This window comes from Euphorbia lathyris, chromosome 6, assembly GCF_963576675.1.
Source record: "Euphorbia lathyris chromosome 6, ddEupLath1.1, whole genome shotgun sequence".
Taxonomy (NCBI): domain Eukaryota; kingdom Viridiplantae; phylum Streptophyta; class Magnoliopsida; order Malpighiales; family Euphorbiaceae; genus Euphorbia; species Euphorbia lathyris.
The window spans coordinates 56352474-56424562 of NC_088915.1; the positions used below are offsets into that span (position 1 = coordinate 56352474).

The 72089-nt window shown below is 35.8% G+C and overlaps 2 protein-coding genes, 1 long non-coding RNA gene and 1 other non-coding gene across 7 annotated transcripts; 2 read left to right on the top strand and 2 right to left on the bottom strand.

Moving 5' to 3' along the window:
• The first annotated feature begins 14413 nt into the window (after positions 1-14413).
• TRNAQ-UUG (transfer RNA glutamine (anticodon UUG)) lies at positions 14414-14485 on the top strand. Its single transcript has one exon. It is a non-coding gene; the product is annotated as a tRNA-Gln (tRNA).
• A 1479-nt stretch (positions 14486-15964) lies between these two features.
• Positions 15965-23722, bottom strand: LOC136232971 (uncharacterized). Of its 3 annotated transcripts, none has more exons than XR_010690657.1 (7): positions 23448-23722; positions 23219-23296; positions 23069-23125; positions 20961-22665; positions 18532-19781; positions 16341-16461; positions 15965-16208 (listed from the first exon to the last, which is right to left on the bottom strand). It is a non-coding gene; the product is annotated as an uncharacterized lncRNA (long non-coding RNA). The 3 variants fall into 3 exon arrangements; XR_010690656.1 differs by having other exon boundaries at positions 15966-16208; positions 23069-23120; XR_010690658.1 differs by having other exon boundaries at positions 15972-16208; positions 19707-19781; positions 23069-23120; positions 23448-23721.
• Positions 23723-27994: 4272 nt separating this feature from the next.
• LOC136234023 (probable methyltransferase At1g29790) lies at positions 27995-30406 on the top strand. Its single transcript, XM_066023779.1, has 2 exons — positions 27995-29262; positions 30071-30406. Exon 1 carries the CDS (start codon positions 28114-28116, stop codon positions 29239-29241), a length of 1128 nt encoding a protein of 375 aa, XP_065879851.1. The 5' UTR covers positions 27995-28113; the 3' UTR covers positions 29242-29262; positions 30071-30406.
• A 1286-nt stretch (positions 30407-31692) lies between these two features.
• On the bottom strand, positions 31693-34770 carry LOC136231865 (pterin-4-alpha-carbinolamine dehydratase 2, mitochondrial). Of its 2 annotated transcripts, none has more exons than XM_066020838.1 (7): positions 34616-34770; positions 34490-34536; positions 33982-34079; positions 33248-33327; positions 33052-33175; positions 32866-32934; positions 31693-32096 (listed from the first exon to the last, which is right to left on the bottom strand). In XM_066020838.1, exons 1-7 carry the CDS (start codon positions 34661-34663, stop codon positions 32008-32010), a joined length of 555 nt encoding a protein of 184 aa, XP_065876910.1. In that variant the 5' UTR covers positions 34664-34770; the 3' UTR covers positions 31693-32007. The 2 variants fall into 2 exon arrangements, with proteins under 2 accessions (XP_065876910.1, XP_065876909.1); XM_066020837.1 differs by having other exon boundaries at positions 33248-33333.
• Between the last annotated feature and the right edge of the window lie 37319 nt (positions 34771-72089).

Below are 72089 nucleotides of genomic sequence, written 5' to 3' on the forward strand. Positions count from 1 at the left end.
AATGTGCTTTGTGTAGATGAATGTTGGACCCGTAAGAACATACAGACAAATAAAAGAAAATGTTGGAGGATACAACAATGTAGGTGCATCTAAGCAGGATTTCAAAAACTTCCATAGAGATTTAAAGGCTTACATTTATGAGTCAGATGCCCAAATGTTTATTGACATTTTCAACAAGAAAAAACTTTTATGGTCTGCATTCTTTTTCGACTTTGATATGGATGAAGACGATCATCTCTGTAGAGCTTTATGGGCAGACCCAATTTGTAGAAAGAATTATGCTCTATTTGGTGATATGGTATCTTTTGACACAACATGCCAAACAAACAGGTATTATATTATATGTACCCATTTCTTATTGCAATGTTCTAAATATTTCTTGGCATGTTCTAATATCTTATTTGCATGTTCTAAAATCTTATTCTTATATCCTTAAATCGTCATCTTATTTATAAATATTTGTATATTATTTCCACAGATATAACATGATCTTTGGCCCATTTACTGGAGTAGACCACCACAAAACATGTGTTACGTTCGCTGCTTGTTTCATTGCTAAAGAAGACATTGCATCATTTGAGTGGGTTTTCAAAACGTTTCTTAACGCAATGGAAAGCAATGAACCTACGTGCTTAATAACAGATCGAGACCCAGCAATGAAGATTGCAATAAAAAGGGTTTTCAAAAAAACAGAACATAGATTCTGCATGTGGTACATTATGAAAAAGATGAATGATAAATTAGGTAAGCCTTCTAAAACTTTGTTTACAATTAATTTTTTTAATGCTTGACTGTTCTAATATATGTTTTGATAAGATATTACATTGTATGTTCCAATATATTATTGGCATGTTCAAAATATTTGTATATTATGAAGATACTAACTCTTCAACTTCAGAAACGCGCGCAGTGAATTACCAAAACACAACGTTTTGGTTAATGAAAAACACCCAAAACTACGTAGTTTTGGGTGGTTCTCACCTAGGAAAGGGTTCTCACAAGAGCCCTCTCCTATATATATATATATATATATATATATATATAATTTATTTATTAGTCATCTAGTCCAATCAATCTGAGTCATCTGATCCGGCCAAGTTACTCGTGACCCCTCTATAAATCGAGTGTGATGTCTGGATTCTTATAACATTGTTTAAAGGCGTAATACATCAACATCCCCCTGAACTTGTCCCAAAAGTTTGACTGACCCTTAAACTTACAAAGTGTCTCATTAGCCCCTCAACTTGCTTAAAATATCCTATTGACTACATGTATTTGTTTAAAGTGACCTACTGGCTCCTTTGTTTGCCACCTAAACTTGTTTAAAGCGGTATAATTTCAATTTGTAATTTCAAGTGAATGGGAATTTGGTTGAAGAATGCGATTATGAAAGACAAAGGTAAAGGTAGAGAAGCTAATTGGTGGTGGGATGCTTGTATTAGTGAACTTAATCTTGAAGATCTTCGTAAACTATATGCTATGTTTCAAGAGGTTCATACAAATTTATGCACGAAAGTCACTCTCGAAAGTATCAATGGAGCTTCTTCCAGTTCCTCTTCGTTTATCAATAATGGTAATCATCCAATTGCTTTGAATTCACCTTCTTTCATGAACGATAGTCATCCAATTCTTGTGAATTCATCTGCGTTTGCTGAGCCTCCTATCAATGGTAATCTGAACCAGTTTTCTGATCCTCCTATGGATGAATCTTTGTTTGTGAATGATAATCACAACCAGTTTCCTGATCCTCCTATGAATGGATCTAATTTGTTTGCTCAACCTCTTTTGAATGATCTGCAGCAGAACCAGTTTTCCAGCAACTCCAATGGTTATGATTTTGAACCACAAGCATCCTCTTTGAGAAAAGTTTATCTCAGACTTGGTTAAAGATTGTACTCAAAACTCTTCATATACACATCATAATAAGAGTTCTAAGTTTTTTGTTTTTTGTTTTATGTTGTACTACTATATATTTTGATCTGAACTTCAGATTTTGAATTTGATATATGAACTGGGACTAATAATGTTGAACTTGTTTATGGATATTCAAGTGCCTGTGGCATATTTGGTAATTTGTCTACTAAATACATAATAAAAAAATAACATAATATATTATATTAATTGCCATGTTTCAAAACTGGAAAATATGATTTCTATAAAGAATGAGAAATTAAATAATTTTTCTTTAGGTTTATGTTATAACGAGATTTAATATTAAAAATATAAATTAAAAATACCAGGACACTTTTTATCCACACGCAACAATAGATTTAAGGGATGCTTTAGTCACCGAAAAGCGTCAAAACTTCTATGAAAATTATGAATGAGATTTTAAATTTTTATGTAAAAATACGAAAAAAATATCAATTAGCACCCATAAATCATAATAAGCATCCTTTTTCACTAAATTTTTAAGAACGTCAATAAAAAATTAAAAGCATCATTAAGTTACTATAAAACACGATACAAGTAGAAATAGTGTAATTGAATTTTTTAATATGAGAACAAATCTAAAAGTTTCTCCAAATTAAAAAATGCACTCACAAAATTGAAACGTTCTATAACTTTTAAGAAAAATAGAGACGCTTTTTCCAAATGTATAGTTAATTTTTAAAAATGACAACAAAAAATTTAAAGTCATTAATAAAGCTATTGTAAAAGGGAACACAAAAGGAAAAAAGCGTGGTTGAATTTTTAGATACGATGATAAAAAATAAAAGGATATTCAAATAAAAAATATCGAAACACTTTTTGCGATGTAAATTCTAAAAAACGTCTTCAACTTTAAAAAAATGTTGACGCTTATTGTCAGGGCCGGCCCTAGGGGGAGGCCACCTAGGCGGCCGCCTAGGGCCTCTGACTTACGGGGGCCTCCGATCGGAATTTTTTTAAAATTTGATAATTATTAAAACAATTATAGTTAAAAGGTATCTAGATTTAGAGATATAACAAAAGACACTGATGAAGGGGAGCCCCTTGCGAGACCTTCCCCGGATAAAGTGGTCCATTTAGTTGGTTGGAGGAAGCCTAGAGAAGGGGTTGTGAAGCTGAATACGGATGGCTCCTGCCTTAGCAATGGCAGAATTGCTGCCGGATGTGCTCTTAGAGATTCTGGTGGCGCTTGGCTGGCTGGGTTTACCCATAACTTGGGGATGGGCTCGTCCTTTTCTACGGAGCTCTGGGGTTTTCTTTCAGGTATTAAACTTGCCATTCGCATGGGTGTTAAGAGGCTTTCGGTGGAGTCTGACAATTTGGAGGCAATCAACAGGATTTCTGATAGCCAGGCTTTTTGTCTTAATAGCAAGAATCTGATCAAGGCTATTTTGAGGCTTCGTCCTGCCTTTGAGGCTCTTAGTTTCTCCCATATTTATAGGGAGCAAAACCGCGTGGCAGATCGCTTGGCAGCTGCTGGACATGGGGGGATGTTAGGTGTTACTTCCCTTTCTATTCCTCCCTCTTTTCTTTTATCTACTCTTCTTGAGGATAGGGTTGGGGTCAGCCTTCCTAGACTGATCCCGGGTTAGGCTTTCTGTTCGTTTGTTTTCCTTTCCTTTTCCTACCCAAAAAAAAAACAAAAGACACTGCTAGACTAGATGGTAAATACATAGTGGAGATATTTATAAGGGCGAGAGTTCGATTCTTTAGATTAGCATTTTTTTTGTTCACATTTTCTCCTATTTCTTTGATAGCACGAATGTATAAATTATTACTTTACTATTGTAGTTATTTTTAAATATTTTATTTTTTTATAAATTACAAGATGAAATACACTTATTAATTACAATTTGTAATTTGGTGCAAAATGTTATTTAGACTCTGATTTATTCAAAATTTTAATATTTGGCCACTAATTTATTATTTGATCACATTTAGACCATAAACTATTTAAATTGATAAAATTTCACTCAATTTTGATGATTCATTGGATCAACATTTAATGGTTCAATTCTCTAGATTAGCATTTTTTTGTTCACATTTTCTTCTATTTCTTTGACAACACGAATGTATAAATTATTACTTTACTATTGTAGTTATTTTTAAATATTTTATTTTTTTATAAATTACAAGATGAAATTCACTTATTAATTACAATTTATAATTTGGTGTAAAATGTTATTTAGACTCTGATTTATTCAAAATTTTAATATTTGGCCACTAATTTATTATTTGATCACATTTAGACCATAAACTATTTAATTGATAAAATTTCACTCAATTTTGATGATTCCTTGGATCAACATTTAATGGTTCATTTATCCTCTTATTTTTTTTTCTTTTTTTTTTTACAACACATGTACTGATTTTTTCTGAACTTTTTTTCATATTTGGAAACAATGTATAAACTATTATTTTGTTATTGTAGTAATTTTTAAATTTTTTATTTTTTTAATTACAAGACGAAATGCACTTATAAATTATAATTTGGAATTTGGTATAAAATGTTATTTAGACTCTGATTTATTTAAAATTTTAATATTTGGCCACTAATTTATTATTTGGTCATATTTGGACCATAAATTATTCAAATTGATGAAATTCTACTTAATTTTGATGAAGTCTTGATAAAATTGTTTCCTTATGATATGTGTTTGACATGCCCTACATTTTAAAGTTGATTTATTCAAATAATTAATTAGGTTAAAACAAGAAAACAAATCTCTAAACTAAAATTTATTAAGTCTAGTTATCAAAATATCATCATATGTCAATAATTCTATCAAGTATCCATCCAAATTGGATTGAAATTTCACCAATTGGGATAGTTCAGTGGCCAAATGATAAAATTTTGGATAGATCAAATGCCAAATGACAAGATCCTTCAATTTCCAAATAGTGATTTAAGCATGTAATTCATAATAAATACGCGACTCAACCAATTTTTAATCTCGAAGATAAATTCTTCTCTTTCTTTCCATAGAATCTTGCAATTAGGTTCGAGTTCAGCCGTCCAAGATTAATTTCCAGAAATTAATACTTTGTTGTGTGCTTGCTTCTCGCATGACTGGTGAGAAGAAACTTGATTTTAAATATATAAAAGAAAACTCGATTTTACATATACAAAAGCAAGAAGAATAATAATTTCTTATCTTTATATTATTATTATATGACTTGAATTGTAGTTAATAATTTATTGATTTTACCATTTACTATTTATTAATTTTAAAATAGTATTAGATTTAGATATGAAAAAAATGCACAATACGCCTAGGGCCTCCAAAATGCTGGAGACGGCCCTGCTTATTGTAAAAGCGTAGTTAATTTTTAAAAATACCATCAAATAATGAAAAGCATCGGTAAATGATAATAAAAGCTGACATAAATACAAAAGTGTGGTTAAATTTAAATACATAGAGACGCATATTGAAAAACGTCGCTAAAAAAGTGTCGTAATAGACTTTTTTTTTTTTTTTTTTAGTGAATATAACTCAAAATGAAAAATCATGGTATGAAGAAAAATGACATAAGTATAAACAAAACTGATACTTAAAAAAAGGTTTAGAAGTAAGTGAATTGCTACGATGAATCAAAATGATTTAATCAATAATGAAATGAAAATGATATTTATATGAATTAAAAATTATGTAGCATTTCTAAAGAAAATAATGATATGTACAAGACTAAAAGTGTAGGCATTAGTAAAAATAAGGGATAATAATGAATTTTTTTTAGTGCAGATTTTATCATAATGTATGAAATGATACAGATTGGACATAACATTTCCAAGCATGATCAATTTTAATCATGGGTTATCGAAAATTTGAAAAAACTGGTTTGACTAATATTAAACTGTCAGACTTGACCCAAAATAGAAACGGATATGACAGTGAGACATTACCACAGACGTGTACGAATTGGAAGTAACATCTCACAATTAAAATTTAAGAAATTCAAATCTTGTTTGAAACTTAAGAAACATTTTCAAAATATACTTTTATATTTAGAATAGTTCGAAAATCACTTATAATATTCATTACGAATCCTCTTCTCTTGCTTTTTATCAAAACGAATTTGAAACATAGAAAGTTACATGTTAACTTTTAATGTGCCTAACCTCATAAATTAACGCCATAATTGAACATTTCAAACCAAAATCTTTCATCACACAACTTTATATTCCTTTCAAAATGGGCAACTTCGGTTCCTAAATATTCACAAGCACAAAAATACGCCTATATCCACATGTATAAAATGGTATGAAATACCCTAGAAGACGACTTGGACAACCGTGGCCGTATCCAATCCTCGCCCTAGTGTCGAACACTTCCCTTAGTACCTCGTACTTCTTGGCCTAAAAACATTAAAACATTTGAAAATATGAGACAAATCTCAGTAAGCAACTATCAACTATAGAAACTAGTTTTTAAGTTAAAATATATATGCATATATTGTAAAAACATTTAACTAAATCAAATCTTAACTTATTAATTTGTAAATAACATTTTTATGCAAGTATCCTCAAATCAAACTTAACTAAAGCATTTACTAAAAACCAAAATTTAAATCATAATCAATATCGTATCCATTACCGAGTATCTCCTCGTAATTCAACCCATCACATGTAAACATATTCGAGACGTCTGTTAACCTTGCCTAATCTCGTATTAGTCTTACCAAACATTTCGCTGCCAATATCCGACTAGGTCTTTAGACTGTGTACATAGGTCATGTTCCTCACTGAACATGGTCTTCACATATTAAACCACCCGTCCGGACTACTCACGATGCATACTAAACAATTTTCTATTAAACCATCTAATAGATCAAATTTATCCAAAATCCAATCAAATTTCGATTGTATAAACTTTCTCATCTGTTAACTTGAGGAAAAATCCTTGATCGGAGCACTTCCCTGTGAGGCGCCGTTGGGATCGGTCGGGGACACTCCGATGCCAAAGTCAGTAAGATGGATCAAGGAAACCAACGGAATTGACAAGAATTATGAGAATGTGTGTCTTGATAGCCTAGGGATGTAGGCTATATATAGCTAGGAAGTCGTAACCTTCAGCAACTAGAAGGTCTCCATTAATGCTCCATTAATGGCGGTTACTAGTTACCTTTAAGCTGGCGGTTACTGGTTACCTTTAAGCTGGCGGTTAGCTAATTGATAGCTCATTAATGGTCTTTATGGCCGAGTCGGCGGTTAGCCGTTACCGTGATGAATCAGGTGAAAGAGGAGATTCGCCTCATAGGTTCGCCAGCGGATCTCACTGAGCTGAACCGTGGAGATTCGCCATCCGGTTCTTCTTGCGGCGCTCTCAAGGTGAATATCCCTTTTGGTCCTTGGGATAATATTCTGTCAGTAAGATGAATATCCCTTTTCGTATTCTTTGATCCGTCAAGGCGTATGTACGCTCTCTTTGAGAGTTATAGCGGGTCTCCGCTACTCGCTCTCATCGGGCGTATCTCGTTATGGCGTATCTCGCCATGGTCCACGTGGCGTGGCATAATGCTAGAAACTCCTTCCTTTTCTTCATTATTTGCATATTCGCCCCTGCATTAATTATCATTAATTCCACATTAATATCTCTTTTAGAAGGAATAATGGTTTGCCATTATTTCTATTAATTTTTCCTTATTCCTTATTCAAGAATAATTTGGGTTGTTATCAGAAGCCCCCCCTAAAGGTATAAAAAGCTCTTTAGGGATGTCTAAATGGTGTTTTATTTTTCTATCTTGGAGGAAAGTGGACCCGCCCTAGATGGGGGATCATATATGGAAATGATGCGCCTTTTGGTGCTTCCTTATGCGGGATCTTATGAACAAGATCCGCCCTATGTGGGATCATATATGGATATGATACGCTTTTAGGGGATTTTGCTTCTTCGTGGATATGTGGCCAACCGTATCCATTGTTAGCCTCTAGGGGCTTCTTAAGAGTTATATTTCCTTTAGAAAGGAATAACCTGCCCTTTATGGGACCATTTGTTCCTACCCCATAGGATTATGATTTGCCTTTAGGGACTTATTTTCTTCAGTTCTGCCATATTGAGGAGAATGACCCGCCCTTAGGGATCAGTAAGAATGATCGGCCATTTAGGGACTTTTGTGCATTTTGTGGAGGCGAGACTTTGTTATTTCTATGATGAAGATGAGGATTCATTACTTTGATGAAAACGAGACTTCATTGTTTGGATGAAGACGGGGCTTTATTGATTGGATGAAGACGAGGCTTCATTGATTGGATGAAGATGAGGCTTCATTGATTGGATGAAGACGAGGCTTCATTGATTGGAGATGAAGACGAGGCTTCATTACTTGGAGATGAAGACGAGGCTTCATTGATTGGATGAAGACGAGGCTTCATTGATTGGATGAAGACGAGGCTTCATTGATTGGATGAAGACGAGGCTTCATTGATTGGAGATGAAGACGAGGCTTCATTACTTGGAGATGAAGACGAGGCTTCATTATTTGGAGATGAAGACGAGGCTTCATTATTTGGAGATAAAGACGAGGCTTCATTACTTGGATGAACCCTTTGCTTTCCAGAACTATTTTTACTAATGCATTATATCTTTTAGCAAGTAATTTTCTAGAATCTGGTTTAGGATTTCTCCGATTGTTTAGGGTAGGTGGCCAGTCGTACCCCAATGTGTGAACCTTTGTGAAGGTTTTAAGCTGTTCTATTCCTTCTAGAGGAAGTAAAGCTACCTAGGGGATCAACTTGCTACCTATCTTGAGGTGAAGCGATCCGCCCGTAGGACTTGTGAACCCTTCTTTGGGAAGGGAGTGAGAGAGTGTAAAGTCCTTGCGTCCAAGGAATGTTTTAACTCTTTCTCGAATGGTGATCATCTAAAGATGGATCCGCCCATGAGAGTGTTCTCTTATATTTGAGGAGAAAGTTGAGGGTTTAATGATCTCATGTTTGAGACGATTTTAACCCACTTTTGATGGTGGTCAATCCTTTTCCTGTCTTTGAGGAGAGAGTTGAGCTTATTTGAAAGCTCTTGAGGGTTTGTGCTTTTTATCTTTATGGAAAGGGGATCCGCCCGTGATGGGATCAATTGTCCTATCTTTGAGGTAATTGATCCGCCTGTGGAACTTTTCATTCGCCAGCTATTGGGCGTATATCAGCACTAAAAGCTAGGCAAATGAATATAAGAAGTATGGCGAGAAAGAATAAATTATAAAATGTAGGATACTATAACAGTTTAATGCACATATAAGAATATGTAAAAATACTGATTTTTAGGCCAATGGTTCCGTCTTTTCTGAGCAACTAGAACCGCATCCTCAATGATGTTTAACTTATGAGTAATCACATCTGGGCTTACTCCTGTGGGGATCTCATTCTCCTATGTAAATACGCTTTCAGACTCAATGAGAACTTTTTTAACATCCTCTTTGATCTCAAGTTTTAATCCTTTGGCGATTCGCACCCGCTTTCCATCAGCAATAAGGAGCGTTTCTGTGTCGCCCAAAGCTGTAGTGACAAGTTAATATTTCTCACCTTCGTCCTCTTTGGATTGTGGGCGGATTGATAGTGACGCCGAGTATAAGTCTCTTTAGCCACCTTTTGGTTCCCGCTAATCATTACTCCTCCTTTGCTGGTGGGAATGTACATTGTCAGACGACGGATGGAAATTAGGGCTGCAACCTCTGGCCCTTGGTCTGGATAGTGTGACCCGTCACTCCAATGATGTCAACAATGGTTGTTTCTATTTGGATCGGATCAACCTTTAGTTTGGCGAATGCACCTTTGGTGATGACATTGCGAGAACTGCCCGTGTCTTTACTCGCTTTATTTTATCTCCCATCCTTGAATCGCCATTGTTACAACCAATGCATCTACATGTGGAGAGATTATTGGACCTGTTTCTGCAAAAGGAGCAATGGAGGGATGTTTTATCCAGAGCGGATATTTTTGCTTTTTCCACGGGTGGCTGATACACTGGTCCATCTGCTATGACATTAATGACACTTTTGAATTTATTTTTGGGATCTGTTTTCTGCTTGTCATCTAGTTATTTGTTATTCTGGACAAAGCTATCTAGTTTGCCAGCTCCCAGCAAGCTTCAGTGTGGTGGCCAACCTGTAGTATGCTTTGGCGTTTCTTCCAACGGTTACATGCTCCCCTCCTTTGGGTTCGGGATATGTAATGTCCCGCTTATATTGATTCTTTTCTTTTATATTGTGGCAAGTTGGAAGCTTTAATCATTTTTTCCGCCTCGTACCCCATGATTCACACTGTGAAAGGCGAATTCCTGTTAACTGGATGGTGTATCTTTCTGCATTGTTCTCACCCATTGTAGGGTTTTCATTTAGGCGCTCTTTTCACCTTTTTCCTCGCATGGTTTTCATTTAGGCGCTCTTTTCACCTTTTTCCTCGCAAGGCTTTTATTTTATCTGGATTTGCTCTAACTCCTTTTTGCTAATGACATAGTCAAGGAATTTTTCTGAAGTGACTCTGAATATACACTTCTCTGGATTGAGCTTTATTTTTCATGCTAGTGTTTGGCCCTGGTTGCATTATTAGCAATTCCCTTGTACCTGTGGGTTAGCACTGAAAGAACTCCAAAAGTGGGGCATACTCTGTCCATTATTAAAAGATTGTGGTAAGGCATAAAAGCTATATTCACTTACCTTGGGGATCAATGGCTTGATCCATGGAACATACTTCATAGCAAAAGAATGTTTGCATTGGCCTCGTTGGCAAATATCATGTATGATGCAATTCTCTTTATGGAATTTTTAGTTCATCTTGGAATCAACTTAATAATTCCTTCACGTTGGTCACTGCCTCTAGAATGAACTTAGTTAAAGGATAAAACCGAGTAAATATTATATGTCAAACAAATTCATAATAGAATTTTAATCGTGCTTGTTTTAATAATAATATCACGTATAACGGTCATAACCATAAAGATTGCTACTGCACATGAATATCATAATGAATTCTTAATAAATAACCATAATGGGAATGATTTAAGAATAATGTCCTTTTGTATTTCAATGCACATTAATATCCAAGATAGCATATTTATTTTAAACATCATAAAAGTTATGACATTCTATATTGGGAAAGATATCTTAAATAGTTGCTATATTAATATTGTGCATCCATACACTAATGGCATTCAGAGATCATTAAAGCCTCATTTGAATGAGGTGTAATTAAAGAAATACAGTTATATATGAAATTACTCTTATATCATTTCATTTGTATAAATAAAATAAAAGAGAAAGGGTAATTTTGGAAGAAAAATACATGTACCATGATTCTCCTCCAATTTGGAGTGTAAGGAAAATTACTCAAAATCCACTCTCACCTACCTTCACATACAATCCTCTAATTTTTAAGGAATTCTCATGTATATCTTAAGAATTTCGCATAAATTAATGTTCTGATCCGAAACCGACACTTGCACTATTTTGTAGTTAGCTCAGGACATGAAAGTTTTGTTTATCCAATTTGGTAATTCATCAACCCATAATGGCCTTAATAGTTAGGGACAATTACAGGATAATTACAAATAGACTCAATATTTTCAAGTCTCTTGTGTTGGTAACAGAAATTCTAACAATGTCAAATAAACAGTTTTTATATGAATAGACACATCCTTGTAAAAAATGAGATGAAATAACTGTTTGACAAAACAATATTCAAAAATATGAATTTCTGATATTAAAAGTACTATATAGGAGAAAAGCCATATATAGATGGTGATTTGTACAAGGAAAAGCCAAATATGATTTTTTTTTGTAATTTCTTCTAATAGTTATATGCATGTTCATCCAAAAGACCGACCAGATCTAAATCATTTGTAATTACATGAGCCCTTTTTATGATATTTTAATATCAAATGACAAAATCACATTGAATGGATGAATTTTTTTTTTTTTTGTAAATCCCAAGATTACGAGTCTTATACATGCGTTTGTACTAATTCAATGATAATATCATATTACACTTGTCATGCATAAAAATATGAGGCATATTGAGCATGTAAGATTTAATGAAAGATTTGTGTTTATGACTTCATCTTTCACAGTTTATTAGATTTATCATAACAACATGTAATGATATTCATAGCACTTTATAAGAGTGAGGGATCTCAATTTTCTTTAATTAAAAATGGAATAAGAAAGGGGAGGAAACTTATCTTTTTCATCATAAAATTCCAGATTTAATGTAGAAAACTCTTTCCCACCAATATATGGAGAACTGTATCTTTGGATAGATTTGTTGTACTGATTGAGCCAAAGTTTGAGATTGTGATTTCTATTCTGTTGACTCCATTATTTTGTTCTTTGTGAAACTCTATACAATCAAGATTTTGTGATCTTCTGTTTATTAGAGATCCACCTTCACCGCACCAATGTTAACTTGAGGAAAAATCCTTGATCGGAGCACTTCCCTGTGAGGCGCCGTTGGGATCGGCCGTGGACATTCCGATGCCAAAGTCAGTAAGATGGATCAAGGAAACCAACGGAATTGACAAGAATTGTGAGAATGTGTGTCTTGATAGCCTAGGGATGTAGGCTATATATAGCTAGGAAGTCGTAACCTTCAGCAACTAGAAGGTCTCCATTAATGCTCCATTAATGGCGGTTACTGGTTACCTTTAAGCTGGCGGTTACTGGTTACCTTTAAGCTGGCGGTTAGCTAATTGATAGCTCATTAATGGTCTTTATGGCCGAGTCGGCGGTTAGCCGTTACCGTGATGAATCAGGTGAAAGAGGAGATTCGCCTCATAGGTTCGCCAGCAGATCTCACTGAGCTGAACCGTGGAGATCCGCCATCCGGTTCTTCTTGCAGCACTCTCAAGGTGAATATCCCTTTTGGTCCTTGGGATAATATTCTGTCAGTAAGATGAATATCCCTTTTCGTATTCTTTGATCCGTCAAGGCGTATGTGCGCTCTCTTTGAGAGTTATGGCGGGTCTCCGCTACTCGCTCTCATCGGGCGTATCTCGTTATGGCGTATCTCGCCATGGTCCACGTGGCGTGGCATAATACTAGAAACTCCTTCATTTTCTTCATTATTTGCATATTCGCCCCTGCATTAATTATCATTAATTCCACATTAATATCTCTTTTAGAAGGAATAATGGTTTGCCATTATTTCTATTAATTTTCCCTTATTCTTTATTCAAGAATAATTTGGGTTGTTATCATCATCCAATAGATCAAATTTACCCAAAATCCAACCAAATTTACCCGTACGGACTACTCATGATAGACTACTCACCTGTGTAAGGGCGTGATATTCATACGCCTCACCACATGTGGCGGCGTGGTGTTCATACGCCCAAAGCTCCGATTCCGAGTTTTTAAAAACAACAATTTCAAATGAAAAATTGTATAAAAAGCATCCAAATGAGTCGAAATTACGTACCATTAATCCATTCCTTGCCCCTCCTCCGATCCATAGTTTTTGTCCGGATTTGAGTTTAGAATTTGAAAGGATTTGAAGAATTGAGTGGAATTAGGATTTTGAGTAAAGGCTATTTTTGTCTTTGTTAAAGATAAAGGTAGGAAATTAGGAGTATGAATAGTAATCCACATAAAAATTTTGGCTTTATTGAAACATTTTTTTTAGCCTGGAATGATGGAGTTGGATTTTATATTGTGATTTTTTTTAAGCACGGTGTAAAATTGATACATTAAAACAAGTGTAAAATTGATATAATGGAACAATTATGTATTCGCTACTGTTAATAGTCTAAATAGTGGTGGATCATCAATAAGTTGTTATGGTAAAAAAATTCTTTATATACATAGGATGTTTTTCTTTTTTGATGGATATATAGGATGTTTTAGGTTGTATGGTATATGATAAAAATATCCTTAGAAAATATTCTAAAGTATATATTTGTATGGAGGTAAATTACACATTTGACCATTAAACTTTATCCATTTTAATATTATAGCTACTGAACTTCAATTCTTAACGATATGACTATTGAACTTTACATTTTTTTAACATTGGTAGCCACTCAACTTTTACTAACTCCTTAAAATGACTGTTAACGACCTAAATATGAAAATATTCAAGAATTAAAGTTGTTCAGAACGACAATTACCATGAAATCACATTTTTTATTTTTCAAAATCACCTTTTTTTGAGCTTTCTATCTCTAAAAATCCACTATCTCTCCTAACTAAACAATACCTAAATGACCTTAAAACGAATTTTCAAGAATTAAAGTTCCTTAAAATATCATTAACGTTTCAAATTTTTTATTTTTGAGGCTGTCAACGGTCGTTTTGAGGCGTTGAGTGCCATCGGTATTAAAAAGTGTAAAGTTCAGTGGTTTACCGTTAAGAATTAAAGTTCAATTTCCATAATATTAAAAAAAACAAAGTTCAAAGGCCATGAGTGTAATTTACCCTATTTCTATGCTATTCTACATTCCCTTCATATGAAAATATAAATTAATTACTACATTAAAAACTAACTTAACATCAAGGTTCTATGGTGTAGTGGTTAGCACTCTGGACTTTGAATCCAGCGACCTGGGTTCGACTCCCGGTAGGACCTTACCTTTTTTAATTTTATTGATTCAAACGCTAACACAAAGATAAGATCTCATATAGTTTCTCTCCCCAAATTAGGAGGATAAATTACACTAATGACCACCAAACTTTATTCATTTTCAGGCAAACTTTACTCATTTTTAGGGGTATTTAACCCATCAATCCAGCCCAACCCAGCCCAGTCTAATATTTAAGGTTTTCTGATTTATTCATTGGATTGGACTGTATTAGAAGATATTGAGTCCAATATGAATTATTTATCCATTCTACTCAAATTAACCATTCAACCCATAACTTTCTTAAAAAAAAAATTGGATCCTTCCTAAATCTTTAATTTCCTAAATGGTTATGTACCTTCTCTGAATTTCAATTTTATTTGTTTTCTTTCAATTTTATTTGTTTTCACTTTGTGGATTGAATTTGCAGCTTTGCATATTCGTATAAAATTGATATTTATAATTTAGTTAAATTAGTGCTTATTTTAATTATTTGTAAATATACAATGTAAAAGAAAAAGAACAACCAATTAACTATTGTATTCAATCTTCCAAAAAAAAAAACTATTGTATTCATTATTGTTGTATTTTTTTGGCCTAATACATCATTTCCCGCTGAACTTGTCCAAAATGGTTGATTGGCCCTCTGAACATTCAAAGTGTCTCGATAGTCCCCTGAACTTACATAAAATGTAATCAATTAATCATTCGGTTGTAAAAAAGTAAGTTAAATACAGAAGATATGTTGCACGGATCTTTAAAAAGTAAAACGATCAAGGTCGGGATATGCGATTATAATATTAGAGAAGAAAATGTTTTATAGTTGAATAAGTAAGAAATTCTTTTTTAACATGTTTTAATCTATTTTGTCAAATATGTAATAACATTCTAAAGCACGTGTAACATATTTTCCGCATTTGACTTACTTTTTTACAACCGAATGATTAATTCATTACATTTTACGCAAGTTCAAGGGGCGAACTGAACAATTTATGCAAGTTCAGGGGGCTATCGATGCACTTTGAAAGTTCAGGGGGCCAATCAACCATTTTGAACAAGTTCAGGGAGTAAATGATGTATTAAGCCTTTTTTATGTATTCTTGTATGCAATTTGTGGTGTACAAATTTTTTAATTATGTTAATATTAATTATAGTGTGATTAAGTAATATATAATATCAACCAATCAATTAACTACGGGATGACTAAATTTGACTCTAACATTTGGCCTTAACATGCGAAATTATACAAATTTAATTCTGACGTTTTCAAATAAGATCAATTTTATCCATACTTTACTAAAATTAAAAAAAAAATATTGTTTGACTGTTATTTATCTATCAAATCAAACAATCCAAAAAGCAATTATATCTAAGATATTTAATGTGAAACTAACACATGTACAAAAATTTATTAAAATGCCAATAATTAAGTATCTAATATATAAGTTTTTTTTAACCCAAAATAATGCATTTCATAGATGAATGAGATTTACATCCTCAAAAATAGCATTAGATAGTCAATCTGGTATACAAAAGACAAAAAAAAAATCACTAGCATTGGAATAGGACTGTCTAGCTACCAAATGAGCAGTCCTATTCGCTAACCGACTAACAAACGATACTGAGAAAGTAGGATTAGATTCAAGGATAATCGACAATCATGAATGAGCGTTCCAAATTTTGAGATATCCTTTTTGTTGGAAAGAATTGCATCAATAACAAGCTTGACATCTGATTCAAATTCGACATGTGTATAACGCATAAAAGCAAGTCAGATCATACTCGTGCGTAAAGTTAATACCTCAACCACCTTAGGTGCTCTAATACTAGCAATGAAACTGCTGCTACAGAATAGAAAGGTACCTGTGTCATCTCTGATCACTGCTCCCATTCCGCAGCTACCAGTTTCCTTAAAGAATGCACCGTCGACATTGCACTTCATTGAGCTTCTTTCTGGCGGCTTCCATTTTACCCTTTCTCGAACCTGGTTAAGATCATTATTTGCACGGTTGGAATCAATATTATTATATCACTTCATCCTATTTCAGGTTAATTACCTTGATAAAGATCAATTAGGAGTATTTTTAACTTAATTAGGAGTAGCTTTAACTTAATTAGCAGTAGGTTAACTTAAACAAAACAAATCTCAGAACCCCCATCGCCTAGATAACATTAGAAGCTTAGTAGTTTGGTACTTGCGGTATAAATCATGTGGATTCGATACTTGGACTTGTCCAGATTTATTACTTGATAACGACGGGGTACACTTATCCCTTAGTGAGCTTTCGAGCGTCCGCTCGGAGGCACATCAAGTTTTTACCGCCGTTGCCGGGATTTATTTTCCAGCAATATCGAACCAAAGGTCGAAATTGTTGCTTTAGGCATTCTATTTGTATATAGTTATTCATATTATTACCATCATTACTTATTTATATGTTCAATATTGTTGTTTTAAAATTCTATTACATTGTAAAATCTGTATTATTGTAAAATTCTGCACATTTGCTTATAATTTTAATTCTCATTTTCAGCATTATCATGGGGAACAAAACTATTGAACCATCCATGGCTGACCTGAACAAGAAAATGGACTTCTTAGTGGCTTCTCTTAGCCTCAACAACCCAACAAGGATGCAATTATGCGCACGATGTGGTCAAAACCACTACGGTGAGGTTTGCCAGATCAATCATTTCATACCTAGAGGTGAGAATGTAAGTTTCTTGGGCAATCACCAGAAGTATAATTCTAAACCCAAAACTTATATCCATTCCGATGATTGGGAAAGCACTCAATACTCATCTGGGCCATACAGAGCACCCACTGATGATTTCAATTATTTCTAGCCTAACATAGATTTTTGTGACAGGCAAGCAGGGTATTCAAAAGAAGTGATGGCCCTCCTGAAGGACATATCCACCTGACTTGCAGCTAATGAAACGATTTGCATGGATTTGAGCCATCAAATCGCCATGATCAGGCAAGAGGAAGGGGAGAACCGAGATGGTTACTAGAGCAATGAGGAGGCATCTACCTCATAAGAGGAAACAACTCAAACCATCGCCTTGAGAAGTGGTAAGGAGGTTGACACACCCATACCACCCCAATCACAACCACAACCGACACCTCAGGTAAGTAAGGAATCAGAAGTGGTAAGCAACCCCAGTCCTGTTTCTGAAAACTTAGCTCCTAAGATAGCTGTAGAAAATCCGGTTAGACCTTATATGCCTAAACTACCATTCCATCAAAAACTGAAAAAGGCTAACCTAGATGAGAAATTTGCTAGATTCTTAGAAATCCTCAGTAAGCTAAAAATTAACATTCCATTGATGTAAGCACTAGAGAAAATGTCTAATTATGCAAAGTTTCTTAAAGACATGTTGTCTTAAAAAAAGAAATTTGGGGAGAATGAGATAGTGGCCCTAATAGAATAATGCTCGGCCATAATCATCCATAACTTACCCCCTAAACTTAAGGGTTGAAATACATAAAACATTTCTCACTCATAGTTTAGGAGTAGTTATAATTGTTACCACACCACTCTAAAGTATTCACCGCCTAGATAACTTATAGAACCGAGTAGTTTAACACTTGTGGGTATAAATTCCGTGGATTCGATACATAGACTTAACCAGATTTATGACTTGATAACAATGGGGTACACGTATCCCTTAGTAGTAGAGCCGCTGTAGTGGAGATCGCCTCGAGTGCATATTCACTACTAGTTCGGCTCTCATTAATAACACATGCAACGCGTGAGCTATCATCTAGTAATGACTAAAAATTGGCATAATACCACTTTCCATAGCTCTACTAGTCTGTCTCCTTTCGAGATTGTGTATGGGTGGACTCCTCATTCGGTAGTGCAGTATATTCTAAGGGATATTCGGGTTGAAATAGTGAAGGAAGACTTGAAAGATAGGGGATGAGGCCTTGAAACATATAAAAGCTCATTTATATCTAGCTTAAAGTCGAACGAAAAAGCAAGCAGACAAGAAGCATAGAGTTGTAAGCTTTAGTGTAGGGGAGTGGGTTTATTTGAAGCTAAAACCATACCGCAAAATGTCAGTTGCTCAATGTATCAATCAGAAACTGGCAGTGAAGTATTTCGACCCTTTCAAGATAGTGGAGCTGATTGGCATGGTGGCTTATAAATTGAAGTCGTCTCCTTTTTCAAAAATTCACCCGGCTTTTCATGTCTCACTTCTTAAGAAGAAGGTGATTTCAGATGATGCAGAAAGTACTTTGCCAAAGGAATTAGAGCTGGAAATCTCAGACCAATATGCTCCAGAAGCTATTTTAGCTATGCCTTCTGTTTGCAGGAGGGTGAGTCGATTGTGCAATGGTTAATCCAATGAAAAAATCAACTTTTTAAGAGGCTACTTGGGAGGATGCATTATCAATTCAAAGTCAATTTCCGGGTCTTAGTCTTGAGGACAAGACTCTTATAGATGGTGGGGGTAATAATAGAGATCATCACATTAATTCATCTAACTTGATTCGTTTTAGTAGTGGGCCTAAAATGTGGAAATTATATTCTAGGAGACCTAAGGGTATTATGGGTAATAAAGGGTAAATTTTTGTGAGGTGGCAATAGTTAGTTACTGCCTTAAGAAATAGGCAGATGGTTATATTAAGGGGTGTGTGTACGGTAGGTATGATTGGATAATATTCTGTTTTGGCTCCTAGTGCACAACTTAGTGAGGGAAGAGGATTTCCTCGAAATCCTTGTTTATGAATGTGTTGGTTGTTGAGTCATTTTCTAATTAAGCACCTATCTACTATTTTCCCTTCTATTTCTTTTCATCGTTTTATTAAGTTGAGGATTCTCAAAATATAAGGAGCCATATAGCTCCTTAATTAAGCAATGTGGAATATCTAATGTAGAATGAATATATTGAAATCAAATTTGAAATTCAATTTTTTTTTTAAATAATAAAGTTTAGTGACATTTGTGCAATAGAACCTAAACCTTAATGATTGTCACTGAATTTTACCCCTATAAATCATTAGGTAAAAACAAACAAACTACTAAATTTAGAAGGTAAAGAGTGAAGAGTCTTTAGAAAATGAGAGTGAGAATAAGGTAGTTCACCGTGACATTTCAATACAAAGCAAGGGTAAAGAAAATGAAAAGTATTAGATGGATAAGCCACTATAAAGCATCATATCCAACCGATCACATGAAAAATAACCGCAATACAACGTTGGATAAGCCCACTGCCAAGTACCTATGACGAGTTGTGAATGTTCAAATGTTGCATTTGAACCATGTTTTAAACACTGACGAACTAAGATGTAAACCACTGCAGAAAGAGCAAATATAAATACCAAAAGTTAACAACAAGAAATCACATGGATGTAAGAACTGTTGAAAACAGAACATCTAATGACATCAAATTTGAAACTTAAACTTCATTGATGCAAAAACAATTTATTGGATATAGTTACAGTCAAGGTTTTAAAAAGCGTTAGACGCTAGTCGGGCGGACAGGGGCCTTAGAGATTGATCGGTGATTAATCGGCAATTAATCGGTGATTAATCGGTTTTGAATTTTTTTAAATAAATTATTATATAAATACAATTAAAATATAAACTATACTATCTTAAAAATAATAATAATAATAAATATTTAAGATAAAAAAATAAATATTGTAATATTTTGTCATATTAATATCCTTAAAAATAAAAATAATAACACATATTTTAGGTTTTTTAGGATTTAGGAATAGGTATAGATAATACTAGCCGTATACCCGTGCTTTGCACGGAAGTTTTTTTTATGGTTTTATTTATAATTTATTATTTTTCTAAATGAATTATGCAAATTTTAATTTAAAATTTTTGAAAAAAAAATGTTGATATAATGAAAAGATAATCTTTAGAAATTATTTATATAAAAAACAAAAAATACTCTTTGAAAAGTCAAGATACTTTAAGAAATGATAATGCAATAATTTTTTACTTGGGCATAATCTCAATTTATGAAGAAGATAAATGTTTAATGCAATATATTGATAAACTAAAAATAAATGTTTAACTGAATCTTGATCCAAATATAATGATAAACCATATATTTTGTTGAAAAAAAATAGATAACAAATCTTATTAACAAATGAAATTATATATTTGAACTCTCAACTCCAGCTCTTAAGCAAAAAAAAATATATATATTAACCTTTGAGAAGGTGTTACTTTAATGAATAGAATTTGCAACACTATTAATCCCTACAATTAAACCATCTTTTAATATTTGTAGCTTCATATATTTTGGAGCGACTACTGTATAAAAACACACATAAAATTATAATCACCAATTTAGTTAATAAAAAAAACTATATTTGTAGAATATAAGACTACTATTAAACTAAAGCCTAATTGTGCAAAATATTGTATAGAGTGATAGAATGGAACACACAAACTGCACCAAACTTGCAATCACCAGTTTTCATGTAAAATTGGCATTGAGGCTGGCCCAACTGACCTTGGAAAATGCTGGCATTGAGGCTGGCCCAACTGACCTTGGAAAATTGGCATCCCGTAACTATATCATCCTTCTCATATCTCACATTTTCCATAGAGCACAAACCAAATCAGCTAACATATAGAAATATACATATTTCACATTTTCCATAGATCACAAAACCAAATCAACTAACATACAGAAAGATATAAGGTCAAGTATGAACTGCAAAATAAGAAAGAAATAGACCATAAACTGAAAAAAGAAAGAAAGGATCTTCTGCCATTTGTTGCTTCTACAAAGGCAAAGTAGATATAAAAATGGCCCCAAAAAAGACATACTTGGAGGACTTTGAAGCTTCAACCAGAGGACTGAAAGAGACTATGTCTTAGAAAAGGAGTCATTAACCTAAGGGATTGACCTATTTAATATATATTTTACAATTTGCTTCATTCCAGATTCAATCAAACATTGACATTTGGTAGCTGCATGCCATTTCTAAACATGATATTTACAAAGAACAATCTTGAAAGAAGAATAACCTTCGAGAGGATTAACTTATGTAATTAAAGAAATAGGGCATTTGTCCGCCAAACAACCATTTGAAGAAGAATTCCGAAAGTATCTCGAACATGTGTTTTGCAAATAGAAGGTTGGCAGAGTTGCATGTAGTCATGGAAATTAACTTGCAGGAAATTAAGAATGAGAACAAATAATAGTTAAAAGAAAGATGAAGAACTAAGAAAAGGAAGAAATAAATCCTTGATTTCCCATGGGTTTAGAAGAAATTGCAACTAATAATCATCCATACTCAACTAAAATTATATAACTCATGTACAATACAACTACGATTAAGAATGAAGCCATAAGAGGAAAATGATCACAACATGAATAGAATTAATTTACATGTAAGACAATTTGAGGAATTATGCATCAACAATATTAAGTAATTTCATTTTCTTGACCCTTATTGTTTAAATTTAGCCTTTGCTTCTTGCAACATGAATAGAATTAATTTACATGATTTACTTGAAATGCTTTAGGTACTTGTACTGGAACCATAAGCATTTTCCAATGTGCTTGTTATAAGAAATGTTAAGGATAAGTTTACTCATTTCCAAGGCCAAAGGTAAACCACAACCAGAATATATAGATCGCCTACCAAAAATGACTAACACAGTGGAAACATGAACTCTGAATATAATAAGCATGGGCCCGTCAGTCAGTCAGCCAACCCGTCTTAATTTGTGTCATAGCAACAGTCAATCAGCCATTGTCCATCAAAAACAAATGAATATGCATGTTTAGAAAGAATTAAACAAATAGAAAACAGAGAAGAATCTTCAATTTTTTAAAAGGAAAACAAATATAGTTAGATAAGTCTCACAACTGAGATAAGAGTAAACATGTAGTATATAACAGAAGTAGCATCAGTGCATGAGCTATGTCCAAAAGTTATCAACTCATTATCAGTACTGAATTGACTAACCATCTCACTCCAATTGCTTCATTTCTACCCATTTCTTTCCAAGGGATCAATAGCGAATAAATAATAATGAAGTAACTAATTCAATGGCATATATTGCGTGATATTGAAAATCCAAACCAAGGAGAACAATAGTTCTAAATAAGAAAACCTTACCCTCAAACATGTTTGTTTTCTAGTTCGGAGCACCCATACATGTGTCCATGGGAGCCATTAGATGAGTTGATTCCTGTTTGATTCCTTCAAACACAAAACAAAACCAATTAACCAAATAAGAAGAAATACAACTAAGCTAAAAAAATGCAGAACAGTTCTGAAATGCATATAATGATTCATGTTTCAATCTGAGGCAACACAAAATATATATTCAAATAAAAGTTAAAAAGAAAAACAAATTACTTGATAAACCAACCCAAACAATAAGGGGTATTGAGATCATAAGGAGTAATTGTTGTTGATTTTTGTGAAGTATGTGATGGAGATGGCGAAGGAATTGAAAAACAGACGCATATTAAACAATTAGGGTGAGAAATAAGAGATAAGAATACGAAACACTTAGAAATTTAGATTTTTGGAGATTTTTTAAGTACGAACAGTTTTGCAAAGTGGAAGAGATAAGCAGTTGGAAATCGAATTTACTTACATAAGAGTGCAACGCTAATGTTATTGATCAGAACGCCCACAAATTCTTCTATCTGTTCTTCTCATCCAGATCAACAATTTTAGGCGAACCCAGTTCAGAATGAGCAAACGATACAAAAACAAAAGAGAAAGAAGGGGTAATAGCAGTTACCATAGAAACAGCGGAAGTGAGAAATGGTTGCATGGCGGAAAGAGCAAACCGATCATTTCCCCATTTAAGATTCTGCTTCTGCAAATTTAAATACCCATCTTTAATCAGTTTCACTATAATTCTCCATCATTTAAACAGAAAACCAAACAAAATCGGAACCAAATTGGAAATGCAAAAAATTCAAAATATATCAAATCGAGAAATCAAAATGAATATCAAAGGCACTGACCTTGAAGAAATCCTCTGGAGTAATGCCGGGGAGGTAGAATCAGTGACAACCATGGATCAGAAGCCCGAAAACTGAACAAATCGTGGATAAGGTAGGAGATTTACTTCCTCGAGGCTCCATAGACATAGGTGTTTTTCTGAGATTTTGAGAAAGAGGAAGAGAGGGGAAGATCCAGAATGTGAGATCGAAAAAATGAAGATATGATTGAGCGAGTATAGAGGAGAAGATAGGGAAAAATCAGTTTAAGAAGAGAACGTGGAAAAGTAAGCCGTTGAGGTGGGTATAAACCGTAAAGCAAAAAAAAAACTTAATTTACAACACGACACATCAGCATTTGATATACTAAAAATGCAACACGTCAGCAGATTTTCTACAGCTTTAGAGAATAGTAATAGATAGTAATAGATTTCAGTATATTTCTTTTTTACTTTTGGTTTAGGACTCAACTTTTAACTCAATGTAGTGTTTTGATTGGCTAGGCAATTAGGAAAAAAAATAACAAAACTGTAGACAGACATAGATAATATTTTATTATATTTTTTTACTTTTATTTCAGGGTTCAACTTTTAACTCAATGGACTGTTTTGATTGGTTAGATTAGGAAAAAAAAAATATAAAACTGTCTAAAAAGCTAAGCGCGATTTTCACCGCCTCACTCCGCTTTGCACCGCCTTGATCCGCCTAGGCGGTAATAAAACGGCCAACCGATTTGATCCTTCCTATTAACGAAAATCAGATCGGTGTTATAGAAATCTCCGCCTAGGCGGCGTCTAGCGGCTCCAAAAAACTGGATACAATTACAAGAAAAAAAAACTTATATAGTCTACTGGATACAGTTACATCTAACCCTTGAGGCACATTTGGAAAGATTAAGATCATCACAAGCTGCATCATCCTCTTCGGTTTTCAACAAATTGAGTAGCCTGAAAGATTGATACGAGTTAGTCGATGGTTTATTTCAACTTTCACACACCAATGAACAACTTCATGGATTAGTAGATAAGGTGTTGGATGGATACGCGAGGTTGTTGGACATATGCAACATCACTAGATATATTTTCTCACAATTAAGCCTCAACGAACTAGAGTCCTCTCCTCGGAAGAGGAAAATCGGGGAATTTGACTTTGATGGTGGCATCACAACTTAGTTGAATAATATTCTCTCTTTATAACTCGTGGTAGTTGTGCATCTATTGTCCGCGGTTCAAAATTAACATATAGTGGGATAACATCGTTTGGATTCATTCGGCAATAAGCTATGAAGCACTCAACATCAGTTGAATCAACAACCGGAACTACTATTATAGGAACTTTGTTTGGACCTTATGTAGTTTGCATGACCATACATATGTCAAATAATGTTGAATCAACACGTGGAGAAGTGTAGACTCTCTTTTATAAAATATCAAAATTGATTTTTATTGAAAACCGAAGCAATTTTGATTTAGCACCCTTATATATATGGTCGTCTAAAACATTTTTGGAGTCTGTGCTAAATGAAAAAATTAGACCCAATTAATTTAAAAAAAAATATAGTAATATTTTTATATAACAATAATGTTTCTATAAAATGAAACACCTAAATACTTTAACTTGATTTTTAACATAATAATAATAAGGGTTAATTATAAATAACTATCCTATGATTTGACTGATTTGCAGACCGATACGATTTTGCAAACACAGTCCTATGATTGTAAACTTTTACATGTTTTTTACTTTGCTAAATTTGGCCGATAACGAACCCAGAATGAAAATTTTCAAAAATTAAAGTTGTTTAATATTATATATAAAATTGGATCTTTTAAATTTAGAGACCCTGTACATGGGAGCTCCTTGTACACATTCCTCCTACTCCCCTATATGTCATGGCTTTTCCCTATGTTTTATTTGGTCGTTTCACATGATCATACAAGAAATGGTCGGTTGCTACTGTTGAAAAAACAAACACATTATCAAAACAATATTAAAGAGAAGATCAAAAGAAATGTACTTCGTAGTTCTAACAACTGCGAAAGAAATTATCCAACTATGGAGTCGCAATCCTTCGCAGTTATATGAACTGTGAACTTTATTTTAATAGACAATAGCTTCGTAGTTTATGATTCTACAAAGCAAAATTGTAAACTGCGAACCAATCGGGTAAGAGAAACATTCCAATTATAATTTCACAGAGGTGCAAACTAATTTAAAATATACAAAACTAATCTATACAAAGGAATTTATGTAAGTAAAATCAATAAAATACTTATATTAAAAATTTAGATTTTGAATTGATATATGAAATTAAAGGATTACGAATAATTAGAAAAAGAATGAAGGAAAAGGAAATAATTAAATTGTCATATATATAGTATATATGTATATATAAAAAAAATAAATAAATAAATGATATTTTAAACATGTAAAATCTGAAAGTGTCTAATTTTATAAAGAGTGATATAATAAGTCTAAATATATAAATACACTTCTCAATTTACTTAGATTAATATTACTTGATAGAGAAATTATATTGTACGTACCACATCAAAATATATAATTAGGAAATCTGTAAAATTCTAACCAAGTATTGTGAGTTAATTAGGGTAAGGGTCCCCACAATAATCCGCCTAAACCAAATATATAACTCATCAGTCTTGAGAAATTGCCGCCGCCATCACTGTTCAATTCGTTCTCCACTGCCGACGACCACCGTTGCCGTTTATTCTCCTCCGCCAGCGACCACCACCTTTCAAATCTCAACAACATATAAACCGCTGAATTCCAATCAGATCTCATCTGAATTAGCGGCAACTTCAAAAGCTTCCTCTTCCACCTTTCAAATCTCAACAACATATAAACTGCTGAATTCCAGTCAGGTCCCATCTGAATTAGCCGCAACTTAGTTTTTCCGGTCAGGTCCCATCTGAATTCCAGAAAGTTCTTGTGGACAATATATACTTGTCTTTTGTGGCAGTGATTACATTCACAATTTTTTTCCCCAAAACAAATATTAGCAGCATCAACAAAGCCTCAATTTCACACAATCTAAAGAACATTTTAATTTTAATTAATTTATGGTGGTGATTACATGAACTTCAATTAATTCATCGTGGAATTATTTGCAATTAAAACTTATAAGAAAGAGTTCAGATCCAAAAACTAGTTTACGTTGCTTTAGTTCTGTTACAAGTTGTAGACAACTAAATGGATTTCAGATCCAGTTCTCCATTAATCAATTACATGTTTCAGTCACCGGTACTCAATCTTGCATCATTCTTCTTCCCATTGGCCAACGATATTCAGTTTTAACTTTTTCACTGGAAGTGGAAGAGAAAAAGAAAGGAGCACAAAGGAGAAGGACCATCGGAGATGGTAGGAGGAGGAAGAACAGCATACCGGCGGTAGCCGGCGGAAGAAAACTGAAAGAGCAATGGCAGCCGTTCTAAGAGAGAGATGGTTTATATTGTTTGTTTTCTTATATTTGGAAAAGATTAGTTCTAGGCGTCGTTTGAAACCAAAAATTAGTTTATATTTTTATGTACAGCTGTCGTAATTATATTGGTTATGGCATACCACATCATATTCTGATGTGGTATGCCTGGAGTACAATATAAATTCTCTACTTGATGTAGGAAGGAAAACCATTTTATCCCGACAAGATCTAACCAACCATGTAATAACAGAACACAAAATTGGCAGATCTCTTGCTTAGAATTGACGATATCTTAAATTAACGGCAAGAATGGGTCGAGAGCAATTCTGAAATTGGAAGATCACCCGCATCCAATCAAAACTCGAAACTACATCCTGATTAATTAGGGTTAAATGTATCATTGATCACTTAACTTACATAGTTATTACAAAATGGTCACCCAACTTTCATTCGTCACAATAAAATCATTCAATTTTGAGTTTTGCCTCAATTAGATCATTTCGGTGATTTTGATTATTAAAAAGGATCAGACTAATGATATAAGTGACACATCAGTGTAAAACAACTTAGATCTCTCACCGAAAATAACATATAGAATCCACATATGTGCCACATGACAACCACATGTCGGTTAATTTTATGGAAAACAAAATAAAACTTAATTTTTTCCATAAAAATAACTAACATGTGGCTGCCCTGTGATGCTGTCGTGTCAGCAATGACATTATTCTGATGTATTTTAACCACTGAAATTATCGAAGTGGCCTAATTGAGACAAAACTCAAAATTTGGTGATTTTATTAAGTTAAATTGAAATTGAGTTACCATTTTGAAAATGAGATAAAAATGTATAAGAAAAATAAGAAATATAAGAACGAGGTGTCAATACCTAAAGAAAAGGTGGCAATAAGATCAATACGTGCCAAGACATGAAGATATGAAGAGACATGTTCAAAGAAGAAGCATGAGGTGGAAACATTAGAGATTAGTGGCAAGATGTAAAGCTTGAGGTGAAAGAGCAAAATAAGAAGCATTCGACACGTGTAATCTAAAGACAATCATATAAGTTCAGTGACCAACTATTCATGTAACCCTACTTAATTATTACAATTCCCAACTTGTTTACTTGTTTAGACAGTGTGATTAGTCAACACTAAACACTAAGCTTAAAAAGCTCAAAAAACCAAGACCGGAACGGAAAATCAAGAATCCAGCTCCCTAAAACCCAAGAAAATCAAGAAATCAGCCGAAATGGGTTTCACCATGGGGTTGAACCTCCTCCTTCTCGTAGCTATGGTGGCTACCAGCATCCTCTCTCTCTACCACCTCTCTTCCCCAACTCTTCAATCCCCTAAACCCCCCGTTCCTTTACAAGTTCCCGACCACCTTCTCCATCAACTCCAAACAATACGCGCCACTATCAATCACCTCACGCGCCACCAACCCTCTGATTCTACTTCCTCCACTTCTGAATCCACTCCTACAATCCCCCCAGATCTCCTCCTCTATTCCCAACTCTCTCCAATTGCTTCTTCTTGTCACAACCACCCAGACCTCCTTCATAAGTACATGACTTATACTCCTTACTCTCTTTGCCCTCTCGATTCTGATCTCGCCGAATCTCTGATTATCCGCGGTTGCCATCCTCTTCCCCGTCGCCGCTGCTTCTCCAAAACCCCTACAAAACCCCCTTCTTCTCTCCCCCGGAATCCTTTCCCTTCCTCATTTCTCGATTCCAATATACTCTGGGCTAAGTATTCCTGCAAGTCATTTTCCTGTCTTGCCAAACAAAGCCCTAATTTAGGGTTTGACATGAACACTGAGATCTCAAAGTTTATCACTTACAAAACAGAGTTAGATCTCCCAATTGCACAGCTTCTACAAGTAGCAAAATCAGCTACTTCTGTAATTAGGCTAGGGATTGACATTGGTGGTGGTACAGGTACTTTTGCAGCAAGAATGAAGCAGTACAATGTGAGTGTGATTACTACTAGTATGAATTTCAATGTGCCTAATAATGAAGTGGTGGCAATGAGGGGTTTAGTGCCACTTCACGTGCCCCTGCAACAACGGTTACCGGTGTTTGATGGGGTGGTGGATCTGGTGAGGTGCGCCCGAGCAGTGAACAGGTGGATACCTTTGAAGATGATGGAGTTTTTGTTGTATGATGTTGATAGAGTGTTGAGAAGTGGTGGTTTCTTGTGGTTGGATCATTTCTTTAGCAAAGGAGTGGATCTTGATAGGGTTTATGGACCCTTGATTAAGAAATTGGGTTACAAGAAGGTGAAATGGGCAGTCGGTAATAAGACTGATTCGGGCGGGATTAAGAATGGGGAAGTTTACTTGACTGCTTTACTTCAGAAGCCTGTATCAAGATGAGAATCACATATGCAAATATAGGTAACTTCATTTATATCATTTCTATTGATTTTTAGCTTTTTGAAGTCTATATGCATATGGATTTAGTCTACATTGGATGACAATATTTTGCAAATTAGTATCCTAATGTTAATGATGTTGACATATTACTGATATTAGCTAAAGTTTTATGATTTTGATTACTAAAACCATAGATTGATCTCTTCATTTGCTGTTTCCATGGCAAACTCTGAGTACACACACCATAGAAGAAGTTGTAGATCAGTAAATATTTGCTCAGATCTTACAAAAGTAAAGCCTTTCTTGTTCAAGTTTGTCTTTTAGTACTGTAATCATTGTAATTGCCTTTCAAATTTATTTTCTATCCCTGCTATATGCAATTATTATGAACAATTGAACACTTTTGAAGCACCTCTACTTATTGGTATTGGACCGATACCCCCCCAGTAGCGCTGCTATACATCGCGCTGATAAACATCTTGTTCAATAATTAAGTATCTAACATGAAATCCTTCAGGCAAGATTAAGTGATAGGATTGAGGATAATGTGCTTTGCTCAAAGAGTCTTTTGTAATTTCTTTTCTTTCTTGTTCTTGGGGGTATCTTTTTCGGTATATCGTTGTCTCCTCGCGCTTATTGTTAATTTCAGATTGTATAGAAATTTAATTGGAGTTATTGCTATGCATATGTACATGCCAAAACTGAAGATCCTATTCATTTGGCAATTGTGTAAATGTTTGCTTTTGGAATGAAATTTCATGAGTTGATTTGAACTGATGACTTTCTATTTCAAACACTAAGGTGGATCAATATCTGTTGATTTTGTCAGGCACCAATCGATCTCCTTGCTTGGCCGAGCAAGACTGCAGCGGACTACACAGTTCAATGTTAGATGATTCTTCAGATAGAAAATGTGGTGGTTGCCTAAAAAATGTAGCAACCAACCTCATGGAAAGCGATAAAAGAACCCGGCTTCACATGTAAAACTTGGGGAATGAAATTGGGGAATAATCATAGGCGCAGTAAACTGTCTAAAATTAGGAAGGAAATTAGCAGAACATAAAAGTGATTTGATATTTATTGGTTAATTTGTAATTCATAATCATATTATTCATTTGACTGTTTAGAATAAATTAATAGAATAAAGCATTGGCCTGTTTGGAAATTAGCTGTTAGCTGATTACATTAGCTGATTTGACTAGCTGATTTGATTAGCTGTTTGTGTAGACCTGTTTGGTAAAAATTAGCTGATTGATAATAGCGGTTTGTGTAAAAAGACGAATAAGGGCAATTTTGGCGCAGGAGAAGAGAGAGTCTATCTATTAGGGTTAAAGAAGTCCATTAATTTTAATATTACAAAACGCTAATTGAAAAAACTCTTTTTAAGAGCTTTTTCTAAATTAGCGTTTTCATCACAAAACTCTCTCCCAAACCTCTCTCCACCAAACACTCCAATTAGCGGTTTCAATGGTCAAACCTCTAAAGTTGGTTAAAACCGCTCTTTTTATCCCAAAACGCTCTTTACCAAACAGGGTCATTGTCTTCGTTCATGTTTGCCTAAAATTATTGAGAGATTTACTTTGTGCATGTGACTTAAACTAAAAGGGAACGAACAGAGCAGCTGCAAAAGGAGATCCAATTGAACAATAATTTAGGTTAGCAGGTTGTAAAATTTTGGTCACAAGCATTTACAAGTAATTATTGTCTATTTTATTTTGTTTTATTTAAGTGAGATCTAAAATGTCGGTTGAAAGTTGGTCACATCACATGGGCATGTAATAAGATAATGAATGGCCCACCAAAGAAACTTTGCTGAAGAAAACAAGTGTTGCTAATAAAACTGAAAGAGTGGTAGAACTTGTGCATTATTTCACGAGAACCTGCAAACTAATTAATGATAAGTGTAATCTCAGGGCTCCACTCTAACAATACAAATTCTTGAAGTGGAAATTGACCACTAGAGCTCATTCGTGTTTTATTACATTTATATCATTATATAATATGTAAAACATATAAATTATGTAATATAATTATAAGAAGACAATCCATTTTGACACCCCTCAAGGACTCGAGATGAAGGATGCATCTCAAAATGAATAATATAATACCCAAATGATAGATCCTTCTCTTGAAAATCAAGTTCCTGATTTCTGAATTTGTGCTGCTGAGCTTAGTCCTTGATGTTAATTTATGTTTGCAACTAGCATGTAAATAAAAAGTGGTTGTTTCACTTATTTATAACTGCTAATTGTTGTTATACTCTAAATAACTACTATATAAGTATTCGGTAAAAACAACTACTAAATAAATGTTTGGTAAAAAAAAAAAATCAACAGCCTCTTTTAGCTAATTTGCCCAAAAAGTACTTTCATTATTTGCTCATAATAATCTTTGGTTGTTATAAAAATGTAGGGACTAATAAATTATTAACTATTAATTTAAAACATATGCTAACAACAACAGACCACTATAATTTTATAACACTAATAATTAAACAGCAAAAAGTAAACAACAAATTGTAACAAGTGAAGCAAACATCCCGAAGCCTCTAGCACATGTCTTGCTCATTTATGCAAAAACCTAACTGAAACAGAAATATTAACAAGAGAAAATCATGCAGAAATTCGGACATGCTGGAGAGAGGAATAACATAAACCAAATCCCATGGTCGTTGATGAGTGTAAACATAGCATATCTAGTCCTTCGTTCTACTGATAGAAAGTCATCATGTCTTCTCCAGAAAATGAGAAGTTTTTGATTGACCTCTCAAGAAGCAGCCTTCTTTCTCAGCAGGTGGTGGAGGTCAAGCCCATTGATTTTAGCCGCAAGTATGAAATCATTTTCTGTTAGTCCACCTGCGCAATTCAGAGCACAGTAAGCAAAAGGAGAAAGAAGAAAAAACATAGTCATGTGTAAAGAGAATTTGAATATAAGATGTGACCATCCCAAGGCTTGCGTTCATCCAACAATAGGGTAAATTCAAGACCAAAAAAGACACATCAATTGGTGGCATGAAAAAAACAGAAGCAATGGAAAGTCAGTTCAAATGATTTTTTCCTACTTGTTAAGACACCTATTAAATTCAAAGAGGAAAAACAAGGCATGGCATAACATAGTTTATGGTCAAAACTATCCCTCACGCAATTTGCCAAATGGCTTGTGCAAAACTTTTCCCTGCATCAGAGTACAACCTAAATATCAGTATAATAATATGACTAACCACATAACCAATAGCTAGGTAATCATCCTAAAAAATATACTTCTATTATCACAGGGGTTGTATGAAAAATGTACTTTTCAAATCATGGGGATGAAAGTTGCATAAACAACTTAATCTCCAGCATGCTGTGGGGTCTAAAAAATCTCCTCAGACACTTGGCTGTTTGCAAGTTTAATGCCCATCATTAGTTCCTTCTAAAATGGAAAAATAAGTGATTTATAAGTTATGCACATGATCTGTTTCTATGGATTGACTTGTCTATTGCAAATTCGAAGGTATTACAAATATATCCAGAAGTTACAAAAAATATAGGAAACTGTTAGGATTTGATATCGGCTTAGGTAATGAAAAGATTGGAAAAGGTCTATCAACTAAATTTCTAAAAAATGGCAAGGTACTATTACCAACTGCATGAGTCCATATCTCAATTTTTACGTTGTTCCATCCAACAAGATGAAGATCTGGATGATGACCTGCATTGACCATTACATTGTCACTCATCAGAGTAAAGAACCACAACTTCCTTGAAGAAAGTTGCTAACACTTGTGTACGTGCAGAACAGGGTGAACTATAAGCAAAACATAAATACCTTCTGCTTCAGCAACATCTGCTACAAGCTGGAACAATTCCAACCCTTTGGTGAAACTCTTTGCTTTCCAGGACCTGTTGAGCTTCATTACACCATCTTCATTAATCAAACTCCACCCAGCAACCTATAAAACTTACCAGTTGAGAACAATATTTTGGATAAAAAGAGAACAGAGAAATCAATTTAGAATATGAACCTTTGCCATCATTTCAGTTGCATTTTCTTCTGTCATTGGTCGCATATCTTTCGAGTTGCATGGTACACATTTCTTATCGGCTAAATCTAACATGCAAACAAAAATATACAAGAAAACAAGAGTAATTAGCTAAAACAATAAGATATGCAACAAAAAACAGTTACTACCTAACCAGGACTGTAAAACAAACCAAGCTGTCTATGATTATTGTTCAAGCTAGTAAACATACAAACCATGTATGGCATTTTTGACAGACAATTACAAATGACTGAGACTTTAAATGGGGATGGAAGGGGAGGAATTATCTGGCAAATAATAAGTAAAACAGAATTTCTAAGATAGCATCAACCATCCTATGTAACAGCTTAGGCATATCAATAGTATTCCCATCAAAACATGAATTCCATGATGAATGATGTGTTTATTTTAAGTTTTCAAAGAAAATACTGAATCTGCACAGCAGCCAAAGGAAAATCCTATTGAAGATAGGAGAGTCAGAGTACAGAGTTACTAATCAACCCACAAATGGCATACATATTAATTCAGAAGCTCATGCCCTCGGATATAGACATAGGACAACCGTGAAGTGAATTCTCTTACTAATGAATATATAATTGAGCGATACCAACAACTACCTAGAAACTACAAAGGATAAAAAAAAAATAAAAAAAAAGGGCACACATGTGACAGGTTAATGTTCAATTAGTATAGTAATTAGTCAGGTTGTGACGCACCTCCGCCAGTGCAAAAAGTTCTAAATCCATAAAAGGAGTTTCTAACTGGTGACAATTCCACACGATCCCAAAGTATCTGTTTGGCTTGAGAACTCGAGCTGTATTAAGTGCACATATTCTTATATTGCTCTATAAATATTGATGGAGAAGAAATATTCATAGAATATATCACCATATTAGAGCTTAAACGCAGAAAAGATCAAGAAACATCACAATAATCTTATTAAGCCAAAATGAACAAAAATACAATTATAATTACTAATTAGGTATAATTTATGCGATTGACTACTGTGATGATTGGCGAGTGACATTTGTACAACATTCAGGAAACAATAACTCTAAATCGAGAAAGTGTAGCCTATCATCCGCAACTTTCTTTCCTAACGTGAAAATGAAACATAATAAACTACGGAGATTAACATTTAAAGGCAGAGTTTTCTGAAAAAAACATTTAAAGACAGAGAATGAACAAAAAAGAGACGAACGAAATCCAATAAACGAAAATTACCGTCCATTTCCTGTTAACAAGATCTGCAAAAGAGATGCTAATGGCGCCTGAAATCATATGAGGAAAAAGTGAAGTTAGCAGACAAAAGCAGAGAGAGGTAGAGAAAGAAGGGGCTGGATAGCTTACCTGAGGTCTAGTGAGAACGAGCAGAGGTGGCGGTAACAACCGAGTCATCTGTTAATCTGGAAACTCAAATTAGCTTTGCCAAATAGCTTTGAAAAATTGAAATACACTGAGGCGTTGCCACCGCTTGCTGTGTTTTTTTAAACCTCAAAATCATATCTAATTATAAAATTATAGTTAAATTATATTATAAAAATTAATTTTTAATATGTTATTATTTCGTTAGAACACCGTTAACAGTTTTTTCTTTCCTGTTCCTACAAAACGAAAGAGCGATCTATGCTTTATGAAAATGTTGGAAATTTAAACTCTTTTGGAATTACCTTTCACCACGGGTGCTATTGTGAATAAATAATTTATTCACAATAATAATAAAGGAAAAAAGGAGAGGTGAATTCAGATCTGCCTCAACGGCATAAGATGAATATAAAAAACCAAGTGCTAACTGAAACTCGGATCCTTCAGTCAGGTTTTTACTAAAGAAAGAGGGCCTACGAGGCGCCAGGTGCTAATGGAACTACTGGAGCGAATACGTAGTACTGCTGGTTGAACAGTTCCCGCCAAGATTGCTACTACTCCTGTTGGAGCTGCAACCACTGGAATTTGGCTAAACTATTGTACTGGAGTGACTTGTGCTAAGGGAAATATACCTATTAATTGGAACTGACACTTTCACTTGTGTCAAAAAGTATTAACTCAACCGGTACTAGAGAGACTCTTCCCGAGTGAACTCTTCCTAGAGGAAATCTTCCTGGCAATTTATTATTTTTTATATATCATAAATAAAATATCCGAATTTATACATTTTAGACTTCAATTTATAAATCTTAAACTCTAAAAAATATATTTTAAATCCTTAATTTATAAAATATGGTTCTTAAAATATATGAAAAACAATGATTTATTATTTGATTTAATATTATTTAAATTAATACTTGATATAGTTATAAATAATTTTTCAAATCTGAATTTTTATAAATTTCTATGTTTTTAATACAAAAATAAACATGTGTTTGGATCGATTTGTACAGCCATTTCTCGTGATTTAAAAATTTATAAATAGAAGTTATGTATTTTGTGCGGTTTACAAACTTAGTTATTTAATTAAAATTATCATCGTAACTATTTATCCAAAAGGGAGTGATTTGAAGAAACTGAATGTGTAAACTATCCAAAATACAAATTCTAGCCTTATTAATTAACTAAACCACGAGTATTGTTTTAAGTGAAAAATTAACTTATACATCTTTTAACTGCAAATTTTATAAAGTAAAAAACCCCCCGTTTGCAAAGATCAAACCATAAATTTAATCTAAATTTACGTAAAGTATGTATAAAGTTCAAAGATTTACGTAAAATTCAAATGTTTTACGTAAAACTCTATTTTTCACAAGGTTAGATAAATTTAGTCAAACTTTACGTAAATTATGTCTAAAAATAAAAGATTTACATAAAGTTCAAAGGTTTTACGTAAAATTCTATTTTTCACAAGGGTTGTGGATATTTCTCCTAAAATGACAAGGTTACGTAAATTTAATGCAACCTTTACGTAAATTCCAAAGGTTTTACGTAAAACTCTATTTTTCACTGGGTTTATGGATTGTTTCTCCTAAAATAACAACGTTATATAAATTTAATCCATCTTTAGGTAAATTATGTATAAAAATTAAAGATTTACGTAAAGTTTAAAGGTTTTATGTAAAACTCTATTTTTCATAAGATTTATGAATTTTTTTCTTCTAAAATAACAAGGTTACGTAAATTTAGGCCAACTTTGCGTAAATTATATCTAAAAATAAAAGATTTAGGTAAAGTTTAAAGGTTTTACGTAAAAATCCATTTTTCACGAGGTTTCTAGATTTTTCTCTCCTAAAATAACAAGGTTACGTAAATTTAGTCAAACTTTACGTAAATTATGTCTAAAAATAAAAGATTTACGTAAAGTTTAAAGGTTTTACGTAAAATTCTATTTTTCACAATGATTATAGATTTTTTCTCCTAAAATAATAAGGTTATGTAAATTTAGTCTAAATATATGTAAATTATGTCCACAGTTTAAAGATTTATGTAAAATTCAAAGGTTTTACGTAAAACTCTATTTTTCACAAGGTTTGTAAAAAATTTCTTGTAAAATAAAAAGGTAACGTAAATTTAGTCCAACTTTACGTAAATTACGTCTAAAAATAAAATATTTACGTAAATTTTAAAGGTTTTACGTAAAACTCTATTTTTCACAAGGTTTATGGATTGTTTCTCCTAAAATAACAAGGTTATATAAATTTAATCTAACTTTACGTAAATTATGTATAAAAATAAAAGATTTACGCAAAGTTTAAAGGTTTTACATAAAACTCTATTTTTCATAAGGTTTGTGGATTTTTTCTTCTAAAATAACAAGATTACGTAAATTTTGTCCAACATTACGTAAATTATTGTGAAAAAAATAAAAGATCTACGTAAAGTTCAAAAGTTTCTATTTTCCATAAGGTTTTTGGATTTTATCTCCTAAAAGAATAAGGTTACGTAAATTTAGTCTAACTTTGCATAAATTATGTATAAAAATAAAAGATTTACTTAAAATTCAAAGGTTCTACGTAAAACTCTAGTTTTTCACAAGGTTTATGGATTTTTTTCTCCTAAAATAACAAGGTTATCTAAAATTAGTCAAAATTTATGTAAATTATGTCAAAAGTTCAAAGATTTATGTAAAATTTAAGGGTTTTACATAAAACTCTATTTTTCACAAGGTTTATGAATTTTTTTCTTCTAAACTAACACGATTACGTAAATTTAGTCCAACTTTACGTAAATTATATCTTAAAATAAAGATTTACATAAAGTTCAAAGTTTTTACGTAAAACTCTATTGTTAAAAAGGTTTGTGGATTTTTTATTCCAAAATAACAAGGTTACGTAAATTTAGTGCAACTTTACATAAATTATGTTAAAAAAGTTCAAGGATTTACGTAAAATTCAAAGGTTTTACATAATACTCTATTTTTCACAAGGTTTGTGGATTTTTTCTCCTTAAATAACAAAGTTACGTAAATTTAGGCCGACTTTGCGTAAATTATATATAAAAATAAAAGATTTATGTAAAATCCAAAGATTTTATGTAAAACTTCATTTTTCACGAGGTTTTTGGATTTTTTTCTTCTAAAATAACAACATCTAAATTTAGTCTAAATTTACGTAAATTATGTCTAAAGTTCAAAGATTTACGTAATTTCAAAAGTTTTACGTAAAACTCTATTTTTCAGAAGGTTTATGAATTTTTTTCTCGTAAAATAATAAGTTTACGTAAATTTAGTCAAATTTTACCTAAATTATGTCAAAAAATAAAAGATTTATGTAAAGTTAAAAGGTTTTACGTAATGCTCTATTTCCAACAAGGTTTATTGATTTTATCTCCTAAAATTACAAGGTTACGTAAATTTAGTCCAACTTTACATAAATAATGTCAAAAAATAAAAGATTTACGTAAAATTCAAAGGTTTTACATAATACTCTATTTTTCACAAGTTTTTTAGATTATTTCTCCTAAAATAACAAGGTTACGTAAAATTATGCAAACTTTACGTAAATTATGTCTAAAAATAAAAGATTTACTTTATTTACAAAGGTTTTACGTAAAACATTATTTTTCACAAGGTTTATGATTTGTTTCTCCTAAAATAACAAGGTTACGTAAATTTAGTCAAACTTTACATAAATTATGTTTAAAAATAAAAGATTTACGTAAAATTCAAAGGTTTTACGTAAAAGCTCTATTTTTCACAAGGTTTGTGGATTTGTTTCTCCTAAAATAACAAGATTATGTAAATTTAGTCAAACTTTATGTAAATTATGTCAAAAAATAAAAGACTTATGTAAAGTTCAATGGTTTTACGCAATGCTCTATTTTTCACAATGTTTATGGATTTTTCTCATAAAGATTACGTAAATTTAGTCAAACTTTACATAAATTATGTTTAAAGTTCAAAGATTTATGTGAAATTAAAATGTTTTACGTAAGACTCTATTTTTCACAAGGTTTGTGGATTTTTTCTCCTAAAATAACAAGGTTATGTAAATTTAGTCAAACTTTACGTAAATTATGTGAAAAATTAAAAGATTTACGTAAAGTTAAAAGGTTTACGTAATGCTCTATTTTCCACAATGTTTATGGATTTGTTTCTCCTAAAATAACAAAGTTACGTAAATTTAGTCCAACTTTACGTAAATTATGTCTAAAGTTCAAAGATTTACGTAAAATTAAAAGATTTTACGTAATCCTCTATTTTTCACAAAGTTTGTGGAATTTTTCTCCTAAAATAACAAGGTTACATAACTTGAGTCCAACTTTACATAAATTATCTCTAAAGTTCAAAGATTTACGTAAAATTAAAATGTTTTACGTAAAACTCTATTTTTGATAAAGTTTGTAGATTGTTTCTCTTAAAATAATAAGGTTACATAAATTTAGTCCAACTTTACTTAAATTATGTCTAAAAATAAAAAATTTATGTAAAATTCAAAGGTTTTACGTAAAACTCTATTTTTCACAAGGTTTGTGGATTTTTTCTCCTAAAATAACAAGATTACATAAATTTAGCCCAACTTTACGTAAATTATGTTAAAAAATAAAAGATTTACGTAACGTTCAAAGGTCTTACGTAAAACTCTATTTTTCACAAGGTTTGTTGATTTTTCTCCTAAAATAACAATGTTACGTAAATTTAGTCTAACTTTACGTAAATTATGTTAAAAAATAAAACATTTTCGTAAAATTCAAAGGTTTTACATAAAACTCAATTTTCACGAGGTTTTTGGATTTTTTCTTATGAAATAGCAATGTGACATAAATATAGTCAAACTTTACATAAATTATGTCTAAAAATAAAATATTTATATATAGTTTAAACGTTTTACATAAAACTATATTTTAACAAGGTTTGAAGATTTTTCTCCTAAAATAATAACATTACGTAAATTTAGTCTAAATTTACGGAAATTATGTATAAAGTTTAAAGATTTGCTTAAAATTCAAAGGTTTTGAAACTCCACTTTTCACAAGGTTTATAAATTTTTTCTCCTAAAATAACAAGGTTACATAAATTTAGTCAAACTTTACGTAAATTATGTCTAAAAATAAAAGATTTACGTAAAGTTTAAAAGTTTTACGTAAATTATGTCTAAAAATAAAATATTTATATAACATCCAAAGATTTTAAGTGAAACTCCTTTTTTACGTATTAAGTCTAACTTGACATAAATTACTTCTAAAAATAAAGGATTTACGTAAAGTTAAAAAGTTTTACGTAAAACTTTATTTTTCACAAAGTTTGTGGGTTTTTTAAATAGTAACTTTACGTAACTTATGTCTAAAAATAAAGGATTTACTTAAAGTTTAAATTTTTTACGTAAAACTTGATTTTTTTTTACAAAGTTTGAGTTTTTTTTATAAAATATTAACTTTATGTAAATTAAGTCCAACTTCACGTAAATTATGTCTAAAAATAAAGGATTGTTTTAAAGTTCAAAAGTTTTACGTAAAACGCACTTTTTTGCAAAGTTAATGATTTTAAATATATATATAAAACTTATGACTAGTGGGGAATTTCCGATTAGCTTCCGTCCCTGTGGGGGCGTCGTTGGGTTCGACGGGGGGAAGCTCCGATGCCAAAGTCAGTATAGAATAAGGAGGAATAAACTGAATTGACAAAGTAGGGTTACTAAGGTTGTGTGAATGTGTACCTTGATAGCCTGAGATGCAAGCTATATATAGTCATGAAGTTGTAACCTTTAGTAACTAGAAAGTCTCCATTAATGGCAGTTACTGGTTTCCTTTAAGTATGTCCGTTAGCTCATTAATAGCTCATTAATTGCCTTTATTGAGGAATCGGCTCAGCTGCTCAGCTGCTCAGCTGGCGGATCGAAGGGTGATGGCGAATCTAACGTAGGTGTGACTACGGATCTCGTGTGGCAGAGCCTCGGTGATCCGTCCATCGGATGTCGTTGCTTGATACGCCATGGCCTTCTTCGACCGGTTCAATACGCGGTCGTTTGGGTAAATATCTCCTTTGATCCTTTGGATAATATCCCAATGTTATCAGAAGCCCCCCTAAAGTTCTTTTAAAGTCCTTTAGGGCTTTTGAGCTTCTTCGCGCGCCGTCATGATGATTCGCATTGATGGTCACTCTGTTCAAGGCCATTCGCTGTACGACAGGTGTCATTGGCGCGTGGCTCGAGATAAGGGAAAACGCCTTCTTCTCTCTCTCCCTTTCACTTTCCACTTCATTTGCATTCTTCTCCCATCTTTCCTCGAGTTTTTTCCCAGAGCTTTTCCGGAGTTCAGAATCCTTTAAAGCTTTTAACTCTCATGTAAGTGGATTTTTTGCTTTGTTTTCTGAATGTTTAGGAGTTCTTCCTCTTCTTCTGAGTCTACCTTCGAACTTTTTAATTTGACCACTTCTTCCGAAACCATAATCAGCTGGACTTCTTCTTCTTCGGAAAATTCGGATTCTTCCGAAGGCACTGTCAGTTGCGACCTAGCTTAGTTGTGTAACTCGGCGTGTAATAGCAATCGAACTCATTTAGGTAGGATTCAGAACCTTCCCGTCGTTGTTTCTCGGGTTACTCGGATAATAGGTTCTAGGCAGTTTTCTGGGATGGAGGCTTCTTCTTCAGCTCCGTCCAGGAAAAAGGCGCCACTGCGGAGTCCACTCCGTCTCATATGAGCACCGCGGATCTAGCGAATCTGGCGGATCGCTTTCCGTGGATTAAGAATTATGAGACCAAGTTGGCGGCTGCTCATCAGCGACCCGCCTGTCCGCCCAGTGGATATTTGTATGTGTATAGTTGTCATGTAGAAAGAGGGTTCCGACTTCCTCTTCCTAAGATGATGGCGGACATCCTGGCATACTTTGGGATCACTGTTTGCCAGCTGCATCCGAATGGCTTGTTAGATCTGGCTCTGGATTGTTATTTGGCCTCAAATTTAGGGATAGTATGTAACCCTCGTGTCTTTCGGTCTCTCCATAAACCAACGAAGCGAAAGGCCGAATCCTTCCTCACCTTCGCTAAATTCAATACTTATTCGCCCTTCTGTGGCAAGATGTCAAATGTCCATCTTTGGGACGAAAGATTTTTCTTTGTAAAGATAGGAGAAGGCGAATCTCTAGGATTTCCATCGGTTTGGAATGCCAAACCTTTGCATATGGCTGGAGATATGCGTATATTTACGGACAGTGACGAGGAAGTGGCGGATATCCTTAAAAGTATCAAGGCGGATGCCTGGACATACGCCGACGCTTTGGACTTTATGATGAATGACATTCCCTTGATCCGTCGGGAAGGGGACAAGATCTCTTACGTGAAGTTTACACAACTTGATGAAGGTAACTTTTGTTTTTCCTTGAACCTTGATTATTTTATTGTTCCCTTATCAGGGGTTTGTCTGAAGCCAGTCACGCTCTTGTAGAGATACGCAAGAAATAAAAAGAAGAAGAAGCTCGAAAGAAGGGGCAGGTAGCGGATCCTCGCAAGAGTGCTGAGAAACGACCTGCCGTCGATTTGGTTGATCCTCCTCTCCCAAATAAGAAAAAGTCTGTGTCCATCAGTGGAGGAAAGCTAATGGCGGATGCCATGCGAGCCGTGAAACCAACGGCGAGACTCGAAGAGGTATGTTGATCTTATTATTTTCTATTTTCTTACTTGAATCTTACTTTCTGCTTTTTAATGCTTGCATAGTTGGTGAAGCCGGACTTAGGAGGTTACTGGTCCGCCAAATATGGTGACAAAGGATCTCTGAGGAATGAATCCGTCATTAATGATTTGGACAAAGCTCTTGGCCAACTAGGGGAAGTCCGAGAGAGCCAGAATAAGATCTCGGGATCAGCCCATGTCCAGATGGGAAAAACAGAGCTTCTCACGGTAAGTTCCTTCTATCCTTTTTTGCATTTTTGGATGAAAGAGTGATCTCCTTTAGGGAGAGTTTTGCTGTTGTTCTTTCGCTTAAATTGGCTTTTTCCGTGATAGGTATACACCCGTATGCGTGCTATGGAAGCGGATCTCCTTCAAGGAGTGGCGGAGAAGGCAACTATAGAAAGATTGGAGAAGGAGGTCGATGTTGCCAATGCGAACACTGCGTCCGCTATTACCCTGAATGAGAGTAAGGATGCTGAGATCCTTAAATTGAAGGAGCAAATTGATGCGGATGCTAAAGAACATGAGGCTGCTTTAGTGGACACGGAGAACTTGGCAGGGGAGCGAGCTTACTACTATGGCGAGTGGATCATGGCGTATGTTCAACTGGCGCATCCCGAGATTGATTTTACATATCCGGAGTTCGGGGTTCCTGACGTGGATGTTTGCCTTAAGTATCGAAAAATTCCGGACGTCAAGGACTACATCCGTGATTACATTCACAAAGTGATGGATGGATCCGCTGAAGAAATCAAACCCCTTGTCGATCTCGAGTCAAAGGACCTCGACGAAGTGCCTCCGAAGATGGGTGACCAGAGTGAGGAGCTAATAACCGATTGTACTATTCCTCAAGGAGGAATTATTTCTGTAGAGAAGGAAGCCCCACTGGAGGGCGCATCTGGTGTAAAAGATGCTAAGGAGGATGCTCCTACTGATGTTTAGTTTTTATTGTAAAACTAAGTACAATTTTTAATCCTTGCTATAACAATTTATCTTTACTTTACGCTTTTGCAAGTAAATCTATAGGCTTTAGGATTGATTTGAAGTAGGTGGCCAGCCATACCTCATGGTGTGAACCTTTGTGAAGGCTTGAAGCTTTTATTCCTTTAGAGGAAGTTAAGCTGCCTTAGGTGATTGATTGGCTTCATGTCTTTGAGGTGAATCGATCTGCCCTTAGGACTTTGAACCCTTCTTTGGAAAGGGTGTAAGAGAGTGTAAAGATCTCGCGTCCGAGAAATGTTTTAACTCTATCTCTAATGGTGATCATTTAAGGATTGATCCGCCCATGAGATTGTTCTCCTATCTTTGAGGAGAAAGTAAAGAAAGTAGCTATGTCGTGATAGCATTATCCTATGTGTGGGAATGCGTTTGTTGGCCCCCCTTCTTTTTTAATCTGTAATATTTATATTGCTACAAAACAAATACTTAAAAAAGAATTGATAGGACAAAAATTACTTCTTATTGAATGGCGATGTGCCTTATTACATACAGCAAGTGGGCCTTATATGTGAGCCTCGTTAAAACCTTTGATAAGAAAAACCTCATGGGATAAAAACTTATCAAAGGAAAAAGAGTACTCAAGACCGTGATTACATTCTATTTTCTGGTGAAATATTTGCGGAGGTTCTGGATGTTCCATGTACGCGGCAACGTATTTCCCTCTATGTTTTGGATTTTAAATGTGGCGAATCCAATCTTGGTGACTATTCGGTACGAACCTGTCCAGGTGATCCCCAGCTTCCCTTTCCCTTCCGTAGATTGGATTTTGTCTACTTTTCAGAGCACAAGATCTCCCACATTCAGATTGACGAGCTTTGCATTTTTGTCATGATAAGCCGTGATCCGCTGTTTGTAGGCTGCCATGTGTACATATGCGTTTTCCCGCTTTTCCTCCACTTGATCAAGACTTTCTTTCAATCTTTGGCTGTTTTCATCCTCGCAATAGAATGCAACTCTGTCACTTGGGACCTGTATTTCAACTGGGATTACAGCTTCCACACCGTGAGAAAGGGCGAATGGTGTCTCTCCCGTGGATGTTCTGGGAGTAGTGCGATACGCCCATAGGACGCTCATTAACTGATCCGCCCACTTTTTGTCATGCTCCCCCAACCTTTTCTTTATTCCTTTAACGATCGTCCGATTTGTAACTTCGGTCATGCCGTTAGATTGAGGATAATAAACGGAGGCGAATCTGTTCTGAATGCCCAATTTTTCACAGAAAGTTTTGAACTCTCCACAGTTGAATTGCGTTCCATTGTCAGTGATAATCGTGTGGGGAACTCCATACCTTCCTACGATGTTATCCTTGATGAACTCCAACATTCGTTCAGCATTGATAGAGGAGACAGCTTCAGCCTCTACCCATTTGGTAAAATGATCCACAGCCACTACCACATACTTTCTCTGTCTTTTGGTAGGAGGAAAGGGTCCAACGATATCAATTCCCCAGACTGCAAAGGGTCGACCTTCAATGATGGGCCTTTGAAGGTGTTTAGCTGTGTGTGTGATTCATTTGCATGAATCTGACAATTATGGCAAGACTCCACAAACTTCTGAGCATCGAGTTCCACTGTGGGCCGATAAAATCCTACTAATCGGGATTTCTTAAAAATGGAGGCAGATGCCTCATGGGCTCCACATATGCCTTCGTGCAACTCTTTGAGGATCTGTTGTCCCTCTTCTAGCACGATGCATTTCAGCCAGGGGTGGCTAAAAGACTTTCTATATAGGCAATCATTTATCACGGAGAAATAGGCCGCCTTCCTTACTATCCGATGAGCTTGTTCCTTGTCCAAAGGCAAAGTTCCATCTATTAGATACTGGCGGATTGGTGATCTCCAATCACTTTCCACAGACGTGAGTAAGGATACTGATAGGGGTATTTTACCCATATCTTTTAGCATGATTTACGGGTTAATTTTAGAAGAAATAAATAAGTTTAATTACAAAAATAAAGTGTTTTAATAAAATAACGAAATAAAAATAAATTCCGTACTTTCGATTAATTTTCCTTATGTTTGATTAATATTAGAAAATAAAACGTCAAGCTAACTCGGCTCTCGAGAATTGTATTTCAGGTACGAGCAAGGAGTGGAAATCTACCAAAATACGCAGGGCGTATCACTCCTCACGCGGAGCGTAGATGCAATGATGAGCCCAATCATAAACATCAGACTGCATTGTCTCTTAAGTCAACCATCGGTACGCGAGGCGTGTTTCAGGATACGCAAGGCGTAAATGGCGTATATCACTATACGCGGGGCGTGGTTGAGACAACAAGACCCGGATTAAGTCCACATGCAAGAAATCATTGAAGGAATGGGTCATTATGATCATGTTGCTCCATGCTTTGCTCCATGCTTGTAGGAATGGGAAATATGCAAAATAATGTTGCTCCATGCTTGTAGGAATGGGAAATATGCAAAATAATGTTGCTCCATGCTTTGCTCCATGCTTGTACCTTGTGAAATTATGATTTTACCCCTAGCTTGATGTGTATAAATAAGAGTGACTAGCACTCATTTGACACACCTCTTTGTATAGACAAGTTTCATATTTTGAAGTTCTTGCTATTTTACTTTTAGATTCAGATTTTATATAGCAATTCTCTATCACCCTGAGAGCTTGTTCGTTGATTCCGGCATTCCGTCGAAGTTCCGTTCCACCTCCGTTCACCAAGCTCGAAAGTTCCACCTCCAAGTCCTAAGAGACGGCCTTGAGTCCGGTTAGCTAGTTCCGAGGGTGAATTCTTCCCTTTTCACTTGCTAATTAGCTTGTACTCTTCCTATGTACTAGGCTTGGTTGTATTTCATATTTACATTCTCCATATTTATAACTTATGATTCATAATCTCTTGCTTTATATTTGTGTTGATGTTTGCTACTTGTTTTGATATTCGTAATTGATTATTGTTTAGGAAGAATGCGATTTCCGATGCCATTCGGGCTATCTTTAGGGATTCATATAGGTGTTGCCTTACCGGAAGTGACGCTCCGGAAACCGTAGGAATTGACAAACCACTGAACTTACGGGCCCTAATTTCTGGTCCCAAGCATTAGACACGCCTTGACTAGGAACCACGTAGTCTAAGTACTTCACGGGTCGGTCACACTACACGTAGTTGTCATTGCAAGAGTAAATCATCAACCGTTTATATATTGAGAGTCATTGTTTGTCATATTTATAACTTACCATCGCCATAGCACCTTGCAGAGTATTTGCTACATAAATTTATCTCACTAATAGTTTAGGAGTAGTTTGTAGTTGGTTCCCACATCAACCCCAAAGTATTCGCCGCTTAAATAACGTATAAAATCGAGTCGTCTAATACTTGTAATTATAAATCCCGTGGATTCGATACCCGGTCTTAACCGGATTATTACTTGATACGACGGGGTACACTTGCCCCTAAGTAGTTGTTGCATCTAGAAGAGTTGAGAGTAATTTATAAAGAACACATCCATAGATATAGAGTCCGCACTCATTATATACTTCAAAATTGCTCGGGTGGAGCTTGAGAATGCCTTTTTATCGTATCCTTTGTTTTGATAGAGGCACAAAAACTATATTTTGAAGGCTTATGGGGCTCGTTTGTTAAGGCCGTGACTTTTTGAGTGATATTTGGGTGCAAATTCATTTTGTCGGTATTCGAACAAGAGGAAAAAGGGTTAAATGTTAAAAAGGGTATTAACAAAAAAGATGTCTAATAGGCTCGAAGGGGTTCCCTAATGTTTAATAAAAACAAGAAAAATAAATTAAGAAAAATTAGCCTAAGTGGGTTCGGTTTATCATCTATTGCCTTTTTACCAAAAATAAGTGTACTTAACCCGGTATTGGATGCAAATTCTATGAGTCGAGTGAAGTCAAAGCTCTCGAAAAATTGTGAAAGAATTAGAGTTCTCGTATGAACTCTTTTAGGCTCAAAATACCTCACAAAGATTCGGGTTCAAATTGTGTACTATCAAGTCTTCGCTAAATTCTCAACTATCCCATTTTTATTGCCATTTCAAAGTTCATTATGGAGATAACATTCGGGTTTAAGACTCAATGCTTTTGTTTAGTACTAACCTAAGCTTTGCACAAATTCCTTAATTTCAAAACCAAGACTAAAATTCCTTAATTAGATCATCCCCTTGTGTCAATGTCTTTTATTTTTGACGACAAATAACGGAACTTTAATTAATTTCCGAAGGAGGGATAACGTGTCGGGAAAATTTCAAAGAGTCAATAAATTAGTTTAATTATTTTGTTGTTTATATTATTTTTATTTTTGTTTTTGTTAGTGCAAACCAAACTAAGAGTGTGGGGTTGCACGGCCCTCCGCGTTATTAAAATGACGCCTATTCCAAGGGCGTCACAAAAAGAAAACAAAACAAAAACAAAAATAAAGAAGGACAAAATAGGCCTCTTAGATTTAGGTCCTACGCGAGGCGTGCCCAGGGGGACGCCCCACGTAGGAGGTGCATGTTGAGCCGTTTTTGGACAGAGACTCAAATACGCGAGGCACATGAAAAGGGGTACCTCGCGTGTTTCTATCTTTGAGCCATTTATACAAGAAAAACGGTGGAGCACGCGGGGCGTAAAAAGGGATATGCCCCGCGTGAATGTTATTAAATCACGCAAAAACAGAAATAACAAAATGACATGCGGAGAATAAAAGTTGGGAAAGAAAACTCCCTTATTCGAGCTTGGGTTACCTCCCAAGAAGCGCTACGTTATAGTCGATGAGCTCGACTTAACATTTCCCACTAGGTGTATGCTTCCATTCGCGTGAGAAATGCAAATTCTTGAATAAACAATCCGTACCTACAAAACGGATTGTTAGCTTCAAAGAAATTTAACAAAAACCAAAAACTATATTTACAAAAATTATTGAAGAGTTTAGTTTGCTCCCTTTTTTACTCCTTCGGTAGTTCAAAAAGGGTGAAAAATTCAGATGGAACCTCGAACTCTTCCAGCTATTTTTTTATTTCCATGGGTTCACACATGACCGGCTTATTGATTAGGATTTCCGGCTCCTCGTAGTTGAGACATCCTACATGGCTTGGGGACTCCTCTTGAGAGGGCTCAATTAACTCGACCTCTACATGTTGATCACCCGGATTGGTGTCTCGAATTGATTCGTCCGCGGTTGAATCGAGACGAGACGTCAATCTAGTGATTTGATTTCCCAAATCCCTGCAATATGCCTCATTGTTAGATAATCTCACTTGAATATCTTTAAGCATAGAGATTACCATATCGAATTGCGAGGACGATTGTTGGTGCGAACATTCGTCACCCATGAGATCGTCCCACAGATGACAACTATAATACTATGGAAAAGATTATTAGTACGAAACAAAATAAATTATTCACAAAAAGAGAATAATATTTACAAATGCTTAAACTAACAATAAAACGTTTTTGTCTAATATTGTAGGAAATTATAAATCCCCGGCAACGGCGCCAAAAACTTGATAGCGTACGCCTAGGTGTAAAGTTTTCTAATGACGATTGAAATGTGTATTGTGATGAATGTGCTATGAATATGGAAGTGATCTTTTAAATGCTCTAACTCTCCTAGACGTCACTACTTAGGGGCAAGTGTACCCCGTCGTATCAAGTAATAATCCGGTTAAGACTGGGTATCGAATCCACAAGATTTATAATTATAAGTATTAGACGACTCGGTTTTATACGTTATTTAAGCGGCGAATACTTTGGGGTTGATGTGGGAACCAACTACAAACTACTCCTAAACTATTAGTGAGACAAATTTATGTAGCAAATACTCTGTGAGGTGCTATGGCGACGGTAAGTTATAAATATGACAAACAAAGACTCCGAATATATACTATTAATGGTCTACTCTTGCAAAGACGACTACGTGTAGTTCGACCGATCCGTGAGGTACTTAGACTACGTGGTTCCTAGTCAAGGCGTGTCTAATGCTGGGGATCAGAAACTAGGGCCCGTAAGTTCCGTGGTGTGTCAATTCCTACGGTTTCTGGTTTGTCACTTCCGGTAAGGCAACACCTATATGAATCCCTAAAGATAGCCCGAATGGCGTCGGAAATTGCGTTCCCCTACACAATAGTCAATTACGAGTATCAAAACAAGTAATAAACATCAACACGTATATAGAAACAGAAATTGTAAATCACGTATTATAAATGTGGAAAGCGTAAATGAGGAATACAACCAAGCCTAGTACATAGGAAGAGTGCAAGCTAATTAGCAAGCGAAGAGGGAAGAATCGGCCCTCGGAACTAGCCAACCAGACTCAAGGTCGTCTCTTAGGACTTGGAGGTGGAACTCTCGAGCTTGGTGACGAATGATGGAGCGGAACGTTGATGGAATGTCGGAATAACCGAACAAGCTCTCGAGGTGGGAGAGTTTTATTACATAAACTGAATCTATATTACAAAACTACACAACAACTATCTAAAAGAAGAAAAATGTAGCTATGTACAAGGTGTATATGGTAGAGGGTAGAAGGTGATATCCTAATGAGTGCTAGTCACTCTTATTTATACATCAAGCTAGGGGTAGAATTGTAACTTCACAAGGTACAAGTATGGAGCAACATTATTTGGTGCAGAAATCCCATGATACGCCCCGCGTAAGTTCCCATTCCGTCAGAAATCTCCTGCATGTGGACCAATTCTATGTCTAATTGTCTCAAATACGCCCTGCGTAGCTGAAGTACGCCCCGCGTAAATGAGTCTCTGATCTTTTTACGTTGAAGAACTACCTTTTACGCCCCGCATAAATGGTGATACGCCCCGCGTATGGAGAGTTGACTCCGGGAGACAATGCAGTCTGACTTTCAGGATTAGGCCAATCATTTCCGACATGTGTCATACGCCCCGCATAAGGTGTCATACGCCCCGCGTATACTGAATCATTTCCACATGGTGCCTGCGGATAAGGCTATTATTTCTGACACCATGTTTTACGCCCCGCGTAAATGACGATACGCCCCGCGTAAATGATGATACGTCCCGCGTATTTGAGTAGATTTTCACTCCTTCCTCGTACCTGAAATACAAATCTTGAGAGCCGAGTTAGCTTGACGTTTTATTTTCTAATATTAATCAAAAATAAGGAAAATTAACCGAAAGTAAAGAATTTATTTTTATTTTGTTATTTTATTAAAACACTCTATTTTTGTAATTAAACTTATTTATTTCTTCTAAAATTAAACCGTAAATCACGCTAAAAGATAGGGACGAAATGCCCCTGTCAGATACCATCTCCGAGGCGAATGCCGGTGCTGTCTTGACCTCAAACGGGCTCTGTAGATCCGCCCAATGCTCCTTGCTTGAAGCCATTTTGGCTAGGTGATCGGCCTCTGTGTTAGATCCTCGAGGCACATGGATTAGTTCCCACTTGGTTTCTTTGTCTTCGAGGTGGTTCAACAATTTCTTAACCTCTTCAACATATTTGGCCAGAATGTCATCTTTTACCTCAAAATTCTTGATCACCTGGTTGACCATTAATTTGGAATCACTGTAGATTACGATCCGTTCGGGAGTGATTTCCTTTAACAGGCGCAGTCCCAGTATCAAGGCTTCGTACTCCGCGGCATTGTTGCTTGCGAGGAAGTCCAATTTTGCAGCGTAATGCAGTTTTATATATTGGGGTCCTTTGATCACGATGCCAATACCTGCGCCTTCTGTCGATGAAGCCCCATCTGTATACATCGTCCATTCCTCAACTTTAGATTTGGGGAGATTCATTCCCTCTTCAGTGAATTCATTCACAAAGTCTGCCAAGACTTGACTTTCTAGGGATGATCGACTTTCATAACGAACATCGAATTCTCCTGGGCGGATTGCCCATTCCATCAATCTCCCCGAAGTTTCTGGCTTTTGCAATACTTTCCTCATTGGTATGCTTGTGCGAACTATGACCGTATGAGCCTGAAAGTAGGGCCTGAGGCGTATTGAAGTAGTGACAATGGCCAGCGCCATTTTATCCAGCTTGGAATAGCGGGTTTCGGCATCTTTTAATACTTTGCTCACATAATAAATTGGATACTGCTGGCCATCTTCTTCCCTTATCATGACTGTGCAAATGTGATGCTCGTAAAGTATATAGCAGTTAATAGGACAAGTGTATCCTATCGCAACAAGTAATAAAGTGCTAAGCACGAGATCGAACCATAAGGACTATTCGTTATAACTAGAAAATCTACCTAGAATGATCTAATTGTTTAGAGGGTTGGATAAATGTTGGGTTTTTGAATATCTAACTAATTGAATTAAAAGCAATAAACATAACAAAATAAAGTGAACAATTGATAGGGTAGAAGGTGAATTCATGGATGACACAACCTAGGCTGAGGAATCCTTTGATTAAATCCTATGTATGGGTTTAGGGAGTTCAGATTTGTGTTTTACCAATGATTGAAGGTAATTGCCCTAAGTGAAAGACTAATATGATCAGTATTGTCCTTCCTATTCACATGCATTCGGGTGACGGCTTGATTAGGCATATACCCTAGGTCATGCAAAGCATTAGGTTTATTGACAATTAAGGCTAAAGCCGTAGCCCAGCCACAAAGCCTCATTCCTAGTGGTCTCTAGCGAAGTCAGATTTACACAAGTTCGGTATAGACAATTCCGTGGTCAGGTTCTCATCTATCTATAATCCTATTTAATGTCAGGGTAACAGGCATTAGGCACATTATATACATAAATAGGCTAGTTGATCATTATCAATATTCATTCTAGCATAAATCATGTTCCTAACAATATCTAGGCATTAAGCATGCATGAACTGATCAATCAAAGGTCCTAGATCCCTAATCATACATATTCATACAATCAATTTCATCCCCATCCCAAATTGGATGGAGATCAGTTCATAGACAAACTAATCACAATGGGAGGAAATCAAGAATAACGGAAAACATCCACAATAAATTATAAAAGCAAAAGATAAAAGAGAGAGATAGAAATCTAAAACCCGCTTTGTCTGATTCGATTATAAAAATAGAAGATGAAGAGCTTCTCCCATCAATCGTTCTTGAAAGAAAAGACAAAACAGAAAATAAACCTAATCTAGAAAGCAGGAAATCTAATCTAAAAGCTAAAAATCTACATTTTGGAGGAGAGAAAACCCTAGCGGCTCTCTAATTTATTAAATTGCTAATCCCCCCTGAAAGATTAGGATTAGCTCCCTATTTATAGAGTTAGGAAGGAAACCCTAATGCCTCAGGGGTAAAAATGGCATTTACAAAGTGTTAAATGGGCTTTTAGGGCCCTGATCCGCGAATTTCAGCAAAGGGGAAGGCGCAGGCGCGCCTTCCCCCGCCTCGTCTCGTCGAGACAAGGCCTGTCTCGACGAGACGAGGGTCTGTCTCGACGAGACAGGTGATGTCTCGCCGAGACAGATCCTATTTGAGGAACTGTGGCTCCGGCTTTTATCTGTTTAGGTCCCTGGGCTTCCGAAAAGTGCTCTAGTGGTCCATGACGAATCCCAAAAGTGCTCTAATGATCCCACACTTGAATCTTGCTTGTCCCCAAGCAAGACAGAATTCAAAACAGAGAAAAATCAACAAATAGCTCCCTTACAAAAACAAGAATCTACTACACTTTATTATTCACAATAGTTCAGACTACTCATTTTGCAATTAAAAATATAATGAACCTCAGACGAGTCTCCAAAACTGATTAATTGGTTTTATTAATCAACACTTCATGAAAACGAAAGAAGAGAACTAAAATTGATAGCTCACAAGTGGTCACTCTAACGCTCAAGTGTTTGGATGAAATTTTTTTTTGTAAACGCTCTACATTTAATTGCACAAAGTGGTCACATTGGGATTGCATCATCCATCCGGTCAAAATTAATGCATTAAAATTAAACAAAATCATAGGTCTTTAAAGGGTTGTAACATTGGCTAAGGGTTGGGGTAGGAAAAAGGGAATTTATAGGCAAAAAGTTAATGACTTAAATAGTTAAAATTTTTGCAAAAAGGACAAATTTTCAGCATTAGGGAGCTATAAACCACCTCCCCACACTTAAAATCTTGCTTTTCCTCAAGCGAGTCGAAATCCAAAAGGGACACGTTTTCCGCTATGTAAAAGAAGGTTTAAGCTCAAGGTTGTGTTTGTGAATCAGTGAAGTATTCGGGAAGCAACTAAAAATATAAACACGTCTTTTATCCTTTCCTCTATTTTATTGTTTTTTTTTTTGATTTTGTTTTCTTTGAATAGAGGGGAAAAAGAGTGAAATTCAATTGGGTAAAGGTTGCTTCATCTATTAAAATTACAACCTTTTAATAATTGCTAGCGAGAATTTGAAGGATAAGTGTGTCTAAGGATTTATCAAAACTAAATTGAGTCAATTAACTTGGGTGAGAAAGGATATTTAAGAAGGCTAAGGTTTGTAACAGGGTTGATCAAAGAAAGGGGTAAAAGGCTCAAAGGGGCTTATCTAGTGGAATTGTTAAGGGATTTTGGCTAAACAAAGAAATAGCCTAAATTTCACAAAGGGCTATACCTAGGTTGCCTAATCATTTCAAGTTTAATAAAAACACAAAATTCAACCAGTATTGGATGCAATTCCTATGAGCACAAAGACAATAAATGTAATCCCACACCTAAGAGATCAATTGTTCCTAATCATGAGTCTAAAATATTGATCTTTCTGGCTCTAACTCACAATTTAAGGGTTATTGGTATCAATCCTAGCCTCAACTAACGTTCTGTTCCATGTCAATTTTAGGCAAATAATACTCTTTGGAGACTCAAACGTTGTTCAAGATTTTTCGCATGCATAAATTTCATTTAGAATGTGCAAATTTTTAAGCTCATTGTCAACTGTATTGCGGGATAGCTAAATGTATCAAATTCAACTGCCTAGGATTCTGTTTATTCCTAGAATTAAAAAGCAAACGAAAACAAAAGGCATGAAATCCTAAAATTAAAACCAAAACATGCAACCTAATATAGAAAAACAAAAAGAAATTAAAAACATTCAAATGGCAGAATCAAAAATCGTCATATCCTAGTATCTCCTCCTCACACTTACAACATGCATTTACTTCAATCATTACATAAAAGTAAAACATAAAGTGCAGAAAAGAAATAGGATAGAAAAACTCCCTCAGGGGTGGCTTGTCAATCCAACCCCGAATTTTTGATGCTAAATTTTCAATCCAAGCTGCAGTCCTGAAAATCAATCCGGCGTCGGTGAGTATTCCGATTAGACGGTTCTGCCAATAGAGAAAAAAAAAGAAAACAAACATAAGAATAGAAAAAAGCAAAAGAATAAGAGTAGAAAAAGCAAAAGAAAAAAAAATGTTAATTCAATTTTTTTTTAAATAGAAAATAAAAAAAAAAAAAATTTTTTTTGTGTGTCTCGCCGAGATGAACAGTGTCTCGGCGAGACGACATGAGAAATTTTTTTTTTTTTTTTGAAAAACCCGAAATTTTTTTATATATATATATATATATACATATCTAAACAATTATCTCAACTTATTCAATTTACATAGATTATAATCGAAATAGTCCCGGCAACATTTTAATCAAAAACTTGATGGTGTTGTTGTCGGATATTTCGAAATATAATCTAATTATAAATAAAATAGTTCCAAGCAAATTTAATCTAATTATAATCAAAATAGTCCCCGGCAACGGCGCCAAAAACTTGATGGTGTTGTTGTCGGGAATTTCGAAAATTAAATCTAGTTATAAACAGAATAATCCCCGGCAACGGCGCCAAAAACTTGATGCTCGTAAAGTATATAGCAGTTAATAGGACAAGTGTATCCTATCGCAACAAGTAATAAAGTGCTAAGCACGAGATCGAACCACAAGGACTATTCGTTATAACTAGAAAATCTACCTAGAATGATCTAATTGTTTAGAGGGTTGGATAAATGTTGGGTTTTTGAATATCTAACTAATTGAATTAAAAGCAATAAACATAACAAAATAAAGTGAACAATTGATAGGGTAGAAGGTGAATTCATGGATGACACAACCTAGGCTGAGGAATCCTTTGATTAAATCCTATGTATGGGTTTAGGGAGTTCAGATTTGTGTTTTACCAATGATTGAAGGTAATTGCCCTAAGTGAAAGACTAATATGATCAGTATTGTCCTTCCTATTCACATACATTCGGGTGACGGCTTGATTAGGCATATACCCTAGGTCATGCAAAGCATTAGGTTTATTGACAATTAAGGCTAAAGCCGTAGCCCAGCCACAAAGCCTCATTCCTAGTGGTCTCTAGCGAAGTCAGATTTACACAAGTTCGGTATAGACGATTCCGTGGTCAGGTTCTCATCTATCTATAATCCTATTTAATATCAGGGTAACAGGCATTAGGCACATTATATACATAAGCAGCCTAGTTGATCATTATCAATGTTCATTCTAGCATAAATCTTGTTCCTAACAATATCTAGGCATTAAGCATGCATAAACTGATCAATCAAAGGTCCTAGATCCCTAATCATACATATTCATACAATCAATTTCATCCCCATCCCAAATTGGATGGAGATCAGTTCATAGACAAACTAATCACAATGGGAGGAAATCAAGAATAACGGAAAACATCCACAATAAATTATAAAAGCAAAAGATAAAAGAGAGAGATAGAAATCTAAAACCCGCTTTGTCTGATTCGATTATAAAAATAGAAGATGAAGAGCTTCTCCCATCAATCGTTCTTGAAAGAAAAGACAAAATAGAAAATAAACCTAATCTAGAAAGCAGGAAATCTAATCTAAAAGCTAAAAATCTACATTTTGGAGGAGAGAAAACCCTAGCGGCTCTCTAATTTATTAAATTGCTAATCCCCCCTGAAAGATTAGGATTAGCTCCCTATTTATAGAGTTAGGAAGGAAACCCTAATGCCTCAGGGGTAAAAATGGCATTTACAAAGTGTTAAATGGGCTTTTAGGGCCCTGATCCGCGAATTTCAGCAAAGGGGAAGGCGCAGGCGCGCCTTCCCCCGCCTCGTCTCGTCGAGACAAGGCATGTCTCGACGAGACGAGGGTCTGTCTCGACGAGACAGGTGATGTCTCGCCGAGACAGATCCTATTTGAGGAACTGTGGCTCCGGCTTTTATCTGTTTAGGTCCCTGGGCTTTCGAAAAGTGCTCTAATGGTCCATGACGAATCCCAAAAGTGCTCTGATGGTCCCTGAATGATCCGAAAATGCTCCAATAGGCTTGGGTCTGGTTCGGAAATGCACGAAAGGTCCCTGAAAATCCCTGAAAACACCAAAAATACCATAAATAAAGGAAATTACTAATTTTAACTAAAAAGTAATAAAACGATACTGAAATTAAATAGAAACAAAGGGAAAACAAACTAAATTAATCCTAAAAACCCTATATAAATGGGAGCTATCAAAATGGCTTTGTCTGTAACTGAGACATACATGTAGAGATTCTCACCTTTCAAGGGTCGACTCATTAGGGCGGTTCCGTGAGAAACCGTTTGATCCCCTCAAAGGCTTTTTTACAATCTTCGTTCCATTCAAACGCCTTTTGCTTCTTGATCACTTCATAAAAGGGTTGGCATCTACGAGCTGAACATGAGATAAACCTTCCCAAGGCCATGATACGCCCGTTAAGACGTTGCACTTCTTTAATATTCTGCGGCGTTTTCATTTCCAGGACAGCTTTGATCTTGTCGGGGTTTGGGCTCACTCCCTTCTGGCTGATCATGAATCCTAAGAATTTTCCATACGTCGCTCTAAAGGTACATTTCTCTAGATTCAATTTAATGTTGTGATGTCGGAGTACGCCCAGTACCTCCTTTATATCATCCGCATGCTTCTCTACAGTGGTACTTTTGATGATCATATCATCCACATGGACAGAAAAGTTATCACCTTTGCTTCCTTTGAATATTTTGTTCATCATCCGTTGATAGGTTGCCCCCACGTTCTTAAGCCCAAAGGGCATGACTTTGAAGCAATAGGTGGCTTGGTGTGTCACGAACGAAGTTTTGATTATATCCGAAGGCTCCATCGGGATCTGGTGATAACTCGACTTCACATCAGTGAAGGAGTACACGGCGTGTCCTACGGTTCCATCTACTAGGATATCAATACACGGCAGGGGGTAGTTATCTTTGGGATAAGCTTTGTTGAGACCTGTGAAGTCAATACACATGCGGTATGATCCGCCTGCTTTTTTGACTAGGACCACATTCGATAGCCACTGTGTATAAAGCACCTCTTCAATGGCGTCCGCCCGTTTGAGCTTGGTGATCTCCTCTTCTATCACCTTCTGCCTCTTAGGACCATGGTTTCTCCGTTTTTGTGCCACCGGGACCGCGTCCTTGTCAATGTTGAGTTTGTGAGTGATCACATCCGGACTAATCCCTGGAAGAATCTCATCTTTCCACGCAAAAACATCCTCGGACTCATGGAGAACCTTGGTAATAGCTTCCTTAATCTCTCCCTTTAGCCATTTAGCCATCTGTACCTGTTTTTCATCCGCCATAAGGTACATCTCTATTTCACCCAAGGCCATTGTGACAAGTTCCTCCTCGTCCTCATCTTTAGAATGCGGGCGAATCATTAAGGATGCCGAATACGTCTCCTGAGCAACTTTTTGGTTTCCTCTGATCATTACACCTCCCTTGGCCGGGGATGTAAATAGTTAAGTGGCGTATGGAGATGAGAGCTGCGGCTTCGGAGATGGAGGGTCGCCCAAGGATGATATTGTAAGCTAACTAGCCATCTAGGATGGAGAATTCTAGATCTCCCTTCTAGATTTGATCTTCATCTGCCAATTCACAATCTAGTGTTACCTAGCCTTTTGTTTGGATGGTGTGCCCTGTTACCCCCAAGATGTCCACTATGGTTGTTTCCACTTGTATGGGATCGACCATAAGCTTGGCGAATGCCCCTCTTGTGATGACATTGCACGAACTTCCGGTGTCAATAATCACTCTTTTCATTTTCCATCCTTCTATCATCATGGTAATGACCAGTGCATCTGCATGAGGAGGAATCTCCGGGCCTACGTTCGCAAAAGGGCGATTAAGTGATGCCCTATCCAGAGCAGTGGTTTTTGCTTTTTTCAGCACAAGTTGATATCCTGGTCTGCCCGCTATGACATTGATGGTGCCTTTCGCCTTCTTTTTTTGATCGTCTTTTGATCTATCACCATCTCCTTTCTTGTTATCATTTTGGACGAACCTGTCTAGCTTTCCCCTTTCGATAAGCCTTTCTATCTCTCTGGCCAACTCCCAGCATACGTCCGTATCATGACCATTCCTCCTATGGTATTTGTAATAATTTTTGGGATTTTTCCTAGTGTTGGTGTACTCCCCCCTTTTTGGTTCGGGGTATGAAATGCTCCGCTTGTGCTGGCTGTTCTCTATCCACATCAGCACTTCGCTTTTGGAGGCGTTTAATAGTGTAAACGTCGACATGTATGCCGATTTGTTCTTAGAGCCTCTACGCATGCCTCTGGATGACGAATTAGGATTCTTGTCTTTCTTTTTATCCCGTCGTCGAGATTCGCCCTTGTCCTTTCTAGGCAGAGACACTGACTCCCGGCGGATATCATCCACTTCCATGAAGTCCTTGCACCATTCTATTAACTCTGCCATATCTCTGGGCTTCTTTCTGATCAAATCCTCCTGCAAGCTTTTACATGTGGTATTTTTCACTAGAGCTTCCACCGCCATGGAGACATCCACATCGACAATTCGTATACACAATTTGTTGAAATGGTCTACATATTCTCGAAGGGGTTCACTTGCTTTCTGTTTCAACTCAAAAAGCTTCCGTGCTTTGACCACTGGAGGGATACTGATAGGGGCATTTCATCCCTATCTTTTAGCGTGATTTACGGTTTAATTTTAGAAGAAATAAATAAGTTTAATTACAAAAATAGAGTGTTTTAATAAAATAACAAAATAAAAATAAATTCCTTACTTTCGATTAATTTTCCTTATTTTTGATTAATATTAGAAAATAAAACGTCAAGCTAACTCGGCTCTCAAGATTTGTATTTCAGGTACGAGGAAGGAGTGAAAATCTACTCAAATACGCAGGGCCTATCATCATTTACGCGGGGGGTATCATCATTTACGCGGGGCGTAAAACATGGTGTCAGAAATAATTGCCTTATCCGCAGGCACCATGTGGAAATGACTCAGCATACGCGAGGCGTATGACACCTTACGCGGGGCGTATGACACATGTCGGAAATGATTGGACTAATCCTGAAAGTCAGACTGCATTGTCTCCCGGAGTCAACTCTCCATACGCGGGATGTATCATCCTTTACGCGGGGTGTATCATCCTTTACGCGGGGCGTACTTCAGCTACGCACGCCGTAAAAGCTCCAATTCAAGCTATAAAATCTCAGAAACTCATTTACGCGGGGCGTACTTCAGCTACGCAGGGCGTATTTGAGACAATTAGACATAGAATTGGTCCACATGCAGGAGATTTCTGACGGAATGGGCATATACGCGGGGTGTGTATCACTATACGCGGGGCGTATTATGGGATTTCTGCACTCAATGATGTTGCTCCATACTTGCACCTTGAGAATTTACACTTGTGCCCCTAGCTTGATGTATAAAAAAGAGTGACTAGCACTCAACCTGAGACCTTAGAATCTCTAGATACCAACTACATACTAGAGAGCAAATTATACTCTTTTCTTTCCTTGTAATTTAGATTCAGATTTTGTAGTTAAACTCTCCCCCTCGAGAGCTTGTTCGTTGTTTCGGCGTTCCATCGAAGTTTCGTTCCACCATTCGTCACCAAGCTCTAGAGTTCCACCTCCACGACCTAGGAGACGGCTTTGAGTCCGGTTAGCTAGTTCCAAGGGCGGATTCTCCCTTTTTACTTGCTAATTAGCTTGTATGCTTCCTATGTACTAGGCTTGGTTGTATTTCATCTAATCACTTTCCATATTTATAATTCATGGTTTATAATCTCTATTTCCCTTTACGCGTCAAGATTTGTATTTCAAGTACGAGGAAGGAGTGAAAATCTACTCAAATACGCGCGGCGTATCATCATTTAGGCGGGGCGTATCGTCATTTACGCGGGGCGTAAAACATGGTGTCAGAAATAATTGCCTTATCCGCAGGCACCATGTGGAAATGACTCAGCATACGCGGGGCGTATGACACCTTACGTGGGGCGTATGACACATGTCGGAAATGATTGGCCTAATCCTGAAAGTCAGACTGCATTGTCTCCCGGAGTCATATCTCCATATGTGGGGCGTATCATCCTTTAAGCGGGGCGTATCATCCTTTACGCGGGGCGTACTTCAGCTACGCACGGCGTAAAAGCTCCAATTCAAGCTATAAAATCTCAGAAACTCATTTACGCGGGGCATACTCAGCTACGCAGGGCGTATTTGAGACAATTAGACATAGAATTGGTCCACATGCAGGAGATTTCTAACGGAATGGGCATATACGCGGGGCGTGTATCACTATACGCGGGGCGTATTATGGGATTTCTGCACTCAATGGTCTTGCTCCATACTTGCACCTTGAGAAGTTACACTTGTGCCCCTAGCTTGATGTATAAATAAGAGTGACTAGCACTCAACCTGAGACCTTAGAATCTCTAGATACCAATTACATACTAGAGAGCAAATTATACTCTTTTCTTTCCTTGTAATTTAGATTTAGATTTTGTAGTTAAACTATCTCCCTCGAGAGCTTGTTCGTTGTTCTGGCGTTCCATCGAAGTTCCGTTCCACCATTCGTCACCAAGCTCGAGAGTTCCACCTCCACGACCTAGGAGACGGCTTTGAGTCCGGTTAGCTAGTTCCAAGGGCGGATTCTCCTTTTTTACTTGCTAATTAGCTTGTACTCTTCCTATTTATAATTCATAGTACTCTCGAGCCTAGTACATAGGAAGAGTACAAGCTAATTAGCAAGTAAAAAGGGAGAATCCGCCCTTGGAACTAGCTAACCGGACTCAAAGTCGTCTCCTAGGTCATGGAGGTGGAACTCTCGATCTTGGTGACGAATGGTGGAACGGAACTTCGATGGAATGCCAGAACAATGAACAAGCTCTCGAGGGGGAGAGTTTAACTACAAAATTTGAATCTAAATTACAAGGAAACAAAAGAGTATAATTTGCTCTCTAGTATGTAATTGGTATCTAGAGATTCTAAGGTCTCAGGTTGAGTGCTAGTCACTCTTATTTATACATCAAGCTAGGGGCACAAGTGTAACTTCTCAAGGTGCAAGTATGGAGGAACATCATTAAGTGCAGAAATCCCATAATACGCCCCGCGTATAGTGATACACGCCCCGCGTATATGCCCATTCCGTCAGAAATCTCCTGCATGTGGACCAATTCTATGTCTAATTGTCTCAAATACGCCCTGTGTAGCTAAAGTACCCCCCGCGTAAATGAGTTTCTGAGATTTTATAGCTTGAATTGGAGCTTTTATGCCGTGCGTAGCTGAAGTACGCCCCGCGTAAAGGATGATACGCCCCGCGTATGGAGAGTTAACTCCGGGAGACAATGCAGTCTGACTTTCAGGATTAGGCCAATCATTTCCGACATGTGTCATACGCCCCGCGTAAGGTGTCATATGCTCCGCGTATGCTGAGTCATTTCCACATGGTGCCTGCGGATAAGGCAATTATTTCTGAAACCATGTTTTACGCCCCGCGTAAATGACGATACGCCCCGCGTAAATGATGATACGCCCCGCGTATTTGAGTAGATTTTCACTCCTTCCTCGTACCTGAAATACAAATCTTGAGAGCCGAGTTAGCTTGACGTTTTATTTTCTAAAAATAAGGAAAATTAACCGAAAGTAAGGAATTTATTTTTATTTTATTATTTTATTAAAACACTCTATTTTTGTAATTAAACTTATTTATTTCTTCTAAAATTAAACCGTAAATCACGCTAAAAGATAGGGACGAAACGCCCCTATCAGATGCATCCGACGAATTTGGCACAAAACTCTCTACTCAACTGATCCCAGCTGTCTATCGATCCGGGAGGTAAAGATTGGAACCAATCATAAGCAGGTCCTCTGATAGGGGTCAAAAACCCCTATCTTTGGGTACGGTTTTAGGACGGGTTTTAGCATTATTTAGTTAATAAGCGAGTATTTCTCGCATTTAAATGCTTTTGTTTGAGTTAGTTAGGTATTGGAAACGTTTTATTTATTTTTCGTTGTTTAGGCTCGTTTTATGACCAATTTAGGCAATTACGGCCAAAATAGCATGCATAGTATAATCCCGTTATCTTTTGAAGCTAATTGGTCCGTCAAAAGTCGCACCAAATGAAGCGTTTGCTCAAAATAAGCGATTTGGACTAATGTTATCTGGAGTTTCTGTACATGCGCAGGTATAAGTTCGGACGAAAAAGGCATCGACGGCAGTCGGCAAGCACGCGGGGGCATACCGGGCAAGAATGCTCGACGAGCGGGCCTCCGTAGGCCATGCCTGCTCGCCGAGTAGGCCCCTGGAGGCCTACTCGCCAGGCAGGCCATGCCTGCTCACCGAGCAGGCCACCAGAGGCCTGCTCGGGCGAGCAGGATGCCTGCTCGCCGAGCAGGGCGCTGCTCGTTGCGAGTAGCGCCTGCTCGCCGAGCAGCTCGCCCTGCTCGGCGAGCAGACCTGCGGGAATTGGTCAAAAAGACCAATTACGCCCCCACGATGCCACGACGGACCCCACGACTTCCTACCTGCATAAGGATACAAAAGTAGGTCAAAAAGAGGGCCGAGCCACGCCTATAAATAGAGTTTTTCCAATGTAATTAGTATCTTTCATTCTTTGTAAATTATCTTAGCTTTCCCCTTGTAATTCCTCTCCATCTCCTCCATCTTCTTCGACCTCCATTGAAGCTCCTTCAAAGCTGTTCTCGAGGAATTATCAAGGTTCGTCCTTAAGATTAGGTCGCCGGCTGCAGAGTAAACAGGTTCCCTGAAAGGGATTTTTGTATCTCCTTTCCTTGTTTGTACTCTTTGATACAGTTGCCGAACTTAGCTTATTATATCTTATGACATTTATCTTCGCCTTTAATAATAATAATTTAGCTCTTGTTTTGTTCTATGATTATTTGTCTAATCTCTGTCTTACGCTTTATTCAATTGGTTTAACTCATTCAAAAGCCCCAAAATCTAGTAGGCACATATTGCGAGCTGAATTTGACCTAGTCAGAGCCTAGGAGATTGACGACCTCTTAGTTGATTAAGCGCCAATTGACGGAGCCTTAGACCTAATTTCGGCCTTAGGGAATCACGCGCTAGGAACTTCAGGAGGGTAAGTAGGGTTAATCGCCTTAAATACAAGTGACTCAAATTAGGTTTTTATTCAATAGACCTAATAATCTATCTTCATTATTATCGTTCATACCATGTTCCTTCGGATAATTGCATTAGTGAAAGATCAATTAGGAGTAGTTTAACTTAATTAGGGGTAGAGTAACTTAATTAGGCATAGAATAACTTAGTTAGAATCAGATAACTTAGCTAGGATTAGTATAATTCAACATAGGAGTAGATTAACTTAAACAAACAAACTCAAAACCCCCTAAGCCTAGATAACACCTGAAATCGAGTAGCTCGATACTTGCAGAAATAAATCCTGTGGACGATAACCTGGACTTAACCAAAAATTTATTACTTGATAACGCCGGGGTACACTTATCCCTTAGTGAGTCTTCATCTCAGACTAGGTGAGGGCGCATCAAGTTTTTGGCGCTGTTGCCGGGGAATAGTAGATTAATTCTATAAATACCCGACAACCGCCAATAATCAAGTTTTTGGCACCGTTGCCGGGGAATAGTAGATTAATTCTATAAATACCCGACAACCGCCAATAATCAAGTTTTTGGCGCCGTTGCCGGGGATTTATTTCTTCTGCAATATCGAACCAAAGGTCGATTTGTTAGTTTAGGCATTCATTGTGAATACCTTTGTTTATATCATTCACACTTGCCTATAACTTATACTTGTATTTATACTTGTCTATAATAGCTAAACTTGTTTATACTCACATTTGTTTATATCATGTATACTTGTTTATATATGCTTGTTTTATAATGCTTATACGTGTTCATGGCATAATTGTATATACTTGTTTATAACAGTTATACTTGTTTATACTTATACTTGTTCATATCGTTTATACTTGTTTATATATACTTGTTTATACTTATACTTGTTTATATCATTTATACTTGTTTATATATACTTGTTTATAATAGTTATACTTGTTCATACTTATACTTGTTTATATCGTTTATACTTGTTTATGTATACTTGTTTATAATAGTTATACTTGTCTTTATATAATCCTTTATACTTTTCTTTTTGTGAATATTTGTTTTTAATTTTTATTGTTATTTCTAATGATTCTTTTTTTTTTAGAAAATGGCTAGAAACAATGGAAATAAGGAGTCTATTACGCATTTGCTTAACTTTCTATCTACTCACGAAGATCAAACTGACGATTTGTATGCCTCAATTAAAAATTTATGCATACAAAAAGGGATCCTAGTTGATTCAACCGCAGACAATGAAGAACTGATCCCTAATTGTAAGAACTGATCAGGTAATATCTCTTCCCATTGACAATGAAGAACTGATCCCTAATTGTAAGAAACCAAAAGTTTCAATATTAATTGAGGAATCAGTTGAAATTGAGCCTCTAGAGAAGAATCCAAAGATAGAAGAGTTCGGTTTTGCTCCAAGTCCAGAAATTTTCATTCTCTTTGATCTACCTAGAGAATCAAAAAGGGAGCAAACTAAACTTTTTCATAATTTATTTAAATTTCACCCTTTGCTTTCATTAAAATTCCTTAAAACTGATAATCCATTTTGCAGGTACGGATTATTTATTCAGGAATTTGAATTCCTAACGCGAGTAGAAGCTTACACCTAGGAAGGAACTCCATGTCGAGCTAACCGACTATAAAGCAGCGCTTCTTGGGAGGCAACCCAAGTTTGGATTAAACTTTTTCTAGGTTTGTTTTTCTTTTTAATTCAATTATAGATTTCTGTTTTTAACTTTGGTTAGTAAGTTGTCTTCTCCACCCTAACTTTTTGCACTCATACTTCATGGTTTGTGATGCAATGTTGGAACTCATTGCATATTTTTAGTGTGAGGACGAGGGGTAGACAAACTTACAAAAATTGTATAATTTTTAAATTTTTGTTGCGTCGTGTCTAGTTTAGTTTTGCGTTTTTCGGGTTTTATTTATGTTTTGCATGTTTAGGACCTAAAACCGTGAACCTCCTTCGAATCTAAACTTCGTTATTTGTCATTGAGGACTGAGAGCCGAATCTAAAATTGCATGACAACTAGTTTAGGTGTAGGACACAACCCTTGTATCTGTAAGAGTATGAGCTAAAGTTTGCATTTAGACCCTACTTTTGAAGAAATGCTAAAATCATTACTTAGGTAGATAGCTTAAGAATTGAAGGCATGTGATGTTGAACTTGAGTTTGGGGAAAACTAGTAAACACAAAATTGAAACCCAAAGAATTGTGAGTTGAATTTGAGCCTAAGAGCGAACATCAAAAAGCTCTTTTTCTTGACATTTTTCTGTGAATGCTTTGACTTGTGGAAGATTACAGATTTTGCACCTAATACTGTGTTGAACCTACATGCAATGATTTGAGATGATAAATGATGAAATCAGCCTCATTAGAATTAACCCTTTTTTCTTTACCTTATTTTCTCTTTTTCATCCACTCTAGGAAGCCCCTTTGAGCCTATATTTTTGTAGTTTATAGATTTTTCTTTCGTTCTAACCTATTTTTGCAAACCACAACTTGGTTTGCTACTTAACCCAAAATTTTTGCAAAGCTCAAATTGAGCCTTTGTTTTCTTCTAGCGCTTTTTCTTTCTTTATGGCATCAAAGTAGCAAGCCAAAAGGCTAAGAAGTGAATGAGCATTACTATCCAAAAGGAAAAGAAAAACAGAAAAAGAAAAGAAAAGAAAAGAGACGAACAAAAAGGGGAGAACTTCATTCCCCAGTTCTTAAAATCAAAACGTCTCAAAGAAAAAAGAAAAAGAAAAAAAAATTATGAATAAAAAAGCTCAGTAGCCATTTGAACTTTGTTTTTCTAGCGCTAGAACTATTAACCCTTGTTGTACCTTTAACCCTCTAACCACATTACAACCCAAATTCGAGGCTATTTTTGATATCATCGGAGTCATATAGCGTAGTAGAGGAACTCGGATGAACATGCAAAATCAACGTAATCCTAAGCAAGAACATAAGCCGAGAGTAAACACTTTAGCCACCAAAATTGGGTGAATCGAGTGAATTACCTATGGTGAGGTGTTTTACTTAGCGATCCCCTCAAGCTCGTTTAATTGAACATGTGTCCTTTTGCTTAAAACTATGACCTATGATAATTGAAATGCGGCTTTTGGATATCATGTCTCTACTTTGTATTTCCGAATGCATGTAATTATAGATGCTCGAAATTGTGTCAAGCACCTAGTCAAACCGGGAGGTTTTCTAGCTTGCTTGTGATGGCAGGTTTAGTTTTTTAGTTTACTTGGGGACAAGTAAAGTTTTAAGTGCAAGGAGGTTTGATAGGGGTCAAAAACCCTATCTTTGGGTACGGTTTTAGGACGGGTTTTAGCATTATTTAGTTAATAAGCGAGCATTTCTCGCATTTAAATGCGTTTGTGTGAGTTAGTTAGGAATTGGAAACGTTTTATTTATTTTTCGTTGTTTAGGCTCGTTTTATGACCAATTTAGGCAATTACGGCCAAAATAGCATGCATAGTATAATCCCGTTATCTTTTGAAGCTAATTGGTCCGTCAAAAGTCGCACCAAATGAAGCGTTTGCTCAAAATAAGCGATTGGCGGGTCAATTTAGCCTTTGGACTAATGTTATCTGGAGTTTCTGTACATTCGCAAGTATAAGTTCGGACGAAAAAGGCATCGACAGCAGTCGACAAGCACGTGGGGGCATACCGGGCAAGAATGCTCGACGAGCGGGCCTCCGTAGGCCATGCCTGCTCACCGAGCAGGCCACCAGAGGCCTGCTTGGGCGAGCAGGCCGCCAGAGGCCTGCTCGTCGCGAGTAGCGCCTGCTCGCCGAGCAGCTCGCCCTGCGGGAATTGGTCAAAAAGACCAATTCCGCCCCCACGATGCCACGACAGACCCCACGACTTTCTACCTGCATAAGGACACGAAAGTAGGTCAAAAAGAGGGCCGAGCCACGCCTATAAATAGAGTTTTTCCAATGTAAATTAGTATCTTTCATTCTTTGTAAATTATCTTAGCTTTCCCCTTGTAATTCCTCTCCATCTCCTCCATCTTCTTCGACCTCCATTGAAGCTCCTTCAAAGCTGTTCTCGAGGAATTATCAAGGTTCGTCCTTAAGATTAGGTCACCGGCTGTAGAGTAAACAGGTTCCCTGAATGGGATTTTTGTATCTCCTTTTATCTTTCCTTGTTTGTACTCTTTGATACAGTTGCCGAAATTAGCTTATTGTATCTTGTGACATTTATCTTCGCCTTTAATAATAATTTAGCTCTTGTTTTGTTCTATGATTATTTGTCTAATCTCTGTCTTACGCTTTATTCAATTAGTTTAACTCATTCAAAAGCCCCAAAATCTAGTAGGCACATATTGCGAGCTGAATCTGACCTAGTCAGAGCCTAGGAGATTGACGACCTCTTAGTTGGTTAAGCGCCAATTTACTGAGCCTTAGACCTAGTTTCGGCCTTAGAGAATCACGCGCTAGGAAATTCAGGAGGGTAAGTAGGGTTAATCGCCTTGAATACAAGTGACTCAGATTAGGTTTTTATTCAATAGACCTAATAATCTATCTTCATTATTATCGTTCATACCATGTTCCTTCGGATAATTGCATTAGTGAAAGATCAATTAGGAGTAGTTTAACTTAATTAGGGGTAGAGTAACTTAATTAGGCATAGAATAACTTAGTTAGAATCAGATAACTTAGCTAGGATTAGTATAATTCAACCTAGGAGTAGATTAACTTAAACAAACAAACTCAAAACCCCCTAAGCCTAGATAACACCTGAAACCGAGTAGCTCGATACTTGCAGAAATAAATCCTGTGGACGATAACCTGGACTTAACCAGAAATTTATTACTTGATAACGACGGGGTACACTTATCCCTTAGTGAGTCTTCATCTCAGACTAGGTGAGGGCGCATCATCCTCCTAGCGTGGTGATAAAAATCCGGCATAATACCGCTTCACTAGCTCGATTAAGGCTAAGCAACATTCGATACTTTCTGGCATGGACTTCGGGGTTGTCTGCGCCCATGTAAACTGGGATATTAGGAATTTTGAAGTGCCTATCTGTCTCCTCAGCTTCGATCCACGCCATGAAGGGAGAATCACGATTGGTGAATGGGTTATGCCTGTCATTCTCTTCGTTTATGCGGAGCACCTCAGCTCTAACTAGATCTGCTAGATTGCCTGGATCCGCTCTGGGACGCCTCCTATTTGGAGATCTACTAGGTGGTCTCTTGTTTGGAGATCGACTCGGAGATGATTAGGAGCTAGAGCCGGACGACGGATCTGATGGTGAACGCCTACCTCCACCTGCATGTCCTACAGGAGGAGCTTGTCTATCTTCCCCTTGGTTCGGCGGTGGTTGTGGCCTATCCGGATGAGGTGCCTCTATTGGCCTCTTACTTCGTCTCCGACCTAAAGGTGGGGGTGACCTACCCCATCGGGTTGACCTCTCTCTTGGAGGTGAAGGTGACTTTGATCGCCTACTGTTTCCCTTCTTGCGCTTTTTGTGTCTTCGCCCTTCCGATCCGCCTTCTGGGAGGTTGACCATGGGCGACTAGGGGCACCTGATCCGCCCAGATTCACCCTAGGGTTTATTGGTCCCCCTGGGAAAGTTTGATCATTCCTTCGACTCCCTTCTTCTCCATCAGAAAATAGTTTCCGATTGAGTGGTGGGTTACCGGCTGCGACGGTAGTAATCACCATGGAATCCGCAGGTTGAGTTTGAAAAAATGAAGAATCATGGGCGTTCGATCCTACAGCTGCATGTGGCCATTGAGATGTTGTAGGAGTTGGCGTCGTGCGCCGAAGCGGGGGAATGAACATGAATGACCTTATGCGGTTCTCCATCTCAGGTCCAAACTCTCTTCCTATGGCTCCCACATATATTTCAATGAATGAATCCGGTGACATACTCCTCTCACCATACGTCGTAGGAGCATCCACATCAACGCGACTAGCGCTCGTTACAGGTTGGCTTGATGGTGTTACCAATGGTGTTTCAATCTCCGATGAGGGATTCTGATCTCCACTCGTCATGTCTTACTGTGGATAAAAACCCTTTATTTGGTTAAGGGTCCACGTTCACCGCACCAATTGATGACTAGTGGGGAATTTTCGACTAGCTTCCGTCCCTGTGGGGGCGTCGTTGGGTTCGACGGGGGGAAGCTCCGATGCCAAAGTCAGTATAGAATAAGGAGGAATAAACTGAATTGAAAAAGTAGGGTTACTAAAGTTGTGTGAATGTGTACCTTGATAGCCTGAGATGCAAGCTATATATAGTCATGAAGTTGTAACCTTTAGTAACTAGAAAGTCTCCATTAATGCTCCATTAATGGCAGTTACTGGTTTCCTTTAAGTATGTCCGTTAGCTCATTAATAGCTCATTAATTGCCTTTATTAAGGAATCGGCTCAGCTGCTCAGCTAGCGGATCGAAGGGTGATGGCGAATCTAACGTAGGTGTGACTACGGATCTCGTGTGGTGGAGCCTCGGTGATCCGCCCATCGGATATCGTTGCTTGATACGCCATGGCCTTCTTCGACCGGTTCAATACGCGGTCGTTTGGGTAAATATCTTCTTTGATCCTTTGGATAATATCCCAATGTTATCAAAAACTTTACTTAAATTAATTGCAACTTTACATAAATCTATACTATATATAATTACGGAAGCAGAGAGAAATGAGAAGAAGTGTTTTAGAGGTCTTTTTGATGAGTTGTCAACGTAGTAAAAAATCAGATTAAAAATATTTAATTAATTAAAAATAACAAATTTATATTTATAATTTATTAAATAATTACTAGCCTATTAATTAAAATAATAAAAGAAAGCAAGAGTTACAGGAAGATGAAAAAACACAAAGCAAAGGAAATCCAAAAGTCACAAATAAACTTCTATATAAAGCATGATAGATAGTATTCCACCATTATATTCATTGGTCACGATAGATAGTATTATATTTCTGAAGGTAAATATTCGATTTTTTTCATATATTGTAGTTATTTTGTTCTCAATCATGTTGTTGTTTTATTTTTATTAAACAATAGTTGTTATAGTTTCATCTTTCAGATTCATTTCTGTTGTTACCCAGGTTCTATACCTCTCGCTATCTTATCAATGTTTTCTTTTTTATTTGTGTTTTTTTTCCAAACTGATAGCTTCAATTGAAGAAATCCGATAGAAATAGAAGATGCATGAACAACTAAAACCGGAAAACACAAAAGTGTCAAAAATTACAAGAAATTCTTATGTTTCTCAAGGTAATTATTCGATTTTTTTCAAATGTTGTAGTTATTTTTGTTCTCAATTGTGTTGTTTTCTTTTTATTAAACAATAGTTGTTATAGTTTCATTTTTCAGAGATGAAATTCCATTTTTGTCGTTACCCAGGTTCCATACCTCTCGCTACCTTATCCATGTTTTCTTTTTTATTTGTCTTTTTTTTTTCAAAATGACTAAAATAAAGATTTTGTAAATTTGTATTCTTTTTTAGTATATGTTGCTAGGTGTTATCGTTTCGATTGCTAACTCTTAATTAAAATTTAGATTTTCGGCTTTATATGAACTCAATTTTTGGGTTTCTCAATTGTGCTGTTGTTTTATTTTTATTAAACAATTGTTGTTATAGTTTCAGCTTTCAGAGATGAAATTCCATTTCTGTCGTTATCCAGATTCCATACCTCTCGCTACCTTATCCATATTTTCTTATTTATTTATTTATTTTTCAAAATGACTAAAATAAAGATTTTGTATATTTGCATTCTTTTTTAGTATATGTTCCTAGGTGTTATCGTTTTGATTGTTAACTCTAACTAAAATTTAGATTTTCGGCTTTTTATAAACTCAATTTTTAGTTTTAATTGAAGTTAGATTAATTTTTCTAATTCGGAACATGTTGAAATCCACTCATTTTTTTAGTTTGAGTTTAGCTAATTGATATGGATTGTATTTTTTTTATTTTTATGCATTTTGGTACAAATAGATATAAAGTTTCACACGGTAGTTGTTCATTGAAGTTTGAGACATATTAAATAAAATATTAAAGAGATATTAGAATATTATACTTACAATGAAGTTTATTTCAATATAAATTATGTTATATTATTATTATTACTATTATTATTATTATCAAGAAGTTATTTTTTTCCAATTTTCTAGATAATGAGATTGTAAGCGTCTAATACGCTTGATAAGATGTTTATTCTTGAAAAATGTGGATTATGCTAGATAAGAATTCAAAATCAAGGTAAATAAAAATAAATTTTGATGCTCAAAATCCTAAAAATATATATTAATTATGGATATTGAGATAATTGCTTTTGCAACATTAACTTATATAATTTTTAACTATTATATTATGGTTGGTACAAAATTGTTAGTATTTCAAGAGTTTTTAACAGATGAAAATGAAATATGATCATAGGAAAATTTATTGAAAAATATTAATTAAGAAAATATTATTATTTGAATCTCTTGAAATTCTCAAATGTTGAGCAGAATGATTCTAATTAATATAATTAATTTCACACATTAATTATAAAACGTTTTTTTTGTACTGAGTGGTTACAATTGCGA

Excerpts from the sequence above, each read along its gene's own strand:
- LOC136231865 (XM_066020837.1), bottom strand. The coding sequence starts at position 34,663 with ATGACTCGGTTGTTACCGCCACCTCTGCTCGTTCTCACTAGACCTCAG. Across the intron at positions 33,334-33,981 it reads AACTTTTTGCACTGGCGGAG|ATTTAGCCGATAAGAAATGT; the intron begins GTGCGTCACAAC and ends TTTGCATGTTAG. Across the intron at positions 32,935-33,051 it reads AGATGTTGCTGAAGCAGAAG|GTCATCATCCAGATCTTCAT; the intron begins GTATTTATGTTT and ends TGGTCAATGCAG.
- LOC136234023 (XM_066023779.1), top strand. The coding sequence starts at position 28,114 with ATGGGTTTCACCATGGGGTTGAACCTCCTCCTTCTCGTAGCTATGGTG.